Consider the following 72089-nt stretch of genomic DNA (forward strand, 5'->3'; position numbering starts at 1 on the left):
AGGTGTGAAGTGAATATTGGGGGTCAGTTAGCAGTCTCTGAAACATCTTTTTGACTATAAATCTTTTTTCATTTCAAGGACCTCTATTTAACAATACTTGAAAAGACAAATTCACTAAGTAGTTTTATATAGGTCAGAAGTTGATGATTTGAAAATGAAGTAACACCATATAATCAACAAAATAAAGCATATAAAAACAACCCTGGTAAAACTTTGAAACCATTTACTGTTAACTCATGTTTCTAACTAGTGTGTAGTCCAAATTTTAATGATCAATTTCTGCCCACAAACTTACCATTTAGACAAGAAAGGTAAGAGAAATACTCTGTTCTCCTTCTCATTCCTCATTCAGTTGGTGGGTTTTGTTGGCTCTCTTTGCATTTCTGTGTTGCAGGGAGACAGCCACTTCCTTACTCCACCATGGTTCATGAGTTAATAACTCAACTCAGAATTTTTACATCCTTACACAAAGGTTGATGTAGAATTGAAAATCATTTCACTCATTCTGTCATTATCACTGAAACCCACGTGTTGGAATGTGGAATATTAATCAACTGCATCGTTCTATTTACCATTATTTTTATTCCCAATAGCTAACAAAGATAATGAATACAAATTTACAGATGCTGAGAAATACAGTAACTCTCTGTGTAATGCACTGGTTGTTACAGAGCAATGCTTTCTTCTCTCTGTGCTGTTTCAGACAAATACATTTCTGGAAAATTTGAAGGTTTAAAACAAATTCAGTCTTGGGAGATATATTCCTGCTACTCTGAGGTCCTTTCATCTGAAATTTCTTGTGTCTAAGTAGCAAAATGTGGAAAATATTTAATTTGCTGCTTAATGACTTATGATGGCTAATGTGTTATATTGTGAAGTAACTTATGGCGGAAGGGAAATGATTTTAGAGAAAAATCAACCTTATCCTATATATATAGAGAGAAAGATGGTCACACACACATACATTATACACTACAGCATTACTGTGATATAAATGAAAGAAAGAATAAAGGCATAACATATTTATAAACTTAAAGGAGAAATAAAATGTATTCATATTTTGTAAATTTCTGGGGAGTTTTTTTGAGAAAATTGGAAGGTGAGGTATGTAGTTTGAGAGTTACTTCATTGCAAAGCATGGTTTAATAAGATATATACACAAGGACTCCACCTGGGGAAGTTTTCTGTAATCCTTTTTCAACATTTTGGACATTCAATTAGATAATTCAGATCATTCTTTAGATCACTCTTGAAAAATGCAACTTGAGAAGCAACCTAAGAAGTAGGTAGTATAGCTGGTCACATTTTCAAAACTCCCAAGGAGGATTATGAATTATATGCAGTAGAAACAATGGCAAGAACATTGGGTGAACTTGTACCAGAGCAATAGGGAATCTGTAGAAATACTGCGTGGTGTAGCAAAGATAGTATCTAATTCTTCATGTGGCCTCTGTGCCCAGGTGATTAGCAGTATATGAGATGTAGAAATGTGCTCATTTGAAACGTTACTTGATTTATATCTCATCTTGCCATTGTGTCTCATGGCACCTCCAAAGCCAGCATCTTCTGACTTAGTAGGTTATAATGTCTCAGAACAGCATTCACACATTTAATCCATTTTCTATTTACTACAGCCACTGATTATCTTATCCAGATTTAGAAAAACAGCTGTGATACTTCTCTTGACAAACAAGATTAAAATCCGCAGAGATCTTTATAATTCCCTCTTGTACCCTTAAAATGGCTTATTTGGCACGTCAACTGAAACTCTGTGCCATTTGTTGAACCTTGGAGTACTATTTCATTGTTCCAATTATTTTTAGATGAGACTCTTCTCACACTTCCTATAGATTACATACTTCCGTGTTTCATATTTGTCACAGCACATTTCTTTATAAAGTTGATAAACAATTTTGAACTCTAAATTATGCCCTACATGTCACAGCGCTGCAGCTGCAAGCTGCAGCATTTAAACAAGAGCTGAGAGTCTACATCGAACAAACAAGGTCATCATCACGTAACTGCTAAGATTAGGCTCACTTGTGTCACTTGCTGATTGCCATACATGTTGGGTGGAAGGGAAAATCCAATAAATCATTTTTAGAGAGCTTCATAGTGCAGTATTGTGGCTGCTGTTAATATTTTGGTCCCTGTTACTTTCTTCAGGAAATGAATGCAGATTTACTCATTCATTCTATATACTTTAAGCACTTACTATTCATTTGCTAGGCATTGTTCTTTTTTTTTTTTTTAAAAGATTTATTTATTTATTTGAAAGAGTTACAGAGAGGCAGAGGCAGTGAGAGAGAGAGATCTCCATCCACTGGTTCACTCCCCAAATGGCCACAATGTGCAGAACTGTGCTGGTCTGAAGCCAGAGGCTTTCTCTGGGTCTCCCACGTGGGTGCAGGGGCCCAAGGACTTGATCCATCTTCTTCTGCTTTCCTAGGCAATAGCAGAGAGCTGGATCAGAAATGGAGCAGCCAGGTCTCGAACTGGCGCCCGTATCGGATGTTGGCACTGCAGGCGGCGGCTTTACCCGCTACTCAACAGTTCCGGCCCCATGGGCATTGTTCTATGTATCAGGGATACATGTGAATAAACCATAATCTCTACTTGCAGAAACTTTTTTTTACAGTCCATACAGGGAAGCAGACATGTAGTACTTACATGTTCGCATGAATAACATCACTTTTATGCATAATAAGCCTTATAAAGGGAAGGAAATATATATTCATTCTTGGATACTGTTGGTCCTTCATAATCTCAAAAATCTGCCAAGGATTGCACCAAAGAAATTTCAGTTGTATGCTTTTTGTATTATCCACTAAGAGATTAGGAAATACAAAAGAACACAATATTTATACAGATACAAATAAAAATATCCTGGACACTTTTACCCTTAGAATTCCCTCACCTTTTCCACTGTAGGTCATTTAATGGAATCTTTCTGAGTTGTAGCATTCAATGAGGAGCTAGTAAAAGAGCACCCTTTATTTCAGGGGCTTAGTAATTTAGTCCTATGCACAGCATATTAAGAGCCTCACTTTTATCCTCCAAAAAGAATATGATTAGAAGAGCTTTGATTTATATAATAAAGCAAATAATAAATAATAAATCAGATTTCATTAAAACTGACACATATAATGTGTCACAGATGATGAACTTAGTGACACCTAAGTCAAACAGTATTTGACCCAGCATATTTTCGTTTAGATAGTCTTCTGGTGTTTATTGGAATTTTTTCAAGTTTAAATGAGAAATATCATTTAATTATTCTTTCACTCCTAACTTTTCATTAGGTCTTTTCTTAACATGAATAATATATGACTTAGTTCCCCATGAAAACTTCTAAGCAAGTACTTTATAAAATAACAAACTACCTTTTGTTGAATATGGTGAGGTAATAGGATACCATTTGTTAGACTTCCAGTGGGAAGATCTAATAGATCTCCAGTGACAAACACTGTGCACAGGAGGCTTGTTTTTGGCCAGCACAGCTAGGGGAATAGAGCTCTGACTATGACTAAGCAGATGTTGTCTTACGTATGGAAGGTGACATAAAGGAGAATGGGTAACTCCAATAAAGCCTTGTCTTCACTAAGAGAAGCCATTTGCTGCTGCTGGTCACTCAGCCCAAATTACATAAAATGATATTTAAACCACAAGAGTCAAGGACAATTTCTACTTAAGTGAGATAAAGCACCTACTCTAAATCTCTGCTAGCCAGTGAATTGCTCTTTTGAAAATACACATGAATAGGTATGTTAGAATAGGTATGTTAGAATGTAAGGTAATTGTGCTAATATTTCAAATAAATAATGTAGTATTCTGCTTGTTGAAAATGTTTAAAGTTGTGACACATAGAACCTCATGCATCACTTATTCATTTTATCATGCTTATGTACAAGTTTCATGTTCACCTTTAATTTCAAATGCAATATATTAAAATAATTCAATCCCTATTTCAAGACCTTCCATGTTGTTTTTTTTTTTTTTCCGATTCTTTTTTTTCTTTTTTTTTTTTTCTGATACTTTCAAAAGTGGTGGAGTTGTCAAGGAAGAAAGATAAGTAAAGGATTCTTTGATTTCATTGTCTTCCCTGGATCATATAATCACTATCATATTAACTATCAAGGAAGAGTTCTTCAGATTTGTCTGTGGAAAGGATTATTCAGAAGGAGGGAAAGGAGAGACTCATCTCCATGGACCTCAATGCAGCTGATGACCTGGTCCTGTGGATTCCACCACCCCTGTGTTTCTTGACTCCACCACTGTTCTGAACTTCTTTCAGGCTTCAGTAATTAGAATGTTTATCAGTGTAAATAAATTCACCTTTTTCAAATTTCCTTTTTCTCCTCTCTGTTATCCCCACTACCCTCAAATTCTTCAAACTTTTTTTTTTTTTTGCTAGCTTCCCATTGGTTATCAATTTTAGGAAAACTTCATCAAAGTACTCAGATATGGGGAAATGATTTGACAAGATTCAATAATCTTTCCTGATAACAAAAACAAACAAACAAAAAACTTTACAGAATGCATGAGCAAATCCTATTGTAACTAAACCCTATAGATATGAGAATAGAGATAGATGGCTTCTCAGGTATTGGATTATTTCCCAATTTTGACTTGTTGCTTCTCTTTCCAGTCCCTGAAAAATATGCATACACTGCTAATTTCACTTTTTAAAAATCTCAACCATCATCATTTTGTATCTTTTAATTGTCTTTAGACAAATAGATTTTGGCTTTCTTCCAATGAAGCTGTATACTTCCTGAGAATGGATTATGTGTCTCAGTTTGGTTTTACCAGGCTGTACCTAGTACTTACTCAGTAAATATTTGTAGTGTTTACTAGTTTTATTGGGAAGATAGTCTCATTATTATAATATGAAAGGATAGGACATTTTTGTTAAGGGTAAAATCAATCTGTTTCCAGATTATAGGCTAAGGAAAAGGAAAAGTACTTAATGTAAAACACATATCATGTGGCCAGGATGCTGCAGATAGTAGAGGTAGAAGTATATGAATACGTATCACATATTCACTCAAAGGAAAGTACTTTTTTTGTTTAATTCCATACTTCTTTCTTAGGCACAAGCTTGAGGGAGGCAGAAAGTAGTGCTTGTAGCTCTCTGTCTCCACCTGGCAAAGTACAAGACACATTGGCTTTGCTTTGGACATTGCTGTTGAATGAATGGATTATTCATCCAAATGTAACTGTGATACTTCCTTATTAAAATACAATTTTCATTGATACATGCATGTAAGAGATATAGATAATTCAGTTTCATAAGAAAAAAGCACAATATAGGAATAAAATATGCAATCAAATGCTCATCAAATCATTGTTTTGCTTTTTTCCCTGATAGCAAAATGTTTAAGGTTACTATGCTAGTAACCAGACAGGGAAATTCCTAGGCAGGCAAGAAATATGTCTATGGCCAGAATCAATTACTCAGAGATTTTTAGTAATTTCACACTTATAATTATGTGTCATCAGCTTTTAATGTAGTGAATTACTAGGACTTTGATGTCAACTTATATTTACCTAACAAAGAGTTTTATAGGAACTGGCCATGAGGCCCTGAGGCTAACTACATAGAAGTCAGATGTCAGATAAAATCTAGAAGCCATGTACAAGTCCTATGTGCTTGTACAGGCAAGGAGACATGCTGAAAGGGTTAAGCAAAAACAGATTATGTAGATTTGGGCTAACTAGATGGTCCTTTGGGGAAAAAAAATTCAGTAACATGGCAGTAGGCATGAAGGTGGGGGTTGGAAGGCAGAAGAAACAGCTTTAAACAGCAGAGTAGAGTCAACTCAGTCATCTCAGCGATCAGGATAAAAATGCAAGAAAAGTTGTAAAATTTATAACAAAATTTTTTATTAATCTTCCCCATAGTGCCTTGTAATCTGAGTGCCCAGAGCACCACAGCAGAGGGGAACAGTAGGAAAGTAGCCAAGTTGTCTGCATAAGGGCAGAATTTCAAAAGCCATTATGACTTCTAGGGTTTTAAATTTTAAAAGTAGATATTGAAGTCATTAATTTCCCATCTCCATATCAAGATTTCGATAAATTTTGATAGATCTACCTCATCATCCTCTTGCATCTCCATTATTGGATTTCAATTGTAGTGGTTTCCTGATGGGAGGTTGCTTACAATTTCCCTTAAAGTTGAAACTAACTCTTTGATTTTCACCACGAAGTCTTGAACAAAAAATACAATTAGCGTTTTAGTAGCAGATACCTCTGAGCACAAATCTAGCCTGACTCTCAGCTGGTGGCCAGTGTGCACTTGGCTGAGATGATGGAGACAGATTGCATATGACTGCACATTCACTCTAGGTAGGGAAGCGGGTATCTATCCAAAGGGCAGGCTGACTGCAGGGACCCCCAAACACATCCACATGTGTGGAACTAACCAAACAACCTCTCCAAAAACACCTGTGTCCTCTCTTCTTTAGCTCATGCTAAGGTGGTTATATTTTTTTTTCTTTAAAGCCACAGAAAAAAAAGGAAACAGATAATGATGTCTGGTATTTTTCTTTTTGGAAATAGCATGTACTTTGAATTCTGCATTAGAGACTACCAACTATTTATATCAAGATATCCCAAGGCCAGTGGATAATAAAAGCCAATTGCCGGAATGCACTGAAGGCAAAGTGTAGTAAATGATGAGCAAAGACTATGCATCTCTCATCAGGCCATGTTCTGCATGTGTAGAGATAAGCTAATTGATCTGTAGATTTATATTTTTATGTGAGAAAGTATTTAAAAGTTAATTATACAAGACATGCATTAAGATTTCACCATATCATTGTTTCTATATTTGCTCTATAAGGATACACAGTGATTTATTTTATGCATTAATTTTCATTGATAAAAAAAGAAAAAAGTCTAATAAAGCAACATCAGTCATATAAGAGAAACAAAAATCACATTATATCAGTAACGGCTGCAACATAGATAATGGAAAATTTTTTGAGTAACTTAGCTGAAAACTCCTTTGAAGGAAAGACAAGCTTAGTTTTGGTTTGCAAAACTGTCTTTACAAGGACTCATGTTTTTAGAATATGCACATCTCTGTTGTGGTGAATGGTTCAATTAATTGACCTTCATCTCTTGTAATAAAAAAAGTGATCTCCATGAGTAGATGTCCTCCCATCTCATCACTCACATATCAAACAGTAGACATTGCTTTGCGACTTGATAGGATACAGCTGATGCTGTTGAAATATGCATGTGGAGAGTTTTGATTTCTTTGGATACAGTTCTTTTGCTGGGGTATATTTCATTTCTTGTAGGAAATTCTATCACACATGACTCAACTTTTGCTATCATAATAATTTCTGATGTGTAAGCTCCTTTGTTCCTCATCACATAATTTTTTTCAGAAGTTGTTGAATATACTCATCAATAGGAGAAGGAAGGTTGAAGTATAATGGGATTATATATGACCTTATTTACCCCAGTTATCAGTAAAGTGCAAGTACATAATGTTCTTTACCTTATAAAGTCAGATGTTATACTTGAATGCATCTGTCCTAAGCTATTGAGTTACTCTGGATTGTCACTTGTTTATCAATATGTGAAAATGAATACAATATATTTAAATTGCAACTATAAACATTCAATACTTACAATATTTTTTTTGATGTTTAGAGTTGAAAAATAAGTCAACCTACAATGAATCTTTGAATCTTAGTCAAGAACTATGCAGAGTCTAGGCTCTTACCCTATTTACAGTCTAACTTGTTTCATGGATTCTGGCAAAAGTCATGGATGAACAGACAGAAACCTTAAGATTCCTGGATCAGAGACAAAGAACTTTATTGTTCATGACACTGCAAACAGTAAGTGATCTATGTTTGCATCAGTTTTTGTGTCTCATTGCAATTCAGAGTGATCTGAGTGAAATTATGCAGTAGGTGAACACCACAGCGAAGAATCTCAGATTCTTAGGAAATCCTAATATTTTTAATGGGTTGCAAGAAAACTTGCCAAAGCTTTTCCTTAAAAGGAGATTGTATCTTTAATATCGTGGTAGGGAAGCAAATCTGCTTTCTACCTGCAAGGAGACGCTGACTTTGTATTTCAAGGTTATTTGCTATACAGATGTCCTTGTAAAGATATTCTGGAACAAAAGCTGATGTGTAAGGTATTCAGAAATTTGAGATATTCATGGCAATGATCTTCTAACCATCTTTGCTGCCAGAAAGTTTTTGTTCTAAGGACTCTAGAAGATACATATGTGACTTTGTAACATAAATGATAATTTACACCATAATAGTTAAAATGTTTTTTCTAAAAAAGGTGTAAATGTGACAAAATACCAAAAAAGAAGAAAGAAGTCATCCATATTGAGTTTGATGATTAAGACACTGCTTGGCTTGTCTTCATTCCATATGCTAGTGCTGGGTTCAAGTCCTGGTTCTGCTCCTGATTCCAGAAATGCACAGCTTGGGAAGTAGCGGGTGATGACTCATGTAGTAGTATTCTGACCACCCACGTGGGAGACCCTGATTGTGTTGTTGGACCCTGGCTGTTGCAAGCTTTTGGGGAGTGGACCAGTGGATGGGAGATTTAACTATGTTTCTCTGTCTCTCTGTCTTTAAGTAAAATATTTTTTTTTAAAAGAACTAAAGCTGGGAAGTTTCACAAGAATATGCTCCCTCCCACACACAAACTCAAACTGAGCATGCATCTGCATTATGAATATAAAATCTATGATTAGTTTTATGAAGTAGATGGGAGTTAGAAATGTTCAGGGAGGTTAGAGAAGGGATCAAGAGAACAAGAAAGGGATTATAGGCTTGAGATCTGGCCACAGTCATAGCTGCTTCAGGACTGAAGTAACAAAGGTAGAATTAGGCAAATCTGTAAGAATTCTCCCCACCATACAGATTTCAGCTTTGCTCTTGCATCCTGTCGACTAGATAGGATGTCACTCTTCCAATTACAAACATTGGATTGGTGACATTTTCTATGCTACTTCAGTGGCAGCCAGAATGGACAAGAAAAGAAAGGTGTATGTGTGTATGTGTATATGTGATTTAACAACTAAAATTGACTGAATATTGGCTGAATGTCTACTATGTACTGAGCTATGATTTAAATAACTTTACATGTAGTATTTGTTATCTATGAAGTCATTATTATTGTTATTATCCTCCTTTTACAGATAAGGGAAATTAGGTAAATAATATTTAGGATATATAGTTTCAGGCTTACATTCTGAGAACTAAAATACTTGTTTTACAATACCAGAAAAAGACTAGGGACTTTTGCATTAGCTGACAATTGAGTATAGTAGTATAAATGGGTCATATAAGGCACAATAGTCCAGAGAATAGTTATATGATCTGAGAAACAGTGATCACTGAAGGCTGATACAATAGGTAGGATGTAATGCAAGTCTTGAAAATTATGGAAGACAGACCCAAACAAAGGCACAAAGGCAGCAAAGTTCATGGCTTGTGTATAGAGGACAGTGACCAGAGTAATGTCATTGCACTAAAGGACTCACTTATTCATTTAACTTTTATGTTGTTGGACACCTGTTTTCTGCCTACCACTAGAGAATAATGAAAATAGTGCTGCGTGTGGTGGTTGGAGTCAGATAAAGAAAACCTCCTAGATGCACAGCATAACCTGTCCTGAATTCCATTTGTTTAGTAATTTTATGAATTAGAGCTTTGGAAGCTACTTCTATCTTTCACTTCTGGCTTTTGTAATTCTAGTAGTTTACCATAAATAATAAAGGTTCTATAAATGCTTGACTTAAAAATATAGTAATCTTTTTTCTCCTCAAAACTATAGATCATATTTTGTGTCCTACCACTTTCCTTGAGACTGTTGTTTCTAAAGGAGTGTCTTTTCAGATATTCAAACTTTCAGAGAGGGATACTAGGTCCTTTGATCCTAAATTTTAACTTCAAAAGACCTGAAATTATTACATATTTATGATATGCTCACAATAAACATTAACTTTATGTTTCTGTTTCCTATTTTCTTGGAGCTACAGCCCTTAGGGCAGCCATGGGGGAGCTGAGTTCCTTGACCAATAGTTTCTAAGGTATATTTTGGTGACTCTCTTGAGACAGGGAAAAGCCAACTTGACCTTTTAACCGATCCGCCTTGAGCTTGTCAGACAAGACTATTGTGGTATTTGCTCAAGATCCTCTGGAGGCCAGGAGCAACATAATAAAATCCCAACCTCTCCTCAAGTGTTGGGTCCTTCCTTACCCAAGTTATCAAATGCATACACACTGTGGTAGTGAATTGGATCAGGATTGGAGCAGAAGAGAATTGAACTGGTGCCCATATGGAATGCTGGTTTAGCTTTACACACTATGCCATAATGCTGACTCCTGGGTTTTCTTTTTGAGGTCAATTTAGGCTCAATATTAATACCTCTCTCCATATCCAAGAAGGAAAATATGTTGAAAACTATTACTTTTGAAATTTTTATATAAATGACCTCTCATTTTAAAATTAATTACATTAAGCATCTAAGGGTAGTATAAATTACGTATAAGTAAAATAGTGAATTTTTGTGGGTTTTCAATTCATGCTGGAAGTCTTACTTCAGGAAGTTTATAAATGTCTACCCACAGGGACAGGCATTATGGCACAGTGGATTAACATGCCAGTTTAGACATCCACATCACATATTAAAGTGCCAGTTGTTCTGCTTGCAATCCAACTTCCTGCTGTTACGTCCACTTCCTGCTAATACTTCCACTTCTGTGAAGGCAGTGGGTGAAGACCCATATGCATCAGTCCCTGCCACCCACATCGGGGGAGGCCTGGGTAGAGTTCCAGGCTCCTCATTTGGCCCTGGCTGTTCTGAACAGTTGAAAGTGAACCAGCAGGTGGCAAATCTCTCAGTCTCTCTTAGCCTCTCCCTCTCCCTTTCCCTCTGCCTCCCCCCTCTCTCCCTCCCCCCTCCTCCTCTCCCTCTCCCACTCTCACTCTCACTCCCCCTCTCCCACTCTCACTCTCACTTTCCCTCTCACTCTCACTCCCACTCCCACACTCACTCCCACTCCCACTCTCACTCTCCCACTCTCACTCTCACTTTCACTCTCTCACTCTCACTCTCGCTCGGTTTCTGTCTCTGTCTCTCATGCCTCTCATGCTCTGCCTTTCAAATAACTTAATCTTTAAAAATTGTTTGGTTGTAAAGGGACAAATTGATAACCACTTGAGAAGCTTTGGAAGTAAGCTGATTATGTCACTTGGCGGTATCAATAAACAAAAGCAGGGTGGACCCAGGAGACAGTGTTGCTGAAGTGTCACTTGTTGTAAGGGTTAGCAGGAGGTACAGGAGGTATGAGGAAGGTAAGACATTTTGTATTTAAAATGTTTATATCCCAAACAGAATCATGGTGAGTGCTAGAGTTTTAATGGAGAAAGAAGACCCTGACAACATCAACTGCTTGCACCTGGGTTTGCATGCCATTATGTTAAGACACAAGAGCTAAATGTGTTATTGTACTTGATTGTTCTACAGAAACATTGGTAGCGAATGTACAAAGAATCTTCCAAACCATCATGGAAAATACATGTTATGAGAAAAGTGTATGCATGGCTTTCAAAAAATGTGCAAAATAAGATAATCCTTTCATTTTTCCTCAAACCCTTTGAAATATTCTCTTAAAATATTCTTTTTCATCTGAGATTGGATTTAGGTACAGGATAGTCTAGGGGGCAGAGGAATCACATATGTTGATATGGGAATAAAATAATTATAATTAAACATCTGCATTTTGTGCTAACTTGACATCATCTGCCCTACAACACCCCATTGGAGATAGAGAAAATTGACTAACTGTACATATTTGTAAACATTCTAATACCTAATCTTTGAATGCAGTTAACTGTATATTAACTGAAAATGTTTCAATATATTTCAAGTTTAAATGATCCAATATAATAGTGCCAATTTTTATTTTAATACTTTGACAAAACAATCAGATTCTTGGACCTATTGAACAGAAGCACATTTTCAGTTAAATAGCTGTAGCTATAAAATGCTAATTTTGTTCATATGCATGGGTTATTCCAGAAAGATATACATGACTTTACAGTTGTAGGAACTGAATCTAAAATGAGAAGATAGTTAAAATTATTACCATAAAATTGAGTTAGAGATCCACATACAGGTACAAAAAGCAAATCCTAAAAGCATAGTGCAAATTTGGCAAAATTATATGGTTAAATATTTTTGTGTGTACTAGAATAAAGGCCCCATAAAAGTGTGGCCTCTCATGTGTGTTTATTTTTTGAACTCACTTTCTTGTATGGAGTCTGAAATAATAAAAATTATGCCAAGTAAATCAGTGGTGTACTTGTTTATGTCATTTATGAATGTTTATATCTTAGGTAGCTGTGTATGTGTTTATGTATCTAAATGTGCAGGTCTGTAAGTATTTACATAGGCATATACATGTGTCTTCAAACCTACAGATGAACACCTTAAAAATGTTTATCACTGGATGTGGAACTAGGAGTGATTTTAATTCTGTAATATACTTCTCTCAAATAAGCAAATGTTCTATAATAAGCAATTATTAACATAAATTGTATTAAAGTAGCAATGCTATTAACAACATAGACATTAAGAAAATCATATGTATAATCAAAAATGAAGAAGTCACGTTTTCTTCAATATGTATCAAATGATTTAATCTTTTGGAAAAATATCTACAATTAAAATTCATTGGAATTCTTTTCCATGTAATGTGGAAACTACATGGACCATTATGTAGTTTAATAGCCATTTTATAATTTCTCCAAGGTCTTCCAGGGGAGATTAATTTATGAATAGCTGCTTAAAGACTATTTCTTTGACCATTTTCCTATGTCTGGTGTCATTTGAGAGCTAGTCAGCTTCAGATTGGCAATAAGATCTTAATTTTTTATTGAGTCAATCAATGATCTTGTGACCTCTAGATGCCCTTATAAACTAGAAAAAGAATGAACTGAAAAAGTCATATTTCAAAATAATTCCTATTACCAATTTAGAGGAAAATGAAAATGCATGAGGAATCAATCTAAGGTCTCTGCTTCCAACCTTCCTAATAATAACTAAAATTGTTTTGTGCTTCTATTTCGTCAGGTATTATTATGAAGGCAATTTCATGCAAAAACTCATTTAAATCTCACAAATCCCAAAGAAATATGAATTATCTTACAAATGAGGAAAGTGAGGTACAGAGGGATGTGTTACCTAGTTAGTAAGTTTTCCAAACCAGGCAGTCTGACTCCAACCTCAGTGATGAATTGCATGCTAACTCTCCACTATGGGAGCTTGGCCATCGTCTAGTAGAGTGTGAAGATTGTCTAAAGAAACAAGATATCAGGATTATAGTTTTCCGCTTATTTGTACTACCTCTATCCCTTTGGCAAAATCTTCCATCCTTGGTTATTAATGAGTTCATGTACAAAATACAGAACAATATTACCTGTCTTTCCTTGGGAGCATTATGATGTCAGTTTTGTGAAGTCCTTTCATTCTAACATATGTAATTGTGTGACTACTCAATTATTGGATATATGAGAAAGTCCTGAGGGTGTGAAATACCAGGAGGAAATGTTTATTTCATTTATGGAGAAAGATAGAGCTTTCCTTTTCAATCATTCTCCAAATGCTTTCAGTGGTCTTGGGCAGAGCCAAACCAGAACTGAAACCTGGAAACTCATTTTAGGTCTCCCACGTGGGTGACAGTGACCCCACTACTGGAGCCATCACCTGCTGCTTCCCAGGGAACAGATTTCATGTATTTCATAGGTATAATTCTAAGATAATCATACTCCCCTTCTTCCCTCTCTTCCATCCTCAGTCTCCTTCCTTTCTTGATGTATTTTTTTCTTTAATTTTTGCAAAACTGTAATTTCAAATAACTCTGTAATCAGGGGCTTAACACATCACTAACCATAATATTCAGCAAGTAAAAATAGAAAGATGGCAGTTCCACAGGAGTATAAGCAAGTGCTAAAAACAACAATCACAAGATGTCAGTCTCATCCCTACATGGTTTTTTGTATTCTATACTGACTACCTCACGCCAGAGAAAATATGATGTTTGCCCTTACGGCACTGCCTTACTTCACTGAGCATAGTGGTTTCCACTTGCATCCATTTTGCTGCAAATTATAGGATTTTTTAAAATTTTATTAGTCTATAATAAATGTTATTGTGTCCCAGATCCAAAACGAACTACTGAGTAATTGGGCAGAGTAATGAATTTAGAAATATCACAAATAGATCATTAACCAATGAAGGTAAAGTCTCAAATAAATCAGTAAAAATGTATTATTTTTGGTAAAATGTAACAAAAATAAACTTTACTTCATACCATTTCTAAAACGAGATATTTAAAGTAAGATATTAATACAAAAACAATCAAAAATAAATATAGGAAAATACAGTAAAATTTTATACCATTTTTGTTAATTATACTTAAATATGAACTTAAAGTCATAGAGGACAGTTACGGGGCACAGTAGTTAAGAGGTCACTTGGGATCCCTGCATCTCTCTAGGGATGTGTGGGATTGAGTCCTGTTTCTATTTCTGATTCCAGCTCCCTGCTAATGTACATCCTGGGAGGCAGCAGGTGATGGCTCAAGCGCTTGGGTCCTTTCCGAGATGTGGAAGACCTGGATTGAGTTCTGGGCTACTGGTTTGGTCTTGGCTCAGCACTGGCCAATGCAGGCATTTGGGGAGTAAACCAGCAGATGGATGATTTCTCTCTATCTTTAATTCTGTAGCCTTTTAAATAAAATGGAAATAAAATTTTAAAGAATCATAGACAATGTGAAAGTCAAAAGACATATGTTAAAATGAATCAAATTTTCTAAGATGTGAAAAATAGGAAAGCAATTTATAGTACATTATGAAAATAGAAACCTTCATTTTATTATGTTTGATAAGCTTTCATATATCTACAAGAAACTTTAAAAAATTTTAAGCATGTTGTTTGAAAATTTTATACCATATACATAAATGATAAAAGATTATTGATGATGAATAAAGTGACTCAATTCTACTCCAAAAAATTAAATTTGCTGCAATTATTATATACCTTTTTATCTTATCAAATCACAGATTTAAAATAAAAAAAAATCAAATTTTCCAAAGGAATCAGGGATATGTTAATGCAAAATTTGTAAATAATTGAGTACTACCCATCAAAAACTGAGAAGCTTACATTCACATTTATGAAATTATTTATTTATTGGGATATTTGTGAGAGTAGGAATCAGAAATGTGCAAGATAAAGGCAATTCTCTTTCCAGTGGCTTAAAAGAATAAGAAGAAAATTTAAATGTCAGGATTGGTTAAGTGAATGAAGAGGCATCCAAACAATGAAATAGTCCATAGCTGCTCTACTGATGGTATGAAAGATAAACTCACAAGGAAAGCTATTTACAATGAATTCTAATATGAAGCGATATATTAATCACTTAATGTAAAAATTGGTACTGTTCATATTCATTCTACAGATGGGATGGCTAGCACAGAGATTAAGTGACTTTCTCATATTCGTGCAGAAGGAAAAGTCCTAGGATTTCAGATGGTTTCTTGCCTATACCTTATTGTAATTTTTTGGTCAGCATTCACATACCTTTTATTACAGTATATTGCTATAATTGTCTTATTTTATTCTTAGTCATTCGAAATCCCGGATGTGCCTAATTTATAAATTAAAATAATTTGGCTCTAAATACTTTATTTGCTAAAAATCTTATTTCATATAACTCCATCACAATATCCATATATCTCAAAATGGAGAACAATAAAAATACACATTTTTTCCTTATAAAATACTGATAAACTTAACCTATCCCAAGCATTTCACATGGGCATAAAATAAAAGGGAACTCAGAAGGATTTGTGGCTTTGCATAATTTCAAACAGCTCGATCTAAATAAGTAAGACTGCATCATTTAGTTCAATGGGTTTTAGTGCTCACTTATTTTTCATTTACTTGATTTTAGGAAGAACTTTTTTAATTTCTAAATTAACAATAGTAGTGCATTCTTATGGGACACAGTGAGACATTGCACTACATGTATACAATGTGTACTAAACCAATAAGGGTAATCAACATTTTTCCTTCTTTGAAATCACTTTATTATTGGAGCTCCTTTCTTCTATTTTCTCAGAAAATATGTAATAGGTTATTGTGAACTAGAGTCACCCCACGATGCCATATAATACTAGGAAGTTATTCTTGTGGCCGAACTCTGATTTAGTACCCATTATCCAAACTCCTTCTATACCCCTCTACCTCTGGTAATTACTAATCTGTATTCAGATTAAGTTGTTGTAGCTTCCACTTATGAGGGAGAACATATGGTATTTGTCTTCCTGTTTCAGTATTATTTCTTCTAACATGTCTATGACTTTATTCAAGCTTTTAGAATTACATTTCAGTTTATTTTTTATATCTGATTATTCAGCTTTTGATATCAAGGTTAAGCTATACCTTAAACTAAGGTTTTCAATTTTTAAAATCTCTGGAGTGTAATAATACAAGTATCCATTCCTGAAAGGTAAAGAAAATAATATACCCAATGTATTTTTTTGCAGAAATAGTCTTCAAACTTCTTTGAATTTTCTCTATTTTTATGTATATGCAATGTTTTAAACCACATTTTAGTTAATATTAATAATTAAATTTTTCCTAATAAAATTTGTCAGTGAATCATCATCTTCGGTCAAATTCTTCGGGCTTTGTATGCCCCAAACTCATTTAATATATACTATCTCTTTCCTTATTCTATTTTCTTGAACAAAAGGCAGATGTATACAACAAATTGTTAGCATTTTCCCCCAAATAAATTCCAGGAAGAACTTCTGTGTGTATTTTTCAGAAAGATGCATTCCATATTACCGCAAAATATTGAATTCATAATGCAAACAGATTTCCTATGCATTTCTTCTGTATAAAAATTGTGACCAGCTTGCTGTTGTTATTGCTAATAAATTTGATGACCTGCCTGTCAAATCTGCCTTCACAGAGGTAATAGTGTTGTGACTTATGTTAGCATGGCATGTTTTATTCCTCACAAAGGTATATAAAAAGTCCAGAACACCTCTTCTACATAGAACAAGAGATCCACATGCAGGCGAATTCTCTGGATCCAAATTCCACTATAAAAATACACATACTAGGGGATCACAATGTATTCAAAGTGAAAAAAAAAAAAAAAAGAGATCTCAATGAGTCCACACATCTAAGGAGGAGGATTCTGAATATTTTCTATCATTGTTGCAGCCATCTTTATCCACTTCCTTGATTATGTGTGGATGGCTTAGTGGCCAGTTCATAAGGAATAGTGTGCAACAGAAATGGAGTTACACTACTTCTTAGACTCAGAAAACCATACGAATTCTGACTGGTTCTGTGGGCATGCCACTTCTGTCCTAGGTGTGAAACCACTGGAATCATCTAGCCGCCATATAAAAAATGTTACTAGGTCTCTTTGAATACAGGAGCTCTGATGGAATCTCCAGCAAGCCTCCAGGCTGGCAGCCGTTTCACCTAGCAGTTTTATGAGAGCCTTCTTGGATCCAGTCCATGGAGTTTTCAGATGTTTGTAGCTCCTGTGGACTTCTAACAGCAACTACGTAAAAGCCACAAACGAGGACTTCCCTACCAAGTACCCTGCCAATTTCTGATGTAACTTGAACATAATAATTAAAATAATAGTATTGTGAGTGACTAAGTTTGAGGGAGATTTGTTATGCAGATACAATAATTGAAAAATTGCTTTTGATAAGGAATATATACAAAAAGATAAGCCCTCAAACTGTGAAACTACTTTAAGAAAGCATAATAGGGAAAGCTTATTGGTATTAATCTGAGCCAATACTTGTTGAATATAATCACAAAATCACAGGCAACTAAAGCAAAATTGGAGAATTGAATTGCATCAAACTAGAAAAAAAATATGTGTATCAAAAGGAAAAACTCATCTGAGTGAAGATAAGCTTTGGAGTGGGAGAAAAAAACCTATACACCATACATGTGATAAATGGTTAAGATACAAAATACATAAGGAATTCAACTCAATAGCAAGAAAATAGCTCAGTTGTTCAAAAAGTGGGCAAGAAACCTGAAAACACGTTTCTCAAATGACAGCTACAAATGGCCAATTAGTATATGAAAAAATGCTCAGTATTACTGATTATCAGGGAAATGTAAGTTCAAAAAAATGAGATCTAGCCTGACATCACTGCAATGGCTCTAATGCAGAAAACAAGAGAAACAAGTGCTGGTAGGGATATGGAGGGAAGGGAGCCCTGGCACTCTGTGTTGGAAATGTAAATTGTTATTGCCACTGTGGAAAACAGTATTGAGTTTCCCTTAAAACTGGAACTGCCCAATATTGGGTATATAGCCAAAGCAAATGACATCAATATCTCAAAGCAATATCTACACTGTTGTGTTTATTGCAGTCTTTTACTCAAAATAACCAACTTACAGATACTACATTAAGTGTCCATCAATAGAGGAATGATGTAGAACATAATCATCCTGGAATACTCTCCAATATTAAAAAAATAAAAATCCTGTCATTGTGACAATGCAAATGAACCGGGAGACTATTTTGTCAAATGAAATAAGGCAGGTACAGAAAGACAAATACTGCATGATCCCACTTGTTTGAGGAATGTAGGAAATGAGAACTCATATAAGCAGAAAGAATGGTGGTTCCCCAGGCTTTTGGGTAACCCATTAAGTGGCAGCTAAAGAAATCCATTGTGTAACAAGGTGGCTGTACTTAACACCAATGTATTATATACTTGAAGACTGCTAAGAAAGTAGACTTTCCATGTTCTTACACAAAGTGGTAATAACTAGGTGAGGTAATGGATATGTTAACTAGCTTGATTTAGCCATTCTGAATCTTACATACTAAAACATATGTTATACACCGCAAAAATAGACAGTTTTTGTCAATTAAAAATACAGGGATAGAAGAATTCCCTTGTAATATATTCTATGCCTAATCATGTCCTAACATTTCTGCTTCATCTCTGTATCCTGAGAGTAACAGATTAAACTTAGCCTCAAAGATTTCATCTGCTTATTTTAGAAAGCATCTGAAGTTTAACAATTTGTTTAGACATAAAACATCTCATAATTTCTAATCTCTGTGTCTATGACAATCACATTTATCATTCCTATTATAGATTTATCTCATTCTCATCCTTTATACTTGATTAGATGGTGTAGTGGTTCTCTTTTTTTACCCATTTATTCAAAGATAAAGTATTTAGATTCATTCTGAATTCTAGTTCACCAATTACATATTAATATAATTTACACATTTTAGTATATTTATCTTCCTCTGTTTTGCTTTGTTATTCATGCATCTTTTTAAGTGGAATGCATAATCATTCATTGTTTAATGAGTAAACTTGATAAATTTGTCTATTAATGAATAAATATTAAAATGTAATATAAATGGATAGTTATAGGAAATGTTCATGAATCCATAGTTATTTTAATATTCTGATAAAATGTTTTCTTTTTTTGCAGTTGGTGTTTATTTCTTAGAGCAGTTTTAGGTTTCTAGAAAAAGGAAACATAGACTAGAAAGAATTATTTTTAACCCAAGATTATTTAATATCTTGCATTAAGGTGATACATTTGTTATAATTGATGAACCAGTATTGCTCCATTAATAACTAGCATCCATAGTTCATGTAAGTGTTAGTTCCTTATGTTGTGCAGTTGTATGGATTTTGAAAGTTACAGAGTGTCATGGATTCAGCATTAGAGTTTAAGGTAGCATAGTTTCAGAAAAAAATTCCCTGTGTTCCCTTTTTCCATTATTTCTCCTCCCAACTAGCAACTACTGATATTTTTATTGTCTCCACAGCTTTGCCTTTTCCAGAAGGTTATAAAGTTGAAATCATACTGGAAATAGCCCTTGCAGAATAGCTCTTTCATTTGGTAACTTGCATTTACTTTTCATTAATGCCTTTTTGTGATCTGATACTTATTTTCATCAAGGAATAACACACCATTGTATAGTTTTACTACTATTATTTTATTCATCCACCTATTAAAGGATATTTTTATTGCCTATAGTTTTTGACAATTATGATAAAGCTACCATAACTATGCAGATTTTTACTTGGACAAAAGTTTTCCATTCATTTGAGTCAAAACCTAGAAATATGGTTGCTGGATCTTAAAGCATGACTATGTTCACCTTCTGTTCTACAAAGTGGCTGTACCCTGTAACATTTTGCAATCTCATAAGCAATGAATGAAACTTCCAGTTGCTAAACATCTTTGTCAGCATTTAGCATTGTCGATGCTTTGGGTTTTAGCTGTTGTAATATTTTTCTAACAGTATCTCTGTTTCAATTAGCAATTTTCTAATGATTTTGATGTTCAACATATTTTATATGGTTATATGTTATTTGAATATCTTCTTGAATGAGGTGTCTGTTCAGTTCTTTGGCACATTTTTAATTGGTTTGCTTTTTATTAATGAGTTTTAAAAATTTTAGTTTTGTTTTAGATATAAAGTCTTTATCAGGTATGTGTTTTGCAAATATTTGCTTCTAGTCTACAGCTTGCCATTTCTTTCTCTTAATAACATTATTTCTCAGAGAAAAAGTTTTACTTTATTTTAATGAGGACTAATATCAATTTTTCTTTGATGCATCATGTTTTTGATATTGTGTATAAAAACCCATCTCCAAACCCAAAATCATCTAGATTTTCTATGTTGTCATCTAAAAGTTTTATAGTTTCATTTTTAACATTTAGGTCTGTGAACCATTCTGAGTCAGTTTTTGTGAGATGTGAGATCGATATCTAGATTCACTTTTTATGTGTGAGTATCCAGTTATTCTAGCATGGTTTGTTGAAAGGACAATAATTCTTTTCATTGAATTGGGTTTTTCTTTTTTCAAAATTCTGTTACCTGTATTTTGGTTCTATTTTTGTGATGATTTACTCTGTTCTGCTTTGATATATTCATCTATTCTTTCACTTACATCACAGACTGTTTCAACTACTCCATTTTATAAGACTATTTTCTACTCTGTTTTCAAAAAAAGAATGTAAAAATGTGTAAGTTTCCTATGAATCTCTGAGCTCTCTGATTTAGCTTACATAATAATTTTAAAAAATAATTGTTTGGGATTTGCTTTTATGACTTGTGTTTGAATTGTGCCTAAGATGCTGAGTACCTTAAATGATGGGCAGCTTTGACATCTTCAAGTATCACAACGTCCCAAAGGCTTTCTCTGCTCTCACTAGACATGTACCCTACCTAGTGAGGAAAGCCCCTTACCCTGCTAGTACCCCAACAGCTCGTTCAGCCATCCTATTCTATCTAACAGGCTTCACCTCTTTGCCAGCCCTTGCCATTCTTCAAATAAACTGATCACAATCTCTTGTAGAAAACAATAACACCCCGCCCCTTGTTACTGAAAAGCCAGTCTCCTCCAGTCTTTACTGGTCTTGTTGCCCTCAAGTGCTACCCTCATGCGATCCTGCATGGTATGCAGTGTCCCATGCAGCCCAGGCTGTGAATTCATGTCAATGAGAGGCAGTTCTCAATCTTCTCTGTCCAACAGGGAGAGGTGTATTTGGCCATCTTGTGGTTTTTATGGTAGGGGGACTTTGCTTCACAATGGTATGTACATGTAGATGGTGCCCAGAAAATTCTGGTGACTGGGAATGTGACCTTATTTGAAAATATGGTCTTTGGTAAAAAGAAGTACCAGATGGAAATGAAGACCATGTTACAGACCCTGGAACATGTTTTTGCTATAAAGTTTCAGGGGATTTAGCTGCATTATATTCCACTGTCATTTCAAAAGCAGGATGTTGAAGCCAATAGTCTTACATATATAACTGCAGATTCCAAAGTACAAAAGATTTTTTTTTAAGATTTTTTTTATCTATTTTGAAGGCAGAACTAGAGAGAGGCAGAGGCAGGCAGAGAGAGTGAGGTCTTTGATCTGCTGGTTTACTCCCCATATGTCTGCAACAGCTAGAGGTGGGCCAGTCTGAAGCCAGGAGCCTGGAACTTCTTACAGGTCTCCCACATGGGTGCAAGGACCTAAGGATTGAACCATCTTCTGCTCTCCAAGGCCAAAATAGAGAGCTGAATCAGAAGTAGAGCAGCTGAGATTCAAACCGGTGCCCATATGGGGTGCTGGCACTGCATGTGTGGCAGTTTTACTCTCTATGCCACAGTGCCAACCCCCAGAAGATTCTTCATGGATTGTCCTTGACCCTTATAGTAAATTGTGAGAGGAAGAGGTAAACTGAGGAAGAGCTGCCAAGCAAAAAGGAACCAGTGTTTGATGATTTGGAAAATACTTAGCTTATCCAAATAGCACACTGTGGGGGCAGGTGTAAGCATCCGACAGCACAAACTTCTGCTGGAAAATTAGACATGTTGCTTCTAGACCCAATCATTCATTAGATCAGGAACAGTGTCAGATTGGGTTGCAGAGGATAAAGACAGATAGGAGAATGTCATGTAAAGTCCAAGACAGGTATTGGGGTTATCACTGTGGGTAAGAATCAGGAGCTAAGAGAGAAACCTAAAAGTAACCTACCTTCAAACACCTTGATATAAGGAGTCTAGCCTTCGCATTGGTGAAACGATTCATGTCCGCTGTTTTAAGCCATCAATTTTTATAGCCACTCAAAAGTAAACTAAAAATATGTATGTTAGTACACACACACACACATGCATATACAGACACAACATACATACATACATATACATATGTTAGTATATACATCTTATATACACACAATTTGGTGGTGGTGGTATCTCATAGTTATTGAGTGGCAATAAATTTGTTCCTACCTATTTGTAGGACAGAGACACAATTGGCCCATTAATTTCATTTTAAAAATTTTGATTACGGCCATATGCATCAGGAAAGTCCATCATGTTCACTCCTTATACTACACTCCCAGAGACAGCCTTTTTAGAATCTTATTTGCTCCCACTTCAGAATAATTAATATCTATGTGATAGAAATTTGACCTTATCTAAGGAAAGGTATGCTTTTTGTTCTGGGCTACCTGGAGTGGAAGGTGACCTCTACATCTCTGGGATTTACTAAGTGACATGAGGTTTTTATTATTCATTATAAACCCTAATGAGCTGTATCCTATAGTTATACTAAAAAGATAACTCATGGTGGGGCAGGGCACATTGATAGTTCTAAGGTGGGGGTTGGCCAGGCCAGAAAGACGAAACATGTAATTAGAGATCTGGGACATGAGACATAGGATGTCAGTCTTATTTTCAGGGAAAGTAGGTACCTGGAGATCTCATTCAACCACATAGATAATGGTTAAATCAATTATGCCTTTTTAACAAGACTCCAGTAAAACTTACAGAAAATGAGTTTCATGTGAACTTCTTACTTGGCAGTACTCTTTGGGTGTTTGTAACATATTTGTACATGGAAGCTAACATCTTCCGAAGATTGTAAAAGTTTCATATTTGGAACCATCCTAGAATCTGCCCTGTGCAACTTTTTCTTTGGCCGCTTCTAATTTGTATCCTTTCACTGTAATAAACTGTGATGGTAAGACAGTACTCTTCGGAATTCTATGTCATTCTTGTTGAATGTGAAGGAGACGACAGGATGCTCAATTTGTAGTCAGTTTATTAGATGTGAAGGGGACCCTGAGAACCAATGAATTTGTAGCTGGTGAGATTTGTCTTTTAGGGATTATTCCCCCAAACTTTGCATTTTAGCCAAATTCATTACAGTTGTTGGCAAAGGTCTTTGTAAAGTGGGGCGTCTAGAGGAATGTACCCTTCACCTAGTGTTTGGCAAAATCTGAGTACCTTCTATGTCTGATGCCAAGCCATGGAGTAGATCTTTCTTTTCCTAGCTTCTTGAGTGTTTTCTTTGCTTCTTTTATTGTGTGAACACTCTTTTGTAGATGTCACCTTCTTGTTTTCTAACTTTGTATTTTAGTAGATTCCAAAGAAAATGTAAAAATGGATTCTAAGTGTTTTGACACCGTGCATGTCTGAAAATGACATCATTGTACATTCACATGAAATTGTTATATTAGTTTCTGTAATCACTTAGTTTGGAAATCATGTTCCCTAAACATTCTGAAAGGGTTGCTCTGCTGTTGTCTCACTGATTCCATATCATATTCATGTTTTACTCACTTGGGAAACTGTTAACTGTACAGTGTTTTGAAAATTTCGCTATCATCTTCATAGAGTAGAATTTTATTTTCCATTCAGTATGTGTAATACAGGGACAACAATTAGAGGTCTTTTTCCTATGTTTTATTTCTTCATCTTTATGTGTTTGTTGTGATACATAGTGGTTTTTGGAATTCCTATTCTGTAATATTTTTTCTTTATGTAACTGAAAAATGATGAATTCTTCTTTTTGTTGTTGCTATATGCCTTAGAAAATTTTTGCCCATTTCAGTAATTGTAAGAACTGAGATATTGTTAAAATATTTAATAGTTCATGTGAGATAGACAGCAATGCCTTAGAATGAATATATAATTTTCATTATGTTATCAGCAGTAGCTGAACAGTAGTAGCTGTAGTGGAACATTACATATTATCTTATTATTACATTTTATATTTACTTTTTTATTCTATAATTTAAAATATAATTTTCACATTATTATGTTTATTCTAATTGAATTTTAGCAAAAATCTGCATTAAAGGTTTATTGAAATTATACTTTCAAAATTAGTAATAGGCATTATATAACAATACTTACTGACTTATTTCTCTGCTTTTTAAGATTTATTTATTTATTTGAAAGAGTTAGAGAGAGAGAGATCTGCCATTTGCTGGGGTTCATTTCCCACATGGCCACAATGGCAAGCACTGGGCCAATTCAAATACAGGAGCCAGGAGCTTCTTTGAGGTCTCCCATATGGCTGGCAGGGGCCCAAACATTTAATCCATCTTCTGCTTTTCCGAGGCTATCAGCAGGGAGCTAAATTGTGTGTGGAGCAGCCAGGACATGAACTGGTAACCACAGGGGATGCCAGTGTTGCAGGCAGCAGCTTAACCCACTACACCACAACACCAGCCCCACTTATTTATATGTGTTCTAAAGAAACAACTTCATTAAATGTTCCATATTTTTTAGACATAAAGATATTGTTGCTATAATATTTATAATATTTAGTGATGTAGCTTTCATGTTCTCTATTATTAATTTAAAGATCTTGGGGCCCATGCTGTGGCTCAGCAGGTTAAGCTGCTGTCTAGAGTGCTGGCATTCCATATGGGCACCCATTGGAGACCCAGTTACCTCTCTTCTGAGCCAGCACCCTGCTAATGCACTTAGAAAAGTAGCATAAGGTGGCCCAAGTCCTTGGGCCCCTGCACTCACATGGAAGACCTGGAAGAAACTCCTGGCTCCTGGCTTTGGCCTGGCCCAGCCCTGGCTATTACAGCCATTTGGTAAATGAACCAGCAGATGAAGTTTCTCTTTCTCCCTCCTTCCCTCTCTCCTTCCCTCCCTCTCTCTCTTGGATTTTTACATAAATAAATAAATCTTTAGGAAAAAAATGATCTTATGCATCCAAAATTTTAAATATTAAACACATATATTGATTTGTAAAAGTATTTAAATAATTTTGCTCTTGGTTTTAATTACAATGTGGAATTAAAGCAGATGGAGTCTAAGATGCATTTGCTTCCTTCAGTAATTTGTTTTCAAAAATATATTCTTACTCTACCCTTTGAGACTTGAATTTTTTATTTTCATGTCATTAATCTTACTTATTGTCTTTTTTCTTTTTTTAAATCATTAATTGCCTCCTTAGCTCTATCTCCTCATTTCCATAATTTATTTTGCATTTTTTAGGTGATACCACACTTTCCACTCTGTTATTTGGACAATTGGATCCTGAGCTGCACATTGGGTGCAGGCTCAAGGACCAAGCAGGCTCAAGCACCTTGATAAATAAAACACCTAGAAAGACTTAAACAATCCAATTTACATGTAGTCTTCTCTCTGCAGTTTCTTTTCCATGCTGCATAATAGCATTCTGCTTTGCTAATGACCAGCCATGTGCCCGGCGAAGATAAGTGTAATCGTTTCTCTAAATTTCTGACATCTGGGTTGTATCCTTCCTCTGCAATTGTGTTGTCCAGTTTACATTTTCTGTCCATAAAGAAAATTATTACCAAATAAACAGAGCCCAGAGGGTCTTTATTTCAAACACAAAATAACCACATTTCTATTTATTTTCTTTCATATAGTTATATTGTTAAATTGAAATATCCTATTACTTACATATAGAACCAAGCACTGTGGAACATGTCTAACTAGTGACATAAAGGTAGACTTGCTTTGACGGTGAGCAAGAGAAAGCCATGAACAGAAGTTTGCAGCAGGGATATTTAACTTCAGGCTAAGATTTAACTTGCTCTAATAAATTAAAATTTAATAGGAAATTCACAAAAATATATTTTTACACTATTTCTTTAAAAAGCACTACTTAAATAATCACCAAAAACAAGTATTTATGTGCTTCACAGGAAGAAAATAAGATACAAATCTAATCTATTTTGTTAAAAATGGTAAGTTATTTTTTTAAAAAGTTACAAGTATTACATAATCAACAGGTAGAAAAAAAAAGTGTTTATTTCCAATTCCAGTTACCTATGGCTGAAGCATTGCTATTCAGATTATGTAGCAGTGTCCACCTCTAAAATGCAGGCACACCATCCGTGATTAGTTGGTAATATTTTGTAGTTTCACTACTGGAAAGATGTTTCCAATGTTTTGGAAATTGAAATAAGAAAATCAAGTCAACAAAATGAAGATAATATTAAAAAAAAAAGAACAATTGATTTCCAAAGGCAGTCCTGGAAGTCTATGAAAAATTTCAAAATTTCTGTGCATCTACCTGTATTTCACAATACCATACTAGGCAGCCAAGGGGATACACTGGGTCTTGTCTCCAAATTATTGATATTTTTTCCCAGTTAATTTAAAGAATTACTTGAGATTGCATTACTTCCTATTAGACTCCTGATCAAGCATAGATGACAACTTAATATATGGCATATTCACTTGATTGCATAGAAAAAGTACTGTAACACTGATGTTATTCTCATATATAGATTGATATATATTGATACACACACACCTTATGTGAAAAATACCTGTGGAACTATACAGTTCAGAGTTAGGTCCACAGGGTTTAGAACCAGATAGATGTAAATTTTGATTACTAACAATTTAATTTCAATTGTACTTCAGTTTTACAGAGGTTCTACTTCAATCAAACTCAGTTTTGTCATCAAGAAAATTGAGATAATATGCATTTGTAGGTTAATATTTTTACTGTCATGAAATATATTCATATTTAAATGCAAGAACACATATGTACACATCTTTAAAGTTCTGTCCTCCTGTATCTGCACCATTCCCAAAAGGAGTCTTCAAAATTTTTTGAAAAATGTGCACTATGAAAAATATGAGTAGATTAAAATTTTTAGCACACAAATACACTTATCCTTTAATTCCTGTTTTCCACTGACTTCTTAACTCCCCTTTTATACGTATGATATCACTACAGCTATCTTTCTCTCCAACTATCTAACTCTATCTGATCTCATCTTGTAGGAACTGGAAAAGAACTCAGGAAAGAAATAGAAATGTAGGGAAACATAGAAAAGAAAGAAATATCTTCTTGTGCTTTTAAGTTTTAGAATTCAAAACACAGAGTAGAGTACGAAGAGCTCACAACAGACAACAATTGTGAGGACAGAGAGCATAAATAGCAACCCCATCGCCTTTGGCCACCCTAGGAAGAGAAAATGACTCCCAAGGTTATGAAGAAAGAAAACGTTAGATGTGAGGGGTGTTTAGGTCATTCAAAGGGGTCCCCAAGTTCTGTGTTAGTGATCAAGCTCTGTGGAGTTAGCAGGCATCAGTTTATGAGAAGGAAACAGAGAAGGCATCTGAAACTCTCTCTCAAGTTGACTACCATGGAGAAAGTCCTCAAAAAAATAAATAAATGGCTGCCTCAAGTTTTTATGGAAGAGAGGGAATTAGAGAGCTTTGCAAGTTTCCTTTAACATTTTATGGCGTAAGTGTAGCAGAATGATTTTTATGTGCCTAACAGTAGCACAGAGTTGACAGTCACTGTATTTGAAGGGAATTAAATATCAGGACACTGGAAAATCCATGACTGGCCTGTGTGGATTCAACAAAACAGCAGGTGTTGCAGTGGCTGTATCAAGAGATGCCAAGTCAGGGTAATAATCAATTCTGCTCTTCCTCCACCCCCACGTGGCTTAACCTTTTCCTACATATCCAGTTTGTAGGTGCTGTGTATGCCTCTTGGGAAGTGAGGGAGGCAGGGATCAAACTAATTGAAATGAGATCTTTGTAATCTCTGAAGAATGAGTGTTTGAAAATAGGTTAAATTTTAGATAAATAAACAGACAAAACAAACACAAGAATCCCTGCACATCTGAATTTGTGGACTGTTTAATTTGCTTGTTAAGGGTTGCTTGTCAAATGAGATTTTGAACAAAGTTTAATTGTCATCACTTTCAATATACTTGGGTTAGTCCTTTTGAGTATATGACTTCCATGGAACTATCCCATCAATCCCTTATCCTCAACAAATGAAAAATAAAATATGCCACATTTTACAGTCGATGTATTTTTAAACCACCTTCAAAGAGGGAGTGGTTAAATATGCTTCAAAATCAGCTTTCCTCCTTCCTTTTTATTATATCAGTATCATTTTCTTTATTGAACATTTCATAGAGGAGTTCTGTTGTAGCAGCCACTCCTATTTGTCAGTTAGCACTATCAAAGGAGTTGTAGGAGGAGTGCAATTACCAAATAGTTCTAGCCTGGTGAAGTGGATAATGAGAAGTGCAGTGAACATGGATTTTCAGGGTGTGTGTGTATGTGTGTGTATGTGTATTTGTGAATCAGCATTTCAATTCTCTTTATGATTTTCATGCTTGAAAATAAGTCTAGGTTTCTAACAGTACTGCAGATAAAAGCTGTGATTTCTACTGTATGAGGGAGAAGTCCTTCCCTCAGCTGTATAGTGGGAGCCCCTCCAAATAAATCCAAAGTAGGCTTTGAGTTATGTAGGTTTTAAAGAGATTTTAAAGTGAATTTAATCATATACCTAAAAGATAAACAGTGTTTATCCACGTTGTAAGAGCTTTGGATTTCAAATCTCTCTATCTCAATAATTGTTTTCAATTCAGAGAGTAAAGATCTGATTCTCTGACACACTCATTTCAGGTAAATACAAATTTCTTTGTCTAACATTAATTTAAAACCAAAGAAATATGAGCAAAATAGTATAGATTCTTGCTCAACTAACTGAAAAAAATGGCAAGCATTTACACTGTCTTCTAGTATCTGGATTCTTCATAGGTTCTAAATATTTTTAATCAACAAATTGAAATGTCAAACTGTATCAAAAAGTTTTGACTGATTCCATTTATATGTTTGTCTTGTTGATAATGTTCTTCAAATGCTGAGTTTAATTTATAATAATTAAGCAAACCGAAGTTATCGAACAGTTCATCAAATCCATGGGTCATCCCTACATTTCCTAACTCAGAAGTACAAGCCAAGTTTTACAGATGATCAGAATGCTGATGAACATCACTTAGCAGGAACCGGGCAAGTAAGGTTTTGTTCCTATCACAGGCCCCAGGTAGACACGTGTCAAAGAGAGGATCTGTGTGCCTGTCTACTTCTAATTGTCTAGCAACCAGTGGGTAAAGATTGCCTCTCCCGAGCAGCACGTCTTGGTGGGTGTGCTCTCATACGTATTAGTTTCTCTGCTCTCACCCAGTGCTTCTATGCCTGGTTAAGTCATGTACATACTATTGATGTTGGCAACCAGGAACAGCTTGAATGTGGTTGGGCATATACAAGCATACTTCAAAAAAGTTTGTGAAAAATAATCAGTAAAAGATAAATTTTATTTTAGTGTAAAAATGTTGCATTGCATGCATTTTAGAGTGTCTGCAAAAGTTCTTAAATTATGTATTAAGAAAAAAACTATGCATGGATTTTGAAGTCCTTTTGAACCAAAATAAACTTATCTTTTCATAGAACATTTTCAAGTATCACTATATAAACTTTCATTTCTTCTACCAAACCCAAGAATCTTGGGTATATATTTCCCAATCAATACTTAAAGATTTTAATTTTTTTTTCTTTTTTTTAAAGATCTATTTTATTTATTTGAAAGACAGAGTTACAGAAAGAGGTAGAGACAGAGAGAGGTCTCCCATCTGCTGGTTCACTCCCCAGATGGTCTCAGTGACTGGAGCTGCACAGATCTGAAGCCAGGAGCCAGGAGCTTCTTCCAGTCTCCCATGTAGGTGCAGGGGCCCAAGCACTTGGGCCATCTTCTATTGCTTTCCCAGGCCATAGCAGAGAGCTGGATTTGAAGAGAAACAACCAGGACTAGAACTGGCACCCATTTGGGATGCCGGCGCTTCAGGCCAGGACTTTAACCCACTGCGCCACAGCGCCGGCCCCAAATTGTTTTCTTCTTGTACATTATGTTTGTGAGTTATGCATAGACATATTTCTTGTGGGTGTAAGTAAAAAAGAAGGGTTAAGAGAATTCTAATTAAGTCAAATCGATATAGGAAATAAAATAAATTGTACCAAAAGTGGGAGGAAATGAGCAGCAATGACAAAACAGTAAAAAACACCAACAGGTTTTACAAAGATATTATTGACTGTTCCCCCAAAGAGATCTGAATCCTTTAGCTTAAGTGCAAGACACCAGGAAAATGATGACTTTGATGGGCCCTTCTAATTGTAATTAAATCACAGGAAAGCATAATAAACAGTAACCCAATGAAGTGAAATATGCAATCGAATATTCACAGAAAACCTAGCTAAGATCCCAGTGTGTGCTTAGTGCTCAGGGGTCACAGTTCTAAGGTCTTCATGTAAGCTACATTCAAATCTCACTTCAATGTTTTAGTCAGATTCCATCATGATCTTTATTTCACAGATGATAGAACCACATCAGAGAAAGGTCATCCAAAGTTATATAACCAATAGAGGTAGAAAATGTGCTTGAACCCACACACTAACCCCAAGGCCTATCAGCTCTCCCCCATACAATGTAAAATTGTAATTTCTGTGTAACATGGTAAACTGGTACCAAAAGGAAAGTGGGCTGGCTCGTAAACCACATCTGAATGTTTGAAACTGAATTGGTGCCGGTCAACCAGGGAATTTGTAGAGGACACTTAGTTTGACTCAACATCACCAACCTGCACTTGGTAGAAAATGAAACTCAGCAGTATTATCAAAACAATGAAAAACATAGAGTGTCTCTTCTGTTCTTAAAAAGGTAGACTTATTTTTACAAGCCCAAATATTGTATTTTGAAAGAAAAATGATTAAAAAAAACAGCTTAGAAAATAGGTCAACGTAGATACGGACTTTGTAATCCATTGGCATAGCCAATTTAATGAATCCCTTATGGTCTGCTCTATTGGTAGCATGATGCAATTAGAAAAACAAGATGAGACTGTATCTTCCGATTTTTAGCAAATATAATTATCCCTTCAAGGATGGCCCCTTTCTCTGGGGAACAAACCGCCAGAAACCTGATCATGACTTCATTTAATCATTAGTTGTCATAACAACATATTGTTATGTCACTTTCTCAGATGAGAAAATAGAGACTGAGTAGTTAAGTGATTTTAAAAAGTGATGGCTACTTGATGATTATTTGAAGCCAGGATTAAAACTGAGTTTGGAACCTGATCCTGCTGTGTCTATGCAATCATAAAAGCTATGTCTAGGCTAAGAATGAGAGTAACAGACTCTTGAAGCCATTAGCTGTTGGACTAGATCCACTGGACTAAGGACTTCATGTAAGGAAAGGGACAGGGGTGTCCTTATAGCTCAAATCAGCTGCAAGGAGCTGTTCTCAATAGCTCCCCAACCCTATTTCCATTCTTGCTTGCTTAGGAGATAACTGAGTGGAGGAGTTTTTTCCCACAGGCTGGTTTCAGCTTCTTGAATAGTCTGAGTAGACTTCACTGAGGTGATTAAAATCTGAGTCCTAATAAGGAATCCTTTCCTGACCTGCGGCCATTGCTGTCCTTGATTCCCATTTGAAAACTCAAAAGTAGAAATTCAGTAAGGTCAACGAAAGGACCTCCTTCTTCCACCTGTGACTGAAGGCAGGTCAGTGTGCATAACTTCCACTCCAATTTCAAGCTCATAGTATACTTTCAACAGCTGAAATTGTCTGAGATGTGATTGACCTGATTTTTAGCTGTGTAGCTCTTGTCTGCAACCATGTCCCAAGATAAAGCAGGAAATAAGCTTTTCAGTGTGAGCTGCGACTAAAAGTTTTTCTTCTATCTGAGCCATCTATCATAGTTTATTCTCCTAGCACACCAACTTGTTCCAATCAGCTTGGGCTCAGTCAAAAGCCTGCATACGTACCTATATGTGCACCCAAGCACACACAGTGAAGAGGGAAATGCAGATGGGGATATTTTTCTTTTCAGTTTACAGATTTACAGTGGAAGTTAAACAGTGGTTACTATCCATGACTACTGGTGTCAGAGCTTTTTAACAATAGATGGTCTGATAGTTTTTAATATATTGTGTACATGCTTGCTTATGGATAAGGCTGCATTTTTAAGCAGCTTACCAGACCTAAGTTTGAGCCCAAATATAGTCTTGACTTTGTAATATCTATATTCTTCAAACTTCATGCCAAAAGCAAGCAAATAGAAGAAAAAAAAGTACTCTGGAAATAATGAACCCATTAGTCTTAAAGTCCCTTACTTGCTTTCATGTCTTCCAGGGTCCCTGCTCCGGTACCTAAAATCTCTTCACAAGGTAAATTCAAAATAAGATAATTTAACTGTAAATTATCAAGACTACCATGTCTTTTCACTCTGATTTTTCATATACAAAAACATACCCTCTCCTGTCATATAATTTTGGAATGGCTATGAGCATTTTTGGGGTCTGACTAAAGGAGAGTTGATTTGGGGATACAAGTTTAATGGGAAATTTACTATGAGTTTATTGGGATAAATGAGGGTACTTCAAAAATTCATGGAAAAATTGAATTAAATATATGTATTTATTTTGGTGCAAAAATTTAATATGCATTTTCCATGAATGTTTTTGCAGAACTCTCAAATTTGTGTGGTATGCAGATAGCGTTTTATACATTTCAGGTATTGTTCATCGTCATGCTAGAGGAACGAGTGGCATTGGAGAATACTTCTACTTCCTACAGATTCAGTTCTTACCCCAGCAGTGACATGAAGGCAGTGTTGATAAACTGGCAATGACTGGAGTCAGTTCAAGGAGTCTGAGTTTAATCACAATGTAAGTAAAGCTGAAATGCCTTGAAATATTGCAGTTCATGTGTAGGAGCACTCTGATATGTTTGCATGAATTTGATAGCCATCCTAAATGTTGACATAACATTATCATAAAGAGTTTGAAGTAGAGATAAACAATTTTGTATTAATAGTTTTGAGCAATCATTTTAGAGGAAAGATCAATTCATATTTGCTCTCTTTATAAAAATATATTGTTATTGATATATGCACAAAATATCATAGAGTAAGCAGCCCAAAGTGTAGGAAAAATATCATATGGGTAAAATTATTTTTTCTGGATTTGGTGACCTTTATTTCCTTTTTCAGATTTTTATAAATTTGTTATATGTATTCCTTCCTCATTCCAAACAAATATGTATTTATATACTTAATAATTTGTAAATATACTTGTGATATTTTCTTAAAAGAGATAATTTCTAGACATGCACACACACAAATTGAATAAATTACAGGCCATGAATTAGCTGGATCCATTCCTGTACCCAGCATATGTTCCAAATAAATTCAGAAAAAAACAAAATGATAGGCCGGCACTGTGGCTCAATAGGCTAATCCTCCGCCTGTGGTTCTGGCACGCCGGGTTCTAGTCCCAGTTGGGACGGTGGTTCTGTCCCGATTGCTCCTCTTCCAGTCCAGCTCTCTGCTGTGGCCCTGGAGTGCAGTGGAGGATGGCCCAAGTGCTTGGGCCCTGCAACCGCAAGGGAGACCAGGAGATACACCTGGCTCCTGGCTACAGATCAGCACGGTGCACTGGCCGCAGCGTACTGGCCGAAGTGGCCACTGAGGGGTGAACCAACGGCAAAAGGAAGACCTTTCTCTCTGTCTCTCTCTCTCACTATCCACTCTGCCTGTCAAAAAATAATAATAAAAAAAGAAAACTAAATGATAAGAAGAACAATATGTTGAGATAAATGCACATAGGCCATTTATATTTCAAAGTTATGTCTTATCAGGATACAATAAAATTTAAAACAAGGTGGGGTGGTCTTATTTGCATATTGGTTTATTTAATTCTAAACTAAATAATACTTTAATTTACAATTAATCTTTTCTTCCTACTGCAAGATCAATGTCAATAATTTACTTCAAATAATGAACTGCAGGTATCCCACTGCTGAGGCAACATATGCAGTGCTATTCAGTACAAACTAAAGGATATAGTGCATACAACTGGGATTTATCAGAGTAGGTTTCCAGTAATGTAAAATAAGCTGCCTTACCTGAAGTAAAAAAGATAGTTTCATCTCCTCTTGTACTATTTTTAAATGGCATTGCATTATGTGGTGAATCAGATAATGTTGTACCTATTATAACTTTTATTTTTAACAGGTCATTATAATAAAACAAAAGCCTCAGGCTGCAAAGATTCTATTTTCATGCAAATCTTCCTAGTAATAAAAGATGAGCAAAGAAAAATTAAAGAAAATAGGCTAGGAGCTGCCTCCAAATTAAATAGCATTTAAACAATTCCCATTAACTCTGAGATCTTTTTGCATTTGTTCTTAATTGTTCAAACCAAGAAATTTTCTGAAGTATTTGTGGGTACTCTTTTAGCTGTTCTCCCTTTTTGGACTTATTTCATATTTGAAGTCAGAAATATTAAAATTGCAAACAAAGTTGATATTTAATTAACATGTTGTCAATTAACTCACTCATTTATATCTCATTTCCTATTTTAATTGGTTTTAAGTTGCATATGTCTTCAAATTATCTTACTAAGGGAAAACATAACACCTTTTTTACTTCCTTATGTTATTATCACTCACCAAATTATGTTAGTACAATGAAACCATTTTCAATGTAATTGAAAAGAAATCTTAGTCATATAAAGGAAGGAGAACTCAATTTTTAGTTGTGAATATCACAGTATAATCCCTTACTGAAGACTGATTTTATGTGCTTGGTAAGCAAAAATTATTTAATTCTTATCTTATTTACTAGGATAGTAGAATATTTTGGTGGTTACTTGCATCTATTATCAGAATAATAGGGCAGTATATTAATATTTAAAATTGGAGGATAAAAATTATACTAGTATGGGAAGCAAAATTATGCTGCTAGAAAGATTTTTTTCCCCCAGTTTTATCACCAAAGTAGGCCAGCAGCAGCTTCTACCTTTGGCTTATGAGGCACTCTAGTGAGCTTTCTGGACCCTGGAGTACTGGTCTCTCCCTTGATTCTCTCCCATGGAGAGAAAGGATCAGTTCAGGAACAGTCCCACGACCATGCTCTGACAATTTTATCTTGATATTATTATTGAAAATGTGAGAGAACAATTTAAATTTCTGAAATTTCATAATAGTCTTACAAAAAGAAGCAATAAAACGAAGATTCATAATGATACTTGACTGCTGGGACACCCCCCTTCTAAATTCTTATTGTTTCCCTTGCAAATATGAACAATGTTTATCTACAGGGTGTTGGCTTTGGAGATGGGGTTTTTGTTGATTACATTTCTGGTGACATTGGATGTTATTTCAACATGCTTTAGAGACCAAGTGTCTTGCTGACTTTCCCTTCTATTGTGCTCTGCTAGTCAAATAATATCTAACATTAACTATTAGTAAATGAAACTTAAATTGAGACATAGTTATACAACATGCATCTAAAAATTAACCATAACAAATATGAGTCACTGCCCATGTCATCACATGAGATAAAAGACAAAAATGCATTTCAATATGATTTTCATGACAGAGCTCATAAAACACCTCTAATTGTGTTATAGCATTTGACTTTGCAATTGTGATAAGGGAGATATAAATGATAGTCTAATTCCCCATTTCTAAGTGCGTAAGATAAGCACTGAAGAGTTTGAAAACTAAATCTTAAGATGTTATATAACTCAGGAATATTAGAGCAGAGATTTGCATTCAAGCATTTTGATGTCAAAACTTGTGCTGATTGAACTATACAAATACAAAATACTAATTGGGTTTCCTCAACTAGTTTTGGCAGAGTCAGTGAGATATCTGGGATTTAAAAAAAAAAAATCTAGGATTTAAAAATTCTAGGATTTCTTAATCCAGAAGAAATGGGCAGCATACTTCTCTAAATATCAGCCTCACATCAAATTTCTGAAACACCATAAGCTTATCTATTTACTTCCTGTTTGCGTCTGCGAGCTTATCATATGAGTGGAATGGAGTACAAGAATATGAATATTTAATCTAGCTCTAAGACAAATTCTAACTCTAGAGACAGTTTGTATGACAAGTCTGTGGTTTTAATGACACTCACTCTCTGATGCTGTGTTGGACAATGGTGATGTATACAGAAATGGAAAAAGGACATCCAAAATTAGTTCTCCATAAAGTTGGGACAGTTCTGGAGCTTCAAATATCCAAATAGACACTAAAACATGACCAAATACTAACAATGACTACTTCCTTCTTAAACCCTTTCAGTATAACACATATCTCCATGCAAGTCCCTGGTCCTGTATGTAGAAGCGATGTAGTAATGTAAGTCAGTAGATATTTGAGGAATTTTATTTTTAATTTTAAGCCAAGCTTCATAACAGGTTAAGTGTAGAACACTTCTGGTGCCAGGCACATATTCTATCAGCTCAACTCTTATTTTAGCCAGAACTGAGTAGACACTTACATGTGGGCTTCCACCTTGTGTTCACCCCTGCTGACATCTTCTGATCTCATTTTCCTCCTTTTTTAAAGATTTGCTTATTTATTTATTTGAAAGTCAGAGGTACACAGAGGAAGGAGAGGCAGAAAGAGAGAGAGGTCTTCCATTCTATGGTTCACTCCCCAGTTGGGTGCAATGGCCGGAGCCGCGCAAATCCGAAGCCAGGAGTCAGGAGCTTCTTCCAGGTCTCCCATATGGTGCAGGACAGGCGATAGATTCAAGGTAGAAAACACTTTGCGAGACCATTCTCAGGGAAGCATTTCTAAGAGCTCATTATGTTCAAAAGGTGCCAACAAAGACCACCTCCCCATTGCTGTTTGGCTTATAAGGTCTACCTAACATGAGGGTAGTTCAAAATGATCATGCAAAATGCATACTATGAAAATATATGCATAGATTATACAACTTTTTTTAAAGAAAATTATCTTTAATTTTTCCATGAGCTTTTTAAAATGTCTTCATATTGGAATCTTCTCCACTTTCACATATTGCACATTCGTGTTTCCTTGAAATGCTTTCAATTAAATCACCTGAATATATATTTTGTCTCATTCCAAACCCCTATTTTATAGATTGCCAATATTAGAATGGCCCTGATATTTTAAGTTAGCTGTGGCCTCTAGATAAGCCCACACTTAGTGTATTATTATGAACTAGAATTTCCTGTCTTACTCGCTATGTGACATCCCCTATCAGTTACCTACTTTTTATATTCCAGACTAAGACTTGATTTACTTTGATTATCCATTTTACAAAGACTAGATTTCTTTTAAAATTTATTTACTTATCTGAAAGGCATAAATACAGAGAGAGAGAGAGAGAGAGAGAGAGAGAGAGAAATCTTCCATCCACTGATTCACTCCCCAAATGGCTACAATGGCTGGGGCTGGGCCAGGCCAAAGCTAGGATCTTCCTCTCTCACATGGGTGCAGGGACCAAACACTTGGGCCATCTTTTGCTGCTTTCCCAGGCACATTAGCAGGGAGCTGGATTAGAAGTAGAGTAGCTAAACTCAAATCAGTGCCCATATGGGATGCCAGCACCACAGGCAGAGGCTTAACCTTTTATGCCATAGCACTGGCCCCCAGACTAGATTTCTTACTCTACAGTTTGTTAGCTGAATTTTTGCTGGCTACTTCCTGTAGGTCAACATTATCTTTTGAATGTAGCCTTGTTCAGGTATTTGGCCAGGGTTACTCTTATTGGAAATCATAAACTGCTGGTCTGGCAGTAATTTTCATAGGCTGGTATCCAAATGGTGAGGACATATCCGTGACCAGCCAGGGGTCCGTGTGCAGCGAGGGTGCTCCCCTGGATTAATGCCCTGGGTGAAGGTTCAAGCATTCAGTTGTGGAGCCTGTGTGGGCCTTCATAGGGACAGAGTGCCAACATGCTGGGTAGTTACACTCTTGGCATGAATTCATTTTTCTTCTTGTATCATACATAAGACTGAAAGATTGCCAAGTAATGAAAGTCAATAGAGTGCCTTCCCCTAGGAGGTTCACACCTCCCTTAGGATATACCCCATGTGAAGAGATAGATAGGTCTGGGCCTCTTAACTCACAAGGCCTAAAGCCCAACAGATTATTATCAAGCCCCTTCTGTCAGGTTCTATTTGCCTCTCAATCAGAAAACTTAATTGTAGCTTAGACAGCACCTTTCTTAGCTCCTCTAATAATGACTCTGTCCTTATTTCTAAACCCTGTCTAGCGCACTTGGGCCTCATTCCTTTGTAATCATAACCTCTACTCTACCACCAATGGCTCTACTCCCAATGTGTGTGTACTGATGGTCCTCTTCCCCACTTAATGCTGTGTGATTGTTCAAACCTGGTAAATGCCACTCTTAGGATCATTGGTTACTATCCTCACCCTGTCTTTTATGACCTTGTCTAAATATGATCAGAGTCGGGGAACTTGGAAGGCTTCCACAGCCTTGGCAACTCATGACGACAGTCTAGGGTGGTTACTGGCGCCATAAACTAGAGTGTCAATTTGTTGGGTCAACAACAGGAGTCATTGTGCACTTGCTCCTCATGTGGGATCTCTGTCCTTAATGTGCTGTCCATTGTGATTTAATGCTATAACTAGTACTCAAACAGTATGTTTCACTTTGTGTTTCTATGTGGGTGCAAACTGTTGAAATCTTTATACTAAATTGGTCTTCTGTATATAAAGAGAATTGAAAATAAATCTTGATGTGAATGGAAGGGGAGAGGGAGCGGGAGAGGGGAGGGTTGCGGGTGGGAGGGAAGTTATGGGAGGGGGAAGCCATTGTAATCCATAAGCCGTACACTGGAAATTTATATTCATTAATTGAAAGTTAAATATATATATATATATTTAAGACTGAAAGATTGGCAAGGGATTGCATATTTATAACTTGCAAATTTTGAGAACTTAGAATATTTTCTATCCTAATATATTTATGAATGGAAAGTTAAAAAGACCACTTCTTCCCTGTGTGCTGATGGTTAGTGGATAAGTGTTTTCTCTTGTTAAATTGCATAGGAAAGAAATCTTAATGGACATAAAAATACTATCAGAAGGTTTAAAAGGCTTAAGAATTACAATAATTCCGTAGGCTGTGACATCAGACACTCAGGCAAAAATGGGATTGGATTAAAGTGAGTTCTGATGCTGAAATTCAAACTAGATTTATGAGAAATAGAAGGAAGAGAGAAAATCAATGAAATTTTAAAAAATGAATATCTACATATGATGGAAAAGAAATAAAATTTGAACTTGTTTGAAAGGGAGAGAGGACATTAAACAGCAGATGAAATGGAGCCTAGAGTAATGAAGAGAAGAGAGGGATTTTCATGGCTTCAAGAATTCAAATCTAGAAAATAAGTTAAGTTGGGCAAGAATCCCATGGCACATGAAGCAGTGTTTGTTACTAGCTCCTCAAGAATGCAGTCTCCAGTGGTGCCAATGGTTCCCAAATGGCTCTTTTGAGAAGAATTTTCTGAAAGGAGTAACTGAGAGAATAAAAAGAAAATCGCTCTAAAAGGAGAGTCCCCAGACTGAAGGAGTTCCTGAGTAAGAAGCAGAAATAGCAGCCTCCAGGGGGATACCATGACAACATAGAGCTCAGAAAGCTTGGGATGTTACCAGCAATGGACAAAAAACACCAAGATAAGGCAGAACACAGGACCATGGGACAGTCAGTATCATAGCATTCCCTCTGGTGAACTGCATGCAGTGAGTAGGAGGAATCCCTATGCACAGAGATGGGACGGGACGTTGTCAGTCTGGCCAAGGCTCGTTACTCATCACTGAGTACCAGAAGTGTGGGTCAATTGAAAGTCTTAAATGAAAACGAGGGTTTTAAATTTTTGGTACAGACACTGAAAGAGAGGAAATGATCTGAAGAAAAACTTTTGGAATGGACTATAAAGCCATTTTAGTTGCTAAATTTTACAAAAAAAAAAAAAGTAGAAGGCAGATATGATAGACATATCTTATTAGAAGAGACTTTCTTATTGGTGTATTTTCTTCCTCTTGGGACTTTAGGAGAATAGTGTCAAATTAATCATTTGATAGATTTCTCCTAATAGAATGTTGCATTCACATGTATTGATTGTAGGCTAAACTGCGTGGATTCTTTTACTGCTTGTCAACCTAAAAACACACACACTTTTTCCTTTTCTCATTGCTTTTCAATCTACCATTTTGTGCCAAATAGCACTAATCCATGCCCTAATTTGATAATATACATCTAAGTTTGATAGTATATATGTCTAAGTTTGATAGGATTGTATTTTTAGTTAAGGTCATGCTATGTAAGAGCTGGATGCTTGGAAAATTACCTGTCAGGATTTAGAAACTTTAGAAAACTGGAGCAAGGAGCATGCATTTGGGGCAGCAGTTAAGGCGCCCCTTGGAATGCTCCCCTCTCATGTTAGAATGCCTGTGTTAGACTCCAGGCTCTGCTCCCTCTTCCATCTTCTCATTAACACACACCTTGGGAGAGAGCAGTTGATGGCTCAAGTACTTGTGTCCCTGACACCCTTGTGGGTGACCTGGATGTAGTTAGGGACTCCTGGCCCCAAACTCCATAGTCTTGGCTGTTGCAGGCATTTGAGGGGTGAAACCCTACACTAAGTAAAGAATTCAACAAATAGTATGAGGGGAGGAAAAAAAAATACACTGTTCCTCAACAGTAGAGAAAAGGTTTGTAAACAATCATCAAAGCTCAAATTGTCGATTTCATTCCAATATATTACTTTGTATATATTAGTTATCACAGATCAGGGAAAACATATGGTATTTGTTTTTTTTTGGGGGGGGGCGGGGGGACTGGTTAATTTCACTAAGTATAATGGGTTCCGGTTGTATCCATTTTGTTGCAAATGATAAAATTTCATGTTTGACAATACTGAATCTACGCCAGCCACACACCACAGGAAAAACTGTCCACACAAACCGTCAAAGCCTGAGTGGACAACCTGTACAAGCCACCCTAGGGAGGCTTTACACCACCTGATGTCAGCAAAGATCACGTGAAGATTTTAGACTTCTACCCCTGCTCTCCTCCCTGGTGGTTGGGGTGAAAGTGAAAGCAGTGGCAAAAAGAAAACATAAAGTAAAAGCTCATCTTAAAAAAAAAAACTCATATAAATAAACAAACTGGTAGTAAGACTGACAGAAAAAAAAGGACACAAATTACCAATATCAGTAATAACACAGAAGATGGTCATTACAGTCCCTGAAGTCATCAATAATGCAATAAAGGAAAGCTACAAATAACTCTGCACACATAAATTTGACAACTTAGATGAAATATACAGTTCCTTAAAAACCATAAACTACCACAACCCATCCAATATGAAATAGATCATTTGAATAGGTAACAGGTAGTTTAAAAATTCCCGTGAAAGAAATCCTCAAGCTCAGATGATTTCACTGGACAATTTTATATATATTTAAAGAGAAAATAGTGCCAATACAATATAATTCCTCTAGAAAGTTGAATTCATTTTACAAAGCTATTACCTTGATTCCATAACTATACAATGATGGTACAAAACAATAAAGACCAATATCCCCCATGAATACAGGTACAAAATTCCATAACAATATATGAGCAAACAGGGCTGGGCATTGTGACACAATGGGTTTAGCCAGTGCTTAGGATGTGAGATCCATATTGGAGTGCCAGTTTGAGCCCCAGAATCTCTGCTTCCAATGCAGCTACCTGCCAGTACATCCTGAGAGGCACCAGATAGTTACTCAAATTCTTTGCGCTTCAGGGTAAGTTTACCAAAATATCTATAGAATTTGTGTGTTATAAACTGCAAAATGTCGATGCAACAACTTCAGGTTGCATATCTTAAATATGCAGAATGAAAAAACAAATGTATTTTCAACTAGCCCCTCCCTCCCAAAAAAGAATTATTACTGGAATTTATTGTGTGTGTGTGTGTGTGTAATGTATCTGTCAGTAAATCAAAAATGAGAGAGAGCGGAATGTGTGTCTGTGTAGTATAATCTGGTAAACCACCTTAGGTTTTTGATCTATACTTGGGGAATTCATCCTCTATGAGATTTGAGAAAAATTACCTAAAGGGACACATTTGCAGCTCAGCTTTGGGAAAGGTGTTGTCCAGGCCACTGAGTATATTTCTATTGTAGGCCTTTGTAGTCTTGCCTAGATCACCAGGAAACTATTTTGAGAATGTATTTGCAATGAGGGCAATATCTTCCACAAGGGGACAAATGTGGATTTTTTAGGATTTAAAAATTGTAGGTTTTATGCATTTTTTTTAACTTCCATCTGCACCCCAATTCTTCAAACATCTACAGAAGCTAGGGGTGGGCCAGGAAGAAATCAAAGACCTGGAGCTCAATCTGTTCTCCCACATGTGTGACATGAACCCAAGTACTTGAGCCATCAGTTGATGACTCCCAGAGTGCTCATTAGCAGGAATCTGGAGTTGAAAGTGGAGCTAGGACATGAACCCAGGCACTCCAGCAAGGGACATGGGCATCTCAAACAGTTCCTTAACCTGTGCAACAAACATTTGCCTCTGTTTTATGCATTAGTCACAGCTCCACATATACTCCATAAACAGATGTACAGTGAAGTGTGAAGTTACTTAAAAAGTTTATGGGGAAATGGAATTAAAATATCAATTTAGGGGCAGATATTTGGCATAGCCATTAAGCATTTGGGGCACCTGCATTCCATATTTGAGTGTGTAACTTCAAGTCCTAGCTCTGCTTCTGATTCCTGCTTTCTACTGATATGTATCCTGGGAGACAGCAGGTGATGGCAGAATGGGTCCTGGCCATTCTACATGGGAAACCCAGATTGCCTGACTTCAGCCCTTGCCCAGCTCTAGCTATTTCGGAAATTTGGTGAGTGAGTCAGCAGATGAAAGCGCTCTGTCTTCCTCTGTCACTCTGCTTTTCTTTTCTTTCTTTTTTTTTTTTTTGTTTGTTTTTCTGACAGGCAGAGTGTATAGTGAGAGAGAGAGACAGAGAGAAAGGTCTTCCTTTTTGCCGTTGGTTCACCCTCCAATGGCCGCTGCGGCCAGCGCATCTCGCTGATCCAAAGCCAGGAGCCAGGTGCTTCTCCTGGTCTCCCACACGGGTGCAGGGCCCAAGCACTTGGGCCATCCTCCACTGCCTTCCCGGGCCATAGCAGAGAGCTGGCCTGGAAGAGGGGCAACCAGGACAGAATCCGGCGCCCCAACCGGGACTAGAACCCGGCGTGCCGGCGCCGTAAGGCGGAGGATTAGCCTGTTAAGCCACGGCGCCGGCAGCTTTTCAAATAAATAAGCATAAATAAATTTTATATTCGTTCAAAAATTTGATAACCAAACATACTTTAAATATATGGTAATAAATTTAATGGGAATACCATTAGGAATAAAGGACTTCTTAAGGGAAGCAATTAAAAAATAGATTGGCAAATATTGCTCTTAATAACAAGAAGAATGAATTGATATTTTACATGTCTTCCTTTGAACCTGCAGTGGAAATATCTGATGGCTTGAGAATTTTGTAGATTTAACTTAAATTTCGTATAACCTTAGCAATGACTAGCCTCCATATATTTGAAAATAATCTAGTTAGTAATGACTAAAACAACTAAATAATGCTTATGAAATTTATTGTCCTGCTTAATAGTCTCATGCTAAGAAGAAGCAGGTCTTAGATGCAGATGGGGGATGTATAAGGAAAAAAAGAGAAAGGAGAATCTGTATTAACTTTTCCAAAATTATAATGTGGTTTCATAGTTTGTGTTTTACCTCTACCACACTTGTGACACTGATCCTTTACCATTAAACACTATTTGTTTTTACTCTGTTTGCTTTCTTATTGTGTCAGAATTCCTTTTAAATTGAGAATTTAAGCAGATTAGAGGAGTGTGAGATAATAAATCTTGTGACAAGCTCAACAGGAAGGTGCACTCTTTAATGACAAGAGCAAACTAACAAATAACAAGTGGATGTGAGTGCTCTGGTTTATACAGGTGATGTCTCCTGCTCACTGTAGATGCCATTCCCTAATGACTGATGTTAGCAGATCCTGGTGTCTTTCACTCCTTGGCAAAGCCATAACAATATATATGTAGCTCTTTACCTTAGAATAATAGCTTTACAACATTTAATTACTTTAAATACTTCTCAAAAAGTTGAAAGGGGCTGGTCTCAATACAAATAAACTTTAATGTTCTAGAATGTAAATTACAGTTTATTATGTCATCAACACTAGGTATGCCATCCAAATGATCTGGAAGTCATTACATATGGTAGCCTAAGTCCCATTGAAGGTATTTATACACTAAGCTAATAGGCAATCAAGGCCATGGGAAAAAGATTTCAGTGTGCCTTGGGGCAAATGCAAGAAACCTTAATTACATTTACATTAAAAAAATCAGGTAAAGAACATCCCAACAGGGATTCAGAAACACAGGGACAACCTTATATATAAGCATCCTTGTTGAGTAGTAAAGTTATTTTGAAATATGATCCTTCCCCACAGAATAATCTCTAATTGCGTTAACTGTGGAAGGATTATAAATTGTTCAGGTTTTGCAGAAGATAATATATGGAAATGTGTCACAATATGGTACACTAGTTATAGGGCCATAAGACTAATGATCCTAAATTACTGGGTGTTCAACCAGAGTAATTTAATGTATTTGTTGGACTGTAGGAATTTACTTAATGGACAATGAGAAAGGTGAGACGTGTAACTAATGCCGATTTAATAATAGCAAGGATAACTATTGCAAAGCGATCGAGGGCAGGAGTAGCCAAAATGACCTGCACCCAAAGCACAGTGTAATTGCTTACAAGCTTTGTGGTCTAATGTTGGATTCAAAGTTTTATTATGTAGGACCAGACAGTAAATAACTTAGGCTTTGCAAACTGTATGTGATATCTGTCACATTTTCTTTGTATGTATGCTTACAACACTTAAAACATGTAAAAGTCACACTCTGTATAAAAATAGGTTCTGTAGAATATTACGACTATGGACAATAGTTTTACAGCCTATGGTCTAAAGAAAGTTATCCATCCACACTGTGACTCTTATCCCTTGATTGTTGCGTTAAGATAAAAATAATAAATAATACCTCCCTTGCTAAGCTGTATTGAATACTGAATAAGAAATATGGTTGTAAACCTTTTTTTTTTCAAAGATTTTTGTCATGCATTCATTTATTTTAAATACAGATTGAAAGAGGAAGGAGGGAAGGGAGAGGGAGAGGGAGAAGAAGAGGGATCTTCTATCCACTGGCTTTTTATTTAAACTTATAAACCTTTTATTTAAGGTATACAAACTTTATGCAGTTCATATATACGAATTTAGGAACACAGTGATTCTTCCCACCCTACCATCCCTCCTGCCCACACTTCTAACCTTCTTCCTCCTCCCTCTTCTATCCCCATTCTTATTTATTTATTTATTTTTACAGATAGAGAGAGAGAGAGAGAGAGAGAGAGAGAGAGAGAGAGAAAGATCTTTCTTCCATTGGTTCACCCCCCCAAATTGCCGCTATGGTTGGTGTTGCGCAGATCCAAAGCCAGGAGCCAGGTGTTTCCTCCTGATCTTCCACGCAGGTGCAGGCGCCCAATCACCTGGGCCATCCTCCACTGCCCTCAAGGGCCACAGCAGAGAGCTGGACTGGAAGAGGAGCAACCGGGACTAGAACCTGGCACCCATATGGGATGCCAGCAGCGCAGGTGGAAGATTAGCCAAGTGATCCACGGCACCGCCCCCCCCCCATTCATATATTTTACAAATATTATTTTCAATTAACTTTACACACATAAGATTAACCTTATACTAACTAAAGAGTTCAACAAATAGTGTGGGAGGAAAAAAAAAACCATTGTTCAACAATCAAGACAAGGGCTGTTCAAAATCATTGCATCTCAGTGTCAATGTCACTTCTAGATTACCTTTTATATACTCTGTTTGATACCACAGATCAGGGAGAACATATATTTGTCTTTTAGGGACTGGCTTACTTCACTAAGTATAATGAATTCTAGTTGCATCTGTTTCATTGCAAATGACAGAATTTCATTTTTTTGTCTAAATGATATATAATATATGTAAACTCATTTTTACCAGTGAGTTTTTAAACCATGAGAGTAAATGAGTTTTTAGGTGGTCACAAAAGAAATGTTGGCCAAAGCAGTGCCAACCATCTCTCTCATATTTTTTGGTTTAAAGCTTAGAGTAATGACTGGTTTTGCATATGTAGTTCCAAGGAACTGTGCTAAGAAACTCAGAATGGTGCAAAGATTAGGAACCACGCAGAAACTGGTAGATTAACCTATTAACAGTCCTTCAAAATATTAATTTTTTAAAATCATTGTATTGTAGAATTTCCACAAATAGTTTTAGTATACATTAAAGTTAATTCAGTACAAATCTTGAAACTGTAGCTCACATCAAAACATGACCAGAAAATAGGAAAGTTGATATAATAGTTGCAATTAGTATTCTGCCTGGTGTTCTATAAGGGTGTCCTTTCTTTACACATTATCTCACATTGTTTAAAACCAATTAGTCCAATTAAATGCAGATCTATCTGTTAAGGTAAACAGAAAGACAAGTATTGTCCTTTTTACTAATCTCATGACCTTATTGGTCTTTAAACTAGAATAGAGAAAAGAGGCAGTTAGTTCTGTTTGCAGGATCAGGATCAATTACCTCAAAGCCAGAAGAGTGATATTCACCATCAGACACTAGTCCTTCTTAAATAATTCTACCCAGTGGGACAATGGCTTCAACAAATGCTGATTTTATCTGAGCCACAGGCGACTGTTTCCATGTATGCAGCAGAGTGCTGGCATTTCTCCTAAATGTTTTGCAGATCAATAACTCTCTTATGACACAAACACTTGAGGTCAAATGTAATGAATATTAAGGTCACACTGGCAAAGATAGTGTACTTTTTTTTGCCTCAAATTTTGAAAATTACGGCAGTCAAACAATGATAGATAGGATGCCAACCCCTTCAAAGTAATACCTGAATACTGACATTGGTGCTTGATGACTTTGTTCTGTTTGGTGTAATTGACCCCTGCCAAGAAAAAAGCACCAGCGTTGTTATCATCATTGCTTACTTAGAACATAATCCATCAGGCAATCTTTTTGCATCTCCGCATGGAGTCACTCATCGAATTTTCACAATAGTCCTATTCTTCAGAAAATATTATTATCATGATTTTTGAAAATGAAGATGCATAGAAAGTGTAGCTGATTTGCCGAAGTATTTGCTGAATGTCAGTGGGTTTTGTATGTGGGTGGTAATGGTTCCACAGTCTGAGCTTTCAGCTCTGCCTCTGTCCTCACTATAAAAACTTCCTGAGGACATAATAACAGGGACAAAAGACATACAACTGGAATATGCCAAGGACAAAAGAACGTGCAAGACCAGCAAAGAGAAGGTTAGAACATCCCAAAATCTCCACATGCCAGAAGAAGGGGTTTAGCTCCTTCTCCTTTTCAGAGGTATCTATTATCAGAAAAATCGAAGGTGTTCATATAATCCTCGTCTCTGAATGAAGAGGAAAAATTAAGCAGGTTAACAGTATTTAAACAGTGGGCATTTCACAAGTCTGAATAATGCTAATGAGGATTTCAAGGCAGGTGGTATTAACAATTGTAAGCACAAAGCCATAAGTTAGATTATGTAGTCTTCAGATAATGAAACACAGTTTTTCAAGACTCTAGGTTGGAAACAAGTGATATTGCTAATTTATCTCTAGACATGCAACTTAATGGCTCATTATGAAAATGTGGGAATAAATGAAGTCCACCTAAAAGAGAACAGAGGCTACTTATTCAGAGGTTGTAATAAGGGAGTCAGACATCATCACTTGCATTTGTCAGAGAAATAAAGGCAGATACAGGAGTGGGAAGCTTTGTAGTTAAGACAAAGAAAAACTTTGGTTATATTCTGGAAGGTACAAAATAATAAATGATCAGTGATCACTCAATTATCATTGATCTTCAAAATAGAATACTAATAACTACTTACAGTGTTGTTATGACGTTAAAATGAATTAATAGGAGTGGGCATTTGGCATGGCAGTTTAGGTGCCTGTGACCCATATCATAGTACATGGTTTGGACTACTGACTCCACTCAGGATTCTAACTTCCTGCTAATAAGCACCCTGGAGGCAGCAGTGATGGTTGTATCCCTTTGCACATACATGGGGGGACCTGAACTGAGTTTATGGCACTTGGCTTCTGTTTTCCAAGCTCTTCCCATGTGGACATTTAGGCTGTGGGCCAGGGATTGGTAGTGCATACTCACTTTCTCTCTCTGTATGCCTCTACCTGCTAAATAATTAAATATTTATTTAAAAATGATAATATAACATTATGAAAGCATCTGAAGGATAATGATATATAATAAGCTTTGAGAATTCTATAAAATACAGGGTCCTAACCTTAGCATTTTATAGATGAGAAAGGAAATGTAGGATATAAACAAATATGGAATACTAGTCAGCTTTAAAAAAAAGAATGAAATTACACCTTTTGTATCAAAATTGCTGCAACTCAAGAACTTCATACTGAATGAAATAAGGCAGATACAGAGAGACAAATACTACATATTCTCCCTTATGTGTAGGTATGATTAAAAAAAGAAAAAAATCAGAAAAGAAAGAGAGAGAAGGGGGAAGGGAAGTGAAGGGAGGAGTGGGAAGGGGAGGAGAGAGGTTAGTGGAGGAGTATGGAAGAAAGTGAGAAATGTCTCTGTGTGACAGTGCTGCTGCAAATGTAGCTTATTCAAACTGTTTTGTATCTTTTGTCAAACCAGTGATCAGGGGTGATATACTACTATGGTTTTGATAATCTGTGATTATCTCAAAATTTACTGTATGTGAGTGAAATGGACATCTTTTCTCTTGATTATTGTTTATAGCCCTTTTCTGTATTCCCTTTCAACTATGGTCTTCTTGGTTTTTTACTTTTTGAACTATTTATGGAGTATTAATCCTTTGACTATAGTGTAAATTAAAAATATATTATCTCAAAAATTAAAAAAGAAAGAATGGAAGAAAATGAGAGGGAGGGAGAGAAGACTGGAAGAATTGTGTCTAGGATCTACATTGAATCTGTTTACTTTGTATTAATGTAAGATGAATATGAGAATTGATGAGAAAAACATTTAAATTATGTATCTTACTCTCCCTCCACCAAAAAAAAAAAAAAAAGCAACCTCAACCTCAGTGCCACAATTAGGGTTGTATACTGTGCACCAGGGAAACACAGAGGAGAAAATGTTGGGGAATAACAATCCAAGAGCTGGGACACCCAACTTGTGCAATTTCATGTATGATAAGACCACAATGTTACTTTCTGTGATATTAAAAGCATCCCTGATGGCAGCTGATTAAACTTGACCTGGGTGAACTTTCAAAAGGATTAATTCTTATGTAAGAGATGAATGAAGGGTTTGCTTTTTAAAACTATTAATTTAGAAGCTCTTCAATTTCACACTAATTGAAGTCAAGCTACTTTAAATTGAGACATGTCTCCTTAGGGCTGGTCTATATTAATTGAGTATTTGCATATGCAATTCATAACTACTGCCAAGATTTTAAAATTATTTCTCAGTTATTGCTCATGTAGATGAAGTTAAGGAAAGACAAAAATGAGCTACTATTAATTAGATACAAATATATCATTTAATCCTCACAATATATCATAAAACTATCACCAAGTCTTTTTTTTTTTTTTTTTTTTTTGACAGGCAGAGTGGACAGTGAGAGAGTGAGACAGAGAGAAAGGTCTTCCTTTTTGCCGTTGGTTCACCCTCCAATGGTGCACTGCGCTGATCTGAAGGCAGGAGCTAGGTGCTTCTCCTGGTCTCCCATGCGGGTGCAGGGCCCAAGGACTTGGGCCATCCTCCACTGCCCTCCCGGGCCATGGCAGAGAGCTGGCCTGGAAGAAGGGCAACCGGGACAGAATCCGGCGCCCTGTCCGGGACTAGAACCTGGTGTGCTGGCGCCCTAGGAGGAGGATTAGCCTATTGAGCCGCGGCGCCGGCTACCAAGTTCTTTTAACTGAAGAAGGGATTTTTTTATCAAGAGGTCAAGTAATTTTCTCAAAAATATTTATGAAAATTGTTTGAATCAAGTTATATATACAACATGTAAAATAAAAATGTGGCATCATTTTTAAAATCTATGTTGCTTACTGAAGCATAACCATTAGTAATTATTATCTAAATTAAGAATAACAAAAATGATAAGGGCTTTACTTGTGGTATCATAGTATCATGAAACAGTTTTCTATGTATTCACACAGAACACACACACATACACACATTTATACACTGTGCACAAGTTAAAAAGCAGAAAATATATTTGTGTTCTCAAAATTGAATCCAAAAAATATGTTGCTTTAAATAGATTGTTAATTGCTTACAAGCATTTCTAACCTTTTGACCGGTAATACTGATATTTGAAACTTTTTAACCAGTAATGTTGATGAAATCAAAATATTAACACCATGGCTCATTTGGTTAATACTCCACCTGTGACACCGGCATTCCATATGGATGCCGGTTCTAGTCCCGGTTGCTCCTCTTTCAGTCCAGCTCTCTGCTGTGGTCCAGGGAGGCAGTGGAGGATGGCCCAAGTGCTTGGGTCCCTGCACCTGCATGGGAGACCAGGAGGAAGCACTTGGCTCCTGGTTTTGGATCAGTGCAGCACCGGCCATAGCGCCCATTTGGGGAGTGAACCAATGGAAGGAAGACCTCTCTCTCTGTCTCTCTCTCTCACTGTCTGTAACTCTACCTGTCAACATAAAAAAATATTAAAGAAGTAAAATAGAATATTTATTAAACACACTTTGAGTGAATGTAAAAAAGACATAATAAAATGTCACCTATATTGTGAACTTACTGGTTTCTCCTGATGTGTTTGTAGTGAATCAGTGCCATTCTATAAACATTCCAAGAACAGTTTTCATGGAATTTGACAAGTTGTTGTAAGTTTTGTTCATAAATTTAAATTTAAATCTAATTTTAGGGAGGAAATATTGACATTTTAGATAGTAAGAAAGAAATCAGGAGTACAGAAGATGAATACAATATTTTATATAAATGTGCATTTCTATAAAATATAAATGTATATATTTGAGAGCATGATCACTTGAGGTAATATACTGGGGAAAATGTAGAATATTTTCTAACATAGAAGTTACAAAATATAGAAAACCTTACAAATTGGAGTCTGGACCAACTTTGACATTTATTAAAAGTATTATCTCCCAAGCAAAGAGAAAGAGAGACAGACAGACAGACAGACAGGCAATACTACCATCTACTGGCTTACTCTCCAAATACTTGCAACTGCTATGTCTAGGCCAAGCCAAACACAGGAACTAGGAACTCCATCCGGTTCTCTCACATGGGTGGCAAGAATCCAGCCATTTCAGTAACCACTGCTCCCTCCCATGGTGTGTGTAAGTAGAAAGTTGGCATCAGGAGTCTAAGCCAGGACTCAAATACAGGTATCTGCATGTCTTGACTGGCATCTTAACCATTGGCTGGAGGTTGCCCATCCCTGTTTGGAGTAACTTCACACCTTTGATGGAGGTTAAGTCTGCTGATTCAAAGCTTCACTGTTTTTTTCACTGTTGTGTATTGCATTGTGTACCCACAGAAACAGAACAGGGAAAAGTGGCGGAGAGAGGTCTTCCCCCTCCCTCTCCCCCTCCCCCTCCCTCTCCCTCTCTTCCCCTCTCCCTCCCTTCCTCTGTTCTTCCCTCTCTTCCACCCTCTTTCTGTAACTCTGCCTTTCAAATAAATAATAAATATTTCTAAAACTTATTAATTAACCAGGAAAAAAGATAAACACATTCTTAATGTAATGGAATATCACAACCAAACCAATGAATTATATAACACCACCCAAACTTTCATTTACCCTAGTTAAATAAAATGAGTCTTAAAAAGACAAATCACGCAGGTGTTGTGGTACAGTGGGTTAAAGCCCCAGCCTGTAGTGCTGGCATCTCTTAGGGGGGCCAGTTCAAGTTCTGGGTGCTCTGCATCCAATACAGCTCCCTGGTAATGCACCTGGGAAAACAGCGGAGGATGGCCCAAGTGGTTGGGCCCCTGCACTCATGTGGGACATCCAAAAGAAGGTCCTGCCTTCAGATCAGTTCAGCTTCAGCTGTTGCAGTCTTGGGGAGTGAACCAACAGATGGAGGACCTCCCCCCGCCACCTTCCCCTGCTCTGTCTCTACTTCTGTCTGTAACTCTTTGAAAAAAAAAATAAAATAAATCTTAAAAAAATGTCAAATCACAGAAGAGCATATACTATAATCTCACATACATTTCAAAAGAATAGATATAGCTTTAAAGATAATACATACATAGTAGAACTCTACCAAAATGAAGGTGAATGCGTGGTGAAGTTTGCATTCAGAGAGAGCTATTCAGACAATTTCATTTTTATTATAAATATCAAATTTTTTATGCTGGGTAGTAAGACTTAGGTGTGTATTTTATTAACCTCTGTACTTTATATATGTTGCACTAATTTTCTTTTATGTTAAATACAAGAAATAGTCTCTGAGATATAATGATAAATACAAAACTAAAAAGACAAAACAACAAGAAATTCAAGTCTGAGTATGCGAAATGCTACCATTTTTATGACATATGAAAAAATACTTCAAAGTCATAATTCCTCACATGCAAAAGTATGTATAAAACATCCACGGGCCACGCAGAATTATCAACTTAGAATGCACCCTGCTAAAGATTTATTGAATTTCGGTCAAAGCTCCACTATTTTCAGCACTGTGGTGTATCGCATTGTGTACCCACAGAAACATGAAAAACACAAGCAGAGATGATATGAAGGATCTTGAACTCTTTCTCATCTTTCCCCTCATTCGCATCTTTAATGTGGTGTAAATTCATGAGAAATATCAAACTCATTTATTTTCATAGGTTGGATACTTTTCCAAAATACCGCAAATGGAAAGTCAAATATATTGTCTGAGTCTAGATCATCTTGATTTTTTCTTTCCTAACAGATCTTTTTAAACAGTGAAGAGAGTTTGTCTCCAAAACCTTCTTTAGAAAGGAGATGTGTTTGAGGAAAAGCATATTTTCTGGTTAAAAAATGTATCACTTAAAAGAGGAACACAGCAGTCAATATTAAAAATGTAACTTGATGATAAAGAGGTCGAAAAATCAGTCCACAGTCTACCAGGGGGGATCTGTAAAAGAAAAAGAGAAAAGAATGATGCTTGGGACTTTTATCCTTACAAAAGATGCTTCTGTAAGGACTTAAGTTGTTTTAATCTTCTGTCTAAATCCTGCTGGCTTTCTTGACCTTCCAAGTCATATGCTATCTGTTCATGATCTGTGAAAACAAGGGCAATTGTCTCTTTTCTCTCTGGATCCTTTGTGATAATTTAGTGACTTTAATATCTAATACCAACTACTCTGTCCTGCTGCCTCTGTTCTTAAAACTCACACTGGTGACCTAATAATGGACAAAAATGACAGCTATGTCTATAGCCACTCGTAACAAAAGACTCTCCATAGCCTCATATTGCAGTATAATGAAGAGAAATTACAAGTGGGTAGAGAGCTGCAAGTACCCAGAGAGAATCCAGGGTTGGAATGAAAGGAACAGTCTTGATGATGTCCTTATAAATGTGCCACTGGTCTAAAGGGAGAGAAGGCATGCTTTCTAGTTAATTTTCCATATTAGTGTAATGAGAAGAAATAGACAAACTGCCAGTGGGTTCATTTGGCTAATGTTCCAGCTAGCAGACATGGCACGGCTCCTGCTAAAAGGGGTTAAAGGTGAGCAAAAATATATATAATTCTCAGCTGCTTCTTTTGGCCTTACAAAATACCAGAGTAGGCCACTATGGATAGTGGTTGAGAGATGATGCCAATTGCTTAGAGTTCTCTTCTACCAGATTGTGATTTTTGAGAAAAGATTTCATCTTATTAAAACTCTGCAGGCTGAAAAATACCTAGAGCATTAAGCCTAGCATCATACTTCCCATGGCTATGAATAGCTACCTGGGCATTAGAATAAATATCCATTTTATGAATGTTCATTCTGCATGTTTTCAAAAATTCAATGGTGAGTGTTCATTTTTCAAACAAAATAGCAACTATTCAACCTAAAGACTGACTTCCTTAGAATTTCGGCAAGGAGCCAATGAACATAATATAAATATGCAGTAAATTCTTGTCTTTGCTTATAGACTGGAAAAACCGTTGAATCTCAGTATAAATGTTCTGTGGCATAGCTATGGAATTACTGGTTAAACAGTTGTACTTATTAGGTCTAAACATTACAGATCTGGGATAAATAAAGATTGAATATAAAATATTTATGTGGCATAGTTTTCTATTCCTGAAAACAGTCCTATGAAAATTGTGAAATGGGAAACCATCTGCTAGGTGCTACACTTGGGAGTCAGGTACAGAACATATCTGCCTGAAAATCACCCAGGATAATTGTTTATGGCAGGAATTGAGTTGAGATACTGATAAAGCATTACTATTCAATTCATTGGCTAAGCTCCATATTTGAGAAAATACATTATGTTTGTTGCCCACCTTGTTTCTTTAATGACTAAGATCCCAGGCCTATTTGTGACAGTGCTTTTTAAATTAATTGTAAGACTTTAAAGATACTATTATCTATAAATGAATTACCTTTTACTGATTTTCTGCCATGACCATGAATCAGGAGCATGCAAATTGGAAAGAGGACAGGATTTGGAGTCAAGCCTAGCTTGGCCTTTAATAAAGAGATGTGGGCAAGTAACTTCACTGAGTCTTAGTCATCTTACAAGGAAGGGATTCAGAATACTGATTTCTAAAGTCATTTCTGGCACTAAAAGCATCAAATAATTTTATATCCTTTATAGTCATATAGTGATATGTTTAAGAATTACATGCTTTTTTTTTCCTTCATATTTTATATTTTTGGAAAAAGAAATAAGCCTTTGTATACTTATATTTTAGTGACTGTCCCTTTTTGACATTGTGCTTATGTGTAAACTGACAAAATCTCTTGTAGTGACTGTCACTGGTTACAATAGCAAATTTATATCACAGGGGAAGTATGGAATGAAGACATAGGTAGCAGACAAGTAATTGTAAGGCAATACGTGATACTTTGTGCACACTAATAAAATTCATCAAATTTATCCTCAATGGGCAATACTTGGAAAATATTCCTACACTTATTACATTTCAAAAAAGTATTTAACAGTTCCAAATTATTTTTAGGTCACCTCATTTGGCATATGTGTATTTATTAAATATATACAAATGTATATTTATGGCAAAATGCAAATATCCTTGATCAAAGCATTAAAAATTTCAGTTGGTGATTAACATTCAAGTTGAAATTAATTTCATGCTTTACTAATCTGACTGTAAAGCGAAGAAACATAAACATGTGGCATTGTAGTGGGCCATATAGTAAGAGATTTACAGCTAGAGTCTTATTAAGGGAAAGCAGATAGGGATAACAAACCACAGTGGATATCATTAGTGAAGAAAGGATTCGAGAATCCAGTGATTGTTATCAAGAGGAGAAAGTGACTAAAAGGGTAGAGTATCTTTCAGTGCCCTTGTGTACTTTTCTGTATGGCCTTCAGTTAACCATGGAATCTTCAAACTTTCTGTGGGAAAGTGGAACCAATTCTTTATTCGCCCATTTGAAAATTATGTACCTATTGCCTTTTTATGCCCTCATGGTGAGATTGCACACTAATTTACTGTGAGCTTGCCTGTGTGGCTTGCTTTTGTCATTGCAAGGCTACTGAATATGATGAGATCATCCATCATTTTTACCAAGTATCAAAAATTCCACATAACTCTGCAATAGTTTTTCACAATCTTTCAATCCCATAATGGAATATCAATACTGTTAAGTATGTCATAATATTACAATTAATGTATTTAAATTTCAGTTATTATAAGATTATATCCCCTGCCAAATACGATCTTACATGCCTCAGCAGATTAAAAATAAATGTAATGAACTGAGAACTAGGGGCTAAATTTTTTTCTTTAGTAATAACATTTCAATCTGCTGATACAACATTTCCTCCTGGGAAATACCCTACATGTCCCTACAAAGGCTTTGCTTTGATGAGGATAAGACATTTACTGAGAGGTTTGGAAACTTTCTCTTAAAATTAAACTGCTATTGCAATGAAATGAATTTCTTGCTGATATAATCTCACACGGAGTAGAAGAATTTAGAAGATAGAATCTGGTATGGGCAAAAAAGGGGATTTCATTTTAGGATTTGAGGCAGATTTATATCGAGTTTCAGGTTCTAAGGTAGCTCAACCCATATAGGTAGAGCCCTACCTGGAAACAATGCTTTGGTTGAGGTAGAGCATTATTTCCAGGAACAGGGAACAATTACCTGCAGAACTTCAGTGGAAAGAACTGACGTGGAAGTGGTCTGAATGTTTGTGTCCTCCAAAACTCCTATGTTTAAACTCCAAGGCAGCAGTGTAGGAGATGGGGACTTTGGGAGGTGAATATGTCATGGGAGTAGAGCCCTTAGAATGGATTAGTGCTCTCACCTAAAAGATCTCAGGAAGCTCACTGGCCCCTCCACTGTGTGAGGTTAGAGGAAGAAGAGTGCTGTTAGTGATGAAGCAAACCCTCAGTAGATGCTAAATCTGCTGACACCTTGATCTCAGGATTCCAGCCTACTATGATTGTGAGAAACATATTTCTAATGTTTATAAACCACTCAGCACATGGTAATTTGTTATGGTAGCCTGAATAGATTGAGACACAAATTCATGGCAGGAAATTCAGAAAGTGATCAAGTGTTTTTCTGAGTCTATGAAAATACTTGAACTCATAGCTCTTTTGACCTGAATATATACAGAAAACAAAAATGGAAATTCTGTCTATGAAAAAGAAGTTTTTTTTTAAAAAAGCTTACTTTTATGAGTAGTTGTATAATATTACAGAGTTTGTCAAAGAGGTGTAAGACTTGAAGTCTTGTTTATGCAGGAATAAAACTCCCAACTGTGGGCTAATTTAAAGCAAGTTATGTACAAAAATATGATGTACAGAGAATACTTTGTTTTTAAAAATTTTATTAATGTAGGAGAACATATTTCATGTATTACATAGGTATAATTCTAAGAAGATAACAATACTTCCTTCCTTCCCACTCTCTCTCCCTCAATATGCTCTTTTCTTCCTTTCTTTTTTTTCTTTATTTTTTGCAAAAACATAATTTCAATCTCCCATATAATCACAGGTTTTAGGCACCACTAGCCATAATATTTTAAAGAATAGAAAGACCGCAGTTGCACAGGAGTATAAACAAGGGCTAAAAACAACAATCAAATTAAAAGATATCCATTTCATTTCTATATATTTTTTGTATTCTGTATTAACTGCCACATATCAGAGAAAACATATCTGTCTTTTGGGGACTGGATTATTACACTAAAAATAATAGTTGCTAGTTGCATCTATTTTGTTACAAAAGATAGGTGTTCTTTTTTTTAACTTTAATTTAAAGAATATAAATTTCCAATGTACAGCTTATGGATGACAATGGCTTCCCCCCCGCCATAACTTCCCTCCCACCTGCAACCCTCCCCTCTCCCGCTCCCTCTCCCCTTCCATTCACATCAAGATTTATTTTCAATTCTCTTTATATACAGAAGACCAATTTAGTATATATTAAGTAAAGATTTCAACAGTTTGCACCCACATAGAAACACAAAATGAAACATACTGTTCCAGTACTAGTTATAGCATTAAATCACAATGGACAGCACATTAAGGACAGAGATCCCACATGAGGAGCAAGTGCACAGTGGCTCCTGTTGTTGACCCAACAAATTGACACTCTAGTTTGTGGCGCCAGTAACCACCCTAGCTCCAGTCATGAGTTGCCAAGGCTATGGAAGCCTTCCAAGTTCGCCGACTCTGATCATATTTAGACACGGTCATAAAAGACAGAGTGAGGATAGTAACCAATGATCCTAAGAGTGGTATTAACCAGGTCTGAACAATTACACAGCATTAAGTGGGGAAGAGGACCATCAGTACACACACATTGGGAGTAGAGCCATTGGTGGTAGAGTAGAGGTTATGATTACAAAGGAATGAGGCCCAAGTGCGCTAGACAGGGTCTAGAACAAAGGACAGAGTCATTATTAGAGGAGCTAAGAAAGGTGCTGTCTAAGCTACAATTAAGTTTTCTGATTGACAGGCAAATAGAACCTGACAGAAGGGGCTTGATAATAATCTGTTGGGCTTTAGGCCTTGTAAGTTAAGAGGCCCAGACCTATCTATCTCTTCACATGGGGTACATCCTAAGGGAGGTGTGAACCTCCTAGGGGAAGGCACCCTGTTGACTTTCATTACTTGGCTGGCCTGGGAGGAGAGCTGGCCAGGTAAAGGCAGGTGGCATCTCTAACAAGAAATTTACAGTTCTGCCTGCAATGTTGCTGACCCTACTTGACCATCCCCTCAGCTGCAGTGGTCACTTTGGAAGTTGGGCTGAGTGAAGGGCTTTTCAGCTTAGAGCCAATAAGATCTGTGGCTCTGACCTGGGCATCCTTCGACTCCAGGGCAGGTCCATTTCTAGTGATCCAACTCTTGGCAGAGCTGCCAGGGCTCTTCACAAGCTGACTTCTGCTGAAGCCCAGGCTTACCATATTGAAAGCCACTGCAGTGGACCTGCCTGTTGGGTCTCCTTGAGGGCAGATCACTGTACAGATCAGCTATTAATAGGCCTGCCACCCCTTGCTTCTGATGCCTAGCTTTCTTTTCCTCCTGGTTTTTGTTAAAGCAGACCAGAGGATGCAAGTCAAGGGAGTGCCCGTGTCCCATCTCTAATCTTCGGTGGCCTGAACTACAAGTCTATAGTCACAGGCAAAGATTTGAATAATCACCTGTAACAATGATCAAATTTGGTCTATATTATGTCATGATTTTAAGGAATCTTATTTCAACCAGATATTTTGGATTTTGAGCCTTCTTGGCATTCTTGACAGGCATTCAAAAAATCAAAGTTTCAAACAATCTGGTCTCTAAAATTTCCAGTAAATCCTGGACTTTGGTTTTTCCAGTTTGGGCCCAACTGAAAAAATCGAAAGACCTATGTCTCCCATCTTATAGAGACACCAACTAATCAGGCTATTTGGATTATATTAGAAGTACTGTCAAGATATGATGTGGTACCGAACTTTAAGTTTCTATAATGGAAAATGCTATTAATACAAATGTTTGAGAATTAAAAAGTCTAATGATCTTGTGTTACTAGACATGATAGTTATCTTAATGAGAAATTCCCAGAGGCCTAAAGGGTTAAATAATTGTAAAATCCTACAGGTGCTTTCAAAAATACTGTGAAGTAAGCAAGTGCCTCTTGTTGGTTGATGAGTTTATAATTTTAAACATGGCGACTTAAACTCTTCTGTCATCCACAGTTATATATGATTTGCTGCTCATAAAACTAAAGAGTTGTTGGTTCTGTGTTTAGCTGTCCTCCTATAGGTTCCTATGGACTTTCTCCAGCCATTTCTATTGTGTTCAGTACTTTGGGATGGCTCTGTAAACAGATGAAGCCAATAATGTATTAACAGTACCCACTGAGAGAAAGTATGGTTAACTGAGGTTACTAAAAACAAAAAGCAATTCAAATCAATTGGCAATCTACAAAAAGAGTTAAAGATTTTAAAAGCTATTATTAAAATTGCTATATTGGTCTACTATACTATGTTATATGTGTGTACATATTGTATGTCCACATGGGGAAATTTTATTAAGAGTTTTATTTTAAATGGCTTATGGATAAGATTGTCCATAAATTTCAGTTGCTAAAATCAATCAAAGATACATTTTAATTCGTGTGACCTGAATCTGTGTATCATATGTTTTAAACTTGTTGGTAGAAAGAAACTAAAAACATTTTATATGGTTGTGCTTAAGTTTACTGGTTAAACAAACTACACCATGTTAGATATTTAAGAGGTCTTTTCAAGTACATGATTCTTAAAATTTATAGAAGGCATTGGACTTTATGGTAAATGTTTTCTTAAGTTGTTATCTAATGGTTGAAACTGTTTGCTAAGTATTCATGTGACATTGCTAATGTCAGCAAGCGATCTAGGACAAGCTCCCTCATTTCTCTATTCTAAGCCCAACTTGTTCTTTCATTTCTCTATTTCTTCAAGGTAGGAAACTAATTCTGTTATGAAGGAATCTGTAGGACACACAATTTAATCTTTAGACCTTATAAAAGAGATGGCTAACATTTTTCTGTAATAGCATAGCCAAAATAAGAACTTAAATAATAATCTCATAGCTAGATTCACTTCGCCATCAGCCAAGTATACAGTAAGTAGAAAAAACCTCCCTTTCAGATCAAAGGGAAAGAAAGTTTTAAAGTGAGAATATAATTTTCCTCCTGGGCATTGTCTACCTTAGAAAAACTACTACAGAACATGCCTGTGACTATAGACTTGTAGTTCAGGCCACCGAAAATTTTATTTGAGATATATAAATTTCATGTATTTCAAATATACAGATTCAGGAACACAATGATACTTTCCAGCCTACTATATAACTGTTTCATATGCTGATTTCATGTCCTTTGGGTAAGTCCCAGCAGTGGGATGGCTGGTTAATATGGTCAATTTATTTATAGATTTCTGATGAATTTTCATATTGTGTTCGATAATGGTTGCGCTAATACACATTCTCACCAATGGTGTATTAGGGTAACATTTTCCCCATATCCTACCTCAGTGTGGTTTTTATTTACATTTTCCTAATGGCTTGTGGTCCTGATTATTTTTCCTGTGTGTGTTGGCTCTTTCTATTTCATCCTTTGAAAAATGCCTGTACGTGTCTTTTGCTGATTTCTAAACTGGATTATTTGCTTTGTTGTTGAGTTTCTTGAGCTCTTCATAAATTCTGGATATTAATCCTTTATCAGTTGCAGTGTTTGCAAATATTTTCTCCCAATCTGTAACTTGCCTCTAGACTTTGTTTCTTTTGCAATTCAGAAACTTCTTAGCTCAATATAATCCTATTTTTTTTCTATTTTTGCTTTTATTGCCTCTGCCTTAAGGGTTTTTACCAAGAAGTCTTTGCCTAAGCCAGTGTCTTACAGAATTTCCCTACTGTTTTCTTCTAGTAATTTGATTATATAAGGGCATAGGTTTAAATCCCTGATTGATTCTGCATTGATCTTTGCATAGAGTATAAGATAGGGATCTTGTTTCTTACTCCTGCAAGCAGAGATTCAGTTTTCCCAGCACCAGTTGTTGAAGAGACTGTCCTTTCTCCAGCAATTGATTTTATCTTGTTTGCCAGAGATTAGTTGGGTGTATCACTGTGGATTAGTTTCTGGGATTTCTATTCTGTTTCATGGGTCTACATGTCTGTTTTGGTGCGAGTATCATCTTGTTTTGATTACAACTGACCTATAGTATCTCTAATGTCTGGTATTGATGCCTTCAGATTTGTTTTTGTTGTTAAAGATAGCTTTAGCTATTTGGGGCCTGTTGTGTTTCCATATGAATTTTGGCATTATTTTTTTTTCTGGATCTGAAAGAATGCCCTTGGTATTTTGATAGGGATAGCACTGAATCTGTAAATTGCTTTTAGTAATATGGACATTTTGGTGATATTAATTCTTTCAATCCATGAACATGGAAGATTCTTCCATTTTGTGTCTTTTATTTACTTCTTCAGTGTCCTGTAGTTTTCATTGTGTTTTGCATCTGTGGTTAAAGTTATTCCATAGTATTTAAATTTCTTTGTATTTATCATGAATAAGACTGATCTTATAAATTTTGTCTCAGCCATTGCATTTTTTGTGTATACAAAGGCAATTGATTTTTGTGTGTTCATTTTATATCTTGGGATTTACCAAACTTTCTTTCCAATTTTCTTCTCTTTGATTTCTTTTTCCTGCCTAATGGCTCTGGCTAAAACTTCCAGAATTATACTTAATAGCAATGGTGAAAGTGAGCATATTTGTCTGGTTCTGAAATTTAGTGGAAGTGCTTGAAACTTTCTCCCTTTCAGTATGATGTTGGCTGAAGTTTGTCATGCATTCCCTTGGTTATATGATGAATGTTCCTTCTATACACTTTGCTTTTTTATCATAAAAAGTTGTATTTTATCAAGGAATTTCTCTGCATCAATTGAGATATTCATGTTTTTTATTTTTAGTTTGTCTTTGTGATACTTTACATAAATCCCACTTGTTCTGGGTGAGTGATAACTATAATGTGTTATTGGATTTAATTAGCTGGTATTTTGTTGATGATTTTTGCATCTGTGTTCTTTGAGGATATTGAGCTATTGGTCTATGGTTCTCTTTCACTCTTGTTTCTTTTTTGGGGGGTTTGGAATTAAGTTAATGCTAGCCTCATAGAGAAGTTTGGGAGGATTCCTTCACTTTGAATTGTTTTGAATTTTTTGAGAAGAACTGGAATTAATTCTTCTTTAAAAGTTTGATAGAATTCAACAGTGGTGCCATGTGGTCCTGGGGTTTTGTTTGTAAGGAGAGTCTTTATTATTGATTCAGTCTCCATCTTGGTTATCAATCTGTTTAGATTTTCTATGTCTTTATGACTCAACTCATCTTTTGATACATTGTATGTGTCCAGGAATCTCTCCAGTTCTTCTCCTTTTTCCAATTTGTTGGCATATATTTGCTGATGATTATTTTCTTTTCAATTCTGTGATATCCATTGTAACATCTTTTTATCTCTTACTTGTTGATTTGGGTCTTATCCCCTCCCCACTTTTTTGGCTTGTTGGGCAAAATTATTAATTTTGTTTGATTTTCCAGGAAAAAAGATTCTTTTTTTAAACTTTTATTTAATAAATATAAATTTCCAAAGTACAGCTTTTTGATTACAGTGGCTTTTTCCCCCCAATAACTTCCCTCCCACCAGTAACCCTCCCATCTCCTGCTCCCTCTCCCATTCCATTCACATCAAGATTCATTTTCAATTATCGTTATATAAGAAGATTAATTTAGTAAATGTTAAGTAAAGATTTCAAAAGATTGCACCCACACAGAAACACAAAGTGAAAAATACTGTTTCTGTACTAGTTATAGCATTAATTCACATTGTACAACACATTAAGGACAGAGATCCTACATGGGGAGTAAGTGCACAGTGACTCCTGTTGTTGACTTAACAAATTGACACTCTTGTTTATGGTATCAATAATCACCCTAGGCTCTTGTCATGAGTTGACAAGGTTATGGAAGCCTTTAGGGTTCACCAACTTTGATCTTATTTAGACAAGGTCATAGTCAAAGTGGAAGTTCTCTCCTCCCTTCAGAGAAAGGTACCTCCTTCTTTGATGGCCCGTTCTTTCTACTGGGAACTCACTCACAGAGATCTTTCATTAAGGTCTTTTTTTTCCAAGAGTGTCTTGGCTTTCCATGCCTAAAATACTCTCATGAGCTCTTCAGCCAGATCCGAATGCCTTAAGGGCTGATTCTGAGGCCAGAGTGCTTTGAAGGACATCTGCCCTTCTATGAGTCTGCTGTGTATCCCATTTCCCATGTTGGATTGTTCTCTCCTTTTTAATTCTATCAGTTAGTATTAGCAGACACTAGTTTTGTTTGTGTGATCCCTTTGACTCTTAGACCTATCAGTGTGATCAATTGTGAACTGAAGATGATCACTTGGACTAGTGAGATGGCATTGGTACATGCCACCTTGATGGGATTGAATTGGAATCCCCTGGTTACCAATTATATTGGGTTTTTTTGTTTCAATTTTTTTAATTCATTAATTTTAGTTATCCTTTTACTCCTAGTGATTTTGGATTTCATTTGTTCATTTTTTCAGCTGGTCTTTTAGATGCATTGTTCAATCATTTATTTGCTGCCCTTTCAATTTCTTAATGTAGATCCTAATTGCTATAACCTTTGCTCTTAATATTGCTTTTGATATATATATAAATTTTGAAAATTTGTCATCTTCATTTGTTTCCAATTTTTTATTTCCTTTTTGATTTTTCTGTAATCTATTATTCAATAAGGAGCATTTTGTTTATTCTCCATGTGTTTGTGAATTTTCTGGAATTCCTTTGGTTATTAATTTCCAGCTTAATTCTATTGTGGTTGGAAAAGATACATGGAATGATTCCATTTTTTTTTTAACTTGTTGAGACTTGCATTATGCCCTAGCATATATTTTATCTAGACAAAGTTACATGCACTGAGGAAAGGAATGTGTGTTTTGCAGCTGTTGGATGAAACGTTTTGTAGATATCAATCAGGACCATTTGTTCCATAGTATAGATTAGCTGTGTTGTTTATTAATTTTTTTATCTAGTTGATCTGTCCATTGATGATATGGGAATGTTGAGTTTTCCCCTTATTATTGTATTTGAGTGTATTTTTCCCTTTAGATCATGAACATTTGTTCTATTTTTTAAAAGATTTATTTATTTAAAAGAGTTATAAGAGGCAGAGGCAGAGAGAGTGAGAGCGAGAACGAGAGAGAGAGAGAGAGAGAGAGACTCTTCCATCCACTGGTTCACTCCCCAAATGGCTGCAATGGCTGGAGCTGGGCCAATCTTAAGCCAGGAGCCAAGAGCTTCTTCTAAGTTTCCCATGCAGGTGCAGGGACCCTAAGTCTTGGGTCATCTTCTAATGCTTTCCCATGCCATAGCAGAGAGCTGGATCAGAAGTGGATGGATCAGCTGGGACTCAAACTGGTACACATATGGGATACTGGCACTGCAGTCTGTGGTTTTACTCACTATACCGTACCACTGGCCCCAGACATTTGTTTTAAATAGCCAAGTGCTCCGCCTTTGGGTGCATATGCACTTAATATAGTCACATCCTCCTGTTGAATTAATTCATTATTCATTACATAATGTCCTTCTTTGTCTCTTTTAGCAGTTTTCATGATTAAGTCTATATTATCTGATATTAGTATGACTACTGTTGCACCTTTTTGCTTTTCATTAGCATTGGAAATCTTTTTCCATTCTTTGACTTTCAGTCTGCATGTATCTTTGTTGGTGAGTTGTGTTTCTTGAGGCAGCAAATCGATGTTTCATGTTTTTTAATCCATTCAGACAATCTGTATCATTTAATTGGAGCAATTAGGCCATTTACATTTGAGGTTATTATTGATAAGTAAAGACTTGGTCTTGCCATGTTTTCCGTAAATATTCCTATTACTTGCTTCGGATTTCCTTTAGTACTTTTACTAAATGATTTTCTGCTTTCACATTGTTTTATGGTGATGGCTATGCTTCTACGTTTCTGTGTATCACGTCCTTAAGCATTATTTGTAATGCTGGAAAGTGGTGAAAAAATCTTTCAAAATCTATCTTGAAAGGTCTTTAGTTAATCTTCATTTGTAAGTGAGAGCTTTGTTGGATACAGTATTTTGAGTTGACAGTTTTTCTTTTAGGACTTGGACTATGCCTCTCCATTTTCTCCTAGCCTGTAGAGTTTCTGATGAGAATTTGGCTAATGTCTAATTGGAGATCCTTTAAAATTAATCTAGAATTTCTGTTCTGCACATTTTAGAATCTTTCTACTTTTGAAATTTTTACTATAATGTGTCATCATGAAAATCTTCGCTGATCATGTCTATTAGGAGTTCTATATACTTCCTGTACTTGGATGTTCCTATCTTTCTCCAAATTAGGGAAGTTTTCTGCTGTTATTTTGCTGAGTAGGTTTTCTAATCCATTATTTCTTTCCACACTTTCAGGTTAGTGTTTAATAGTGTCCCATAAATCTTCAGCACTCTTTTTGATTTTTCTCATTTATTCTTTTTTGTCAGATATTTGCAAAGATTTGTCTTCTAACTTAAGTATTCCATCTTTTGGCTCACCAAGTCTGTTGTTAGGCTTTACACTGTATTTTTTTTGACATATTGAATTCTGCATTTCCAATGTTTTAATTTGATTTCTCTTCAATATTTCCATCTCCCAGCAGAACATTTTATACATGTCGTGTAGTGTTTCTTTAACTCATATATTTGGTTCTCTTTGTTTTCTGAGTAATTTTATGATTTTTTTTTTTAATTTTTGACAGGCAGAGTGGACAGTGAGAGAGAGACAGAGAGAAAGGTCTTCCTTTTGCCGTTGGTTCACCCTCCAATGGCCGCCGCGGTAGCGCACTGCAGCCGGCGCACCGCGCTGTTCCAATGGCAGGAGCCAGGTGCTTATCCTGGTCTCCCATGGGGTGCAGAGCCCAAACACTTGAGCCATCCTCCACTGCACTCCCTGGCCACAGCAGAGAGCTGGCCTGGAAGAGGGGCAACCAGGACAGGATCGGTGCCCCGACAGGGACTAGAACCCGGTGTGCCGGCGCTGCAAGGCGGAGGATTAGCCTGTTGAGCCACGGCGCCGGCCGTAATTTTATGATTTTTAAAAGAAATTCCTTTTCAGGCATTTTCATCAATCTGTTTATATTCTAATAATGAAGTATTGTTGTGTTCCTTTTGGAGAGTCATATTATCTTCCTTGTTTATGTTTCTTGTATTTTTATGTTTATTTTTAGGCACTTGTAGAAACACTTGTTGGTTTTCTCCTCTGATGGGTTTTATCTTTGAAGTATTCCTCTGTGGCTTAGTGGAGTGCCTTCTCTTCCAGTGGATATCCAGAGGTGCATGCTGGGTGGATCCAGAGAACTCCAGCCAGTGCTTGAGGGTGAGGCAAGAGTCCAGGGTGACATCCATGTTAGGTGTGGAAGATCGCTGTTATCACCAGGAGGAGGAGTGTGGTTGTATGGGATAGCATGATCACAGTATCAGCCCCTATCAATCAAGGTAAAACAACCTCCCAGGGTGAACCTACAGTGCCTAAGCACCTCACCCATGCTCATGCATGAACCACAGAAAGAATCTGTGTGCTTCTCAGTGTGAGTGCAGAACCCTGAGCATCTGAAGCATGACAGAGTGATTGCCCAATGACCCAGGCACACCCTATTGCACAGTCACAGAATTCTCAAAGTCCTAGGGCACAGGTCACCCACAATCACAAGGAGCGCAGGATCCAATCTGAGTCCTACAAGCTTCTTTGTCCACAGAAAGCTGTGGCATTCCCAGAACCAGCTGCCTAATCAATAGAGGTTGATTGTTGCACTGCCTAGGTAAGTTTTGTCTGGTCACCTTGATGGAATGAGAGGAGAAGAGCATTTCTAGGACATAAGCCAGTTCTCCCCCCTCTTCAATCCTCTTTGACTCAAAGTCTGTGGGTACTACGGTTTTATCCCTCCAATAAAATCCCTCAGTAGTGTCGGACACACCGGCCCCTACTCGACTTGTTAAGATAATGTTTCCTCCCTGCTGGTTGCTGAGTACCTTGTTCCAAGAAGATGGCATTGCCTCCAGCCACTGGCTGTGAGAGGCTTGGTAGTATCCTGCTCACTGCTATGTGATTGTACTGTCCCAGCTGCTCTATGGTGTCTCTTTTTGTCGAATTTCCACTGACAACTCTTTAACTGTCCCCTGGGAATGCAGCCCCCACCCCTTTTCTTCTTTTATCTCCCTGTTGTCAGAAACAGTACATCTTTTCCCCATTCAGCCATCTGGATCTACCCTATTTTTGGATTTTTTAAATAATAAGTAATCAGATTACTGAAGGAAATTAAATACTGATAAGTTTCATATATAATTACACACCTGTGGAATGGAGGAAGAAATTGAACTCTTTCTCAGAAACAGGACCCTTTAATAGTCATAAAAGTTTTTAATAGAAATTTTATGTAAAATTATAATTCTCTCAGATTCTTCAGTACATTTTAAAATTTTACTGAAGTTCACATGATAATTGATTTTAAGTTTAGAATTTAAAATTTTTAAGATTTATTTTTATTTTATTTATTTGAAAGACAAAGTGACAAAGACAAAGAGAGAAAGAGATCTTCCATCTGCTGGTTTACTGCCCAAATAGCCACAATAGCTGGTACTGGACCAGACTGAAGCCAGGAGCTAGAACTTCATTTAGTTCTCCAGCATAGGTGGCCAGGACCTAAGGACTTAGACCTTCCTCTGTTGTCTTCCAAGGTTCATTAGCAGGAAGCTGGACCAGAAATAGAGCAGTTGGGGCTGGAACTGGCACTCTGATGTGGAATGCTGGCTGCATAGACGGCAGCTTAACACAGTGCACCATGACACTGGAACTTAAGTTTATAGTTTAATCTGAGTTATTATTTGTAATACATTAAAGTTGAGCATCAAGCCACCTCACATCAGATAGCCAATGAATGAAGTGTCCATCTTATATGATGCATTCTTGTAAATGCATTTCAAACCCCACAGTTACTACACTGTTGGAAAATGAATTGTAAAAAGTACCATTTATTCCAGGATTACTACATGCCAAACAGTATAATGAGTATATTGTATAGAAATCTCTTTTAGTGATTTCAGCAATACTACGTATAGGTTCTATGAATATCTTTATTACTTAGGAAATTATAGCAAAATTGTCTCATTTTTCTTAAGTATTCTGGTATTGTCTATCAGTACAAAGTAAATATTAACTATTGAAAGAAATAACTGACTTACATAAGACATTGCAGCTTTATGTTAGACCATCAGGAAAGGAACGAGCATTGGTGTGACCTCCATGACCCACTGCTGCCAATGCTAACATTACATCCAACACTTTCCAGGTATTTGCCAACCCATCTAGTAAGTACAGACCCAGCCACATTTTACTTGTTTGTTAATGATTGATGGTGTTAAATGAAATAGCACTGAAAATCTTGTTAACATCAAGATATATTTAATCTATTTCTTCTCCTTGATCTCCTAAGTCACTCTGACATATAAGGAAATTAGATTAATCTGACATGCTTCATTCTTTATACAGACTTGTTTATTACTCCCCAGTATGAGGTAGCTGGAGTTCATTTAGCTGTTGCCAATTGATTTTTGATGATAAGCTCTATCTTTGTTTTTCTCTTTCTTACATTAAACTTTAGTTAAAATGTGTCAATACTTTGCTATACTTGTAGGTCAGAGAAAAGATTTAAATATGTGTAATTGTATATTGGGTTACTTTCTTAGGAATTCTTCCAAGTTAATTTGCTGATTAATTTTAGTATAATATATATCTTGATTTAATTCATTCCTTCATTATCAGAGGTCATTGGTCACAAGGACCAACAGATATGAACACGCAATATTCAATCTCAAATTTTACCTCATTTAAGTTTATAGTCACTCAGTTTCAAATGTAACATTACTTTTCCTTTTATTTTCAGATTAATGATGGAGTTTTATAATATTTTATCATTTTTAAAATATTTATTTATTTATTTATTTGAAAGTCAGAGTTACAGCGAAGGAGGGAGAGACAAGGGTGAGGTCTTTCATCTGCTGAAATATTCTCCAGGTGGCTGTAACAGCTGGAATCTGGCCAGGTTCAAGCAAGGAGCCAGAGGCTGCTTCTGGGTCTGCCACATGGTTGACAGTGGCCTAAATGCTTGAGCCATCATCTGCTGCTTTTCTGAGGCCACAGGCAGGGAGCTGGATCAGAAGTAGAGCAACCGGGACATGAACCCAACTCCATATGTGATGCCAGCATTGCAGGAGGTGGCTTTACCTCCTGTGTCACCGTGCCAGCCCACAATTGACTGGGGCTTTCTTTTTCACAGTATCCTATAACTCCATCCAGTTTTGTCACAGGGTCCATCTTCTGCTGCCTTCCTGGACAAGTTAGCAGGGAGCTTGTTGGAAGCAGAACAGCTGGGACTCAAATGAGATGCTGACTTAAGCCACTGTGCCACAATGCTGGCCTCAATATAATGGGGGGTTTTAAAATAAAACTGAAAACAAAATAGCTTGTTAAAAGTTTTTCTGTTTGAACGTTTTCATTACGTGTACAGACTTCAGGTTTGATGATTCAGCAAAACATCCATCTGCGGATTATCCTTTGAGAATCCACCTCCTTCTTAACCTTGGAGGTATTGTAATGGAAGCAATAAGGCATTAAAGCATGTTAGGTGTTAACTTTGCCTGCAGAGAGCTTATAATATTATTATTCAAAATAAACCAAGTAATCAAAAGATAGATTAATATATAATGAAAGAGCATTAAGTCACCAAAGGAGAATAGGTGTGAAAATTTTGATGGAAAGCTTAGTTTTAGCACTTAAAAAATGTCATTACTCAAGAAGGAAATTTATTACAGAGGAAGTTCCCTCTGACAGCCTGTTCTGATTATCTGATAGACAGGAATAAGGAAACCTACTTTTTAAAAAGGAGGCAGAAAACAAGTTGAATTCTTGAAATTATTTTAAATCTTGCTCATCAAAAAATCTGAGTAGATCAAATAATATTGCTCCTTAGGCCTCCAGTATCTATGGCCTGCCTACTCATTTGCTGCCTGAAAACATTCCATGATCAGATTTTTGGCCTCTGTAGAACAGCATATATCACTCTTTCCCTGCAGCTGCTTTCTGGATATCTCTCCATGGGAGAAGTCCCCTAACCAGCCCAAGATGCCAAACATTTGTAGGTTGTCTACTTATAAGAAGAGGAGGAAAAGGTGATCTAAGATAACAGTAAAGAATAATAATATACGATTAATAAGAAAGTAGAGAAGAGAGCAATTGAATTTTAAGAAGCAGTAGAGAATACAGGTATTGGGCAAGGTTATGAGGATGAACCAAGAGATGCTTGAAGTTCCCAACACCTTTCATGGTTGATTCCAGAACCACACATGTAGGGTACAGCTTCCCAGTTGCTCTGTATGCTCCCTTATCTGCTAGAATGGTTTCATCCCATTGGTCAGTATCTTTCATTGAACTTCTTCCAATTTTCCAATACCTAAAAAGTGAAATAATATAAGTTGAAAGTGTTTGGCACCATATTAGTTGAATATAAACTATACATTCTTCACTTTATTGCTAAAAGTACCTCATTTTTGTTTATCTTTTCTGATTATATGCTAGTATCTATTTTTTCATATTTTTATGAAAAAATTCTTTAATCTGTTTGATCATATAGTTCTTCCTACCTTTCTCTCCTGACCTGGTGTGAATGCTGGAATATTTCCTCATTGAACAATCAAAAGCTTTTTATGATTGTCCTATAGTCCTGTGGTACTTAAACTACACTTCGATGGATTATTTCCTGCGATATCTCCATTGAGGCTTCTGAAATTCACTTTCCAATACAGTGAATAGTGCATAGAATGACATCAAGTTGAAGCAGCAGAGAGAGGAGCTCAACAAAAAAAATTCTGCTTCTAGTGTTCAAAGCCCTTTTATGCATTCAACTAACTATTCCTAGGGATCTTTCTTCTGTGGTGCTAGAGCAGCTTTGGAGGGATGTGCAAAGGAAGTCTCATTATATCCAGCACTGAAACAGACCCGCAAAGTGATTTCATTACTAGATACTGCATTTTTAGCCCGATAATATGAACTACAGATGAACACATATTCATGTTCTTTGGGAGGAATGAAATCTTAATGATTAAAAAAGCAAGATATAAAAACACATAAATTTTTTCTGAGTA

The sequence above is a fragment of the Lepus europaeus genome, chromosome 13 (assembly GCF_033115175.1).
Source record: "Lepus europaeus isolate LE1 chromosome 13, mLepTim1.pri, whole genome shotgun sequence".
Lineage (NCBI taxonomy): Eukaryota > Metazoa > Chordata > Mammalia > Lagomorpha > Leporidae > Lepus > Lepus europaeus.